Source organism: Oenanthe melanoleuca, chromosome 5 (genome assembly GCF_029582105.1).
Source record: "Oenanthe melanoleuca isolate GR-GAL-2019-014 chromosome 5, OMel1.0, whole genome shotgun sequence".
NCBI lineage: Eukaryota > Metazoa > Chordata > Aves > Passeriformes > Muscicapidae > Oenanthe > Oenanthe melanoleuca.
Genome location: NC_079339.1, coordinates 56092660 through 56163478, shown reverse-complemented (window position 1 = coordinate 56163478; position 70819 = coordinate 56092660). Strand labels below are relative to the sequence as shown.

The window sequence follows — 70819 nt, the reverse complement described above, 5'->3', positions numbered from 1 at the left end:
CATACAAACAGTGCAGTGAGAATAAATATAATATATGGGCTTTGCCAATGCAAATGAAAAGCAATTATCCCAAATCGCAGTCTTAATTTATAAGCAGTCAGTATAATTTGAAAAATTGAAATCTGATGTTGCTAAATCAAATTCCTGTAATTCCACTGGGCATTAAGCACATAATAAGATTACACTGTGCACTGAGCATGTCCTTGTTAAATCTGCTGGCTACTGCATTTTTATTGCTCTCCTGGGGGTTTATTGAGTTTACACTTCCAGTAAAAGGTAATGTTTTCACAGTGTCTTTGGTGTGTTGGCCACACAAGTCTGTCTGCAGCAGGCAGAATTGTTAAGCCATATAATTTGCTCACATCCCTTAGTGGCTCAATTGGAAAAATAAAAAGGCAATTAAAAGACACCATGCAGTTGTATATAACCAAATTAAAAATAATAATAATGAATCTGCTGCACTGCAATGAGTAAGGAAAGGAAGCCAGGCATAATGGTGAAGGTCTAGCCATGAGACAGCTGAATTGATGAGCTCTTCTGCTTAGGCTTGGTTCTGAATGCCTGAACAGTGGTGCTAATTTGATATCTGCAATTCATACACAAAAGTGACCTTGAGACTAGCTGCTCTCCAAACAAGCAGGGAGAATGGGATTTCCTTGCAATGGGCTGTCTGCAGTCTTGGGAAATGGAGGAGAAGGCAGAGGGTAAAGGGAGGACACCAGGTAACTTGGATATTGGCCAGTGAGAGTCCCTGTGAGCAGCATGGTATTTCCTAAGGGAGACACAGAGAGGAAATGTGCCATTTTAGGAGGAGGCAAACAGCTGAGAAGAAGCAAATTCCCTCCCAACAAACCAAAGCAAGACAAAATGAATGCAGCAGAGACACCAAAGAGATTTGCACACCTGAGAACTGTCAGCATGGACATCCTTGCAGGACCATCTCAGTGTCCCCTGCAGGTGTGTTCTGGTGATTGATTCCCTCCTGCTCTCTCACAGGAGTTTTAGGTGTAAAAGTCTTCTTGAACACGCTTATTAATCAGGATAATGCTGGATAAGCTTGATAGACACAGTAATTTACATTTTAAATCTTTGCTGTTGTATCTGGGACAATCCCAGTATGAAACTGTGGGCTCAGATCTCTCCTAAGAAATAACACTGTTTTATTCACTTGGACCTTATAGGGTTGTGTAATCATCCTGTAATATTTAAATTTCAGTGCTTTTGAAGGGTCATCATTTGTTCTCCTGGTTAGCTCAACTTCTAGAAAATTTTACAGTCAAGTTCCAAGAGCACCTTGCTTTTACAGATGAATTTTGTCAGAAAAGAACAGACCAAGTGCACATTCCTCTCTAGGACTAAAGATAATTCTGCTAAGCAGGATGTGTGATGGCAGCATGAGAGCAGTGCACCCTCTGACCACTTATAGAGCCCCAACCTTCTGCTTAGGACCAGGTCTGAATTGGAAGACAGACCTTCATAGAATCACAGAATCATGGAATGGTTTGGATGGAAAGGGATTTTCAGGGTTCTCTTCCCAACCCCCCTACCTGGGGCATGGACACCTTCCACTAGATCAGGTTGCTCCAAGACCCATCCAACCTGGTCTGGAAATTCCATGCCAGATGTTTCCCTGGCATGCTCTTGCAGTTTCCAGCAGCTGACTCTTGGGGAAAAAAAAAAAAAAAAAGAAAAAAAGAAAAAAGAAAAAAGAAAAAAGAAAAAAAAAAAGAAAGAAGAAAAAAAAAAAAAAAAAAAAAAAAAAGAAAAGCTGGTTATTTATATATGATTCCTGATCTGTCATGACTCCTTGTTTTCTGCAGACACAGCCAGCACACAGAGCCAAGCACATGTGAGGTCAGAGCCTCACCTCTGGGGTGTCCTGCAGCTCCCTCCAGCTTGTGTGGAAAAAGTGATGGAGGGTCACTCATCATGCAGTGAGTGCTGCAGCTCCCTGCAGGGACTCATTTTGCTCTGGGTTTAATGATTTGCAAACTGGAGGGGTTTCATGTGTCTAAACCCTCATGTCCTGTAGCCAGTCACCAGCTATTCCTGAAATCTGAATGTCAAGGCCAAAGTTTGTGTCAAACCTGCCTGGGCAATTCTGGAGGTTTCTGTTTGAAATGGTTTCTCAGGGGTAGATACACCAAGACTTTGACTGAATTCTTCCATTATTTGAGATTTATTGCTGGCAGTGGACAAGTTCCTTTGGGAAAGCCTTAACAGGAGATGACAGTAATTCAGCAAAGTTTGGCATGGTTTTACCCCAGGGAACTCTAAACCAGCAAACCTTCCCATGACATAAATATCACAGAGGTCACAGAGCAATTAGGATTAGGGTTACAAATGTGTTTATCAGTGTCAGGACAATTATGTCTTCTAGCTTTGTTAGATGGGCATCTGGAGACACCCACTTTGGAAAACTTACTGGGAAAAGGAAATCTTGAATGATAAACCTCACCAGTGCTGTGTGTGCCAGGCAGGCTGCCCCTTAAATGATGAAAACATACTGGCACTGCCAGGAAGGACTGGAACTGGATTTTCACCCTTTTTTTTCCACCACAAAGACCAGGAGGAAGTCACACAAAAGGAGTGCACCTTCCCTTGTAAGGCCAGTTGTGGGACAACCACAGAGCCTTGATCAGCTGTGGATACAGGTGCCAAAAATTGATGAGGGCTCCAGCAAACACTGAAGATGTTCACACAAGAAAGATGCACAGAGAGCACATTTGTTTTGGGAAACCCTTGTACTAAAAAGGGCTGGAAGCTGGAGAAATATCAGCAGCTGCTTCCCTGGGGTCAGACTTCCACAGCCATCTCCCCTTGAGCTGGGCTGATCTGTGCTCTGATGGCTGTGGCCATGCTGATTTGTTGTGCTACAACCTTCCACATCTGGATTTTGGGAGCATAAAATAACCCTTGTTGTGCCCTCCCTTCCTCTCCTCCCCCACCTTGCTGACCTGATGTGTGGGGTTAGAGCCCAGCAACCCTCTGACCTTGTGCATGGCACATCTCTCATCAGAAAGCAGCAGCAAGGTGTGTGCTCAGAGACCACAGCCAGAAAATGGTCCTAGAGGGAAGGATGTTTTTATTTATGACCTCAGTTCATCACATTAGCAATAACTCACTTTATTCCTGCTCAGGGGTGGTGCTTTTCCTCTGAAAGGATGAGATGTAGCTTTTCATGAGGACCACACTTGTGTCTCTTTCCCAGAGAGGAAAGAAGAGGATTTTGTATGCTTTCCATGCTGTAATCAATTTATTGCTTTATGGGATTCAGAGCTCCCCAGGAAAGTGTCATGGATTGTGTCACTACTTGCATGGAGACCTTTGATTCAGCTGGCAGACATTAAAAGAAGACAAAATAAGTTTAGCCAAAATGCTCAGTAATGACTGCATGTGTGCAGCTGCAAGAAGAGCAGTGGTAATGGAGCCAAGAGTGGGAATTACTGGCAGCAGGGTCTGCATTCGTGTGTGATTTATATTTTTTTCCTGATTTATAATTTCTTTACCAGCTGTGCAAGGTCCTGCTATGTCCCCACCTAACTGCTGTCCACCCTGCAGCCTTCCCAGGGCTGAGCATGACCTGCTCTTGACTTTGGCTTCCACTGCCTGAGAGCCAGGGAGGTGCTCTTGAGCTTCCTCCAGCCATAAACATTTGGGGTGATGTAGTGGAGTAAGAACTTCCCCTGTATACCTTACCCCAGATCTGGAGGAGCTGCAATCACACTGGGAGCTCAGGAACTGGGGCTGAAGCCAGAAAATCCAGAGCCATCAAGGGAAAGCTGTTTCAAGCTTCAGTCCAGCTTGAACAACCCAGCCAGTAAATTCCCAACTCAAGGCTTGACAAAATTGTCCTGACAAGACAGATTTTGTCCTCAATGTGTGTTTTCTTCCTCCTCTCATCATCAGTGGGGCTGAGAGCTTAGTGACAGCTCTAGTGTCCATCACATGCTGGTTTAACTCCTCCTTCAACTTCTCCTGCTGGATGCAGGCTGCAGTTTGTGCTCAGCTGGCATGGAAAATGTTAAAGCTGGTTCTTTGCAGCTTAAGTCATTTTTACAAAACCCTCAAGAGCCAGCTGGTGGGCAGAGGGAGAAGGAAACATTCATATAAATACATCTCTGGGTTAATGGATGCTGCAGCCTCCTCTCCACTTGCTGAGGTAACTTGACATGATTCCAGGAGCAAACTGAGCTGAAGAATCAGATCCTTGAGTATTCCTATTCTTAAAGTGGGTTTTTCCTGTGTTTCTTTAAGCAGCTTATAAACTGAGGTAATGCTCAGCTCCAGCCAAGACTGACAGGCCATGCCTGGTCCCATATTTTGCGTGTCCAGTGGGCAGAACAGTCAGAAATATTGCTGTATATGGATGGAGACTGACCATGAGCCCCAGCAGCACTGATAGCTGCTCCCATGGCTTGCAGAGCCTTCATTTGTAGGGTAAAGGGGAGAAAAAGAAGGATGCTTTCTCTGGCTGATTAAAACACAGGGTTTGCTGGGCAAAGAAGATGTCAGAACTCCTGGCCTTGGAGCAGTGAGGAGGCCAAGAGAGCACAGCAAACTGGAGGTCTGAGACAAAGTACCTGCTTGTAATGAGCTGTTTTTCCAAAGAGTTGTTCTGCAGACTGGCTGGAGTCTGAACACAAGCCTCCCCCCATCCCAGCACAGGCCACAGGTCTCTGCTGGGGCTGCTTCAGCTCAGAGCTCCAAAGTTAAACACAACTATGTCCTTGGAGAGATGCAGTCCTGGTCCTCTTGGCCCTGAAGCCAAAGCTCCTTTTTCACATTTCACATTTCATTGAACTATAGAACCATCGAGGTTGCAAAAAACCTTTAAAATCATGGAGTCCAGAACAGGTCCACCACTAAACCATATCCACAGGTCTTCTGGGGACATCCAGGGATGGGGATTCCACCACTTTCCTGTGATCCAAATTTTTCCCAATATCCAATCTAAACCTCCCCTGACACAGCTTGAAGCTGTTGCCTCTTGTCCTGTCCCTTGTTACTTGGAGAAGAGCCCACCTGGCTGTCACCTGCTTTCAGAGAGCTGTGGAGCTCTGCCCCATCCTCCCAGGGACAGGGACAAGAGATGGTGGCCAGGTTGGTGTGATTTGCTCTGGAAAATGCTGAGGAGGCAGGACTCACACTTCAGATGTGTGGTTTGGGGAACGTGGGCACACCAAGGTCCCAGCCAGGTGCTGCCACTGGGAATGATGGCTTTTCCCTCAAAGGCAGGACCTCAGCAGGGACTGACAGGGCTCTCAGGAAGCCCTGGGGTAATTCCTGAGCTCTGCTGGCCTGGCCTGCTCTGAGTGCAGCTGGACTGGGCTGTGCTTTGCTGGGAGATGGCACAGCAGAAGCCACACTGTGTTTTCAGCATTTCCCACTTCCCTCCCTGCTCCTGCAAACAGCAGAGCTGCCTCTCACACCAAGCTCTGGTGTTCAGGAAGGTGTGATTTCTGTGGAGTTGTGAATTTTGTTGTAAGACTTCCCTTTCTTCTCTCCCTTGTGATGGCAAATGGATTCTTGCAAATACAGCACAAGTTTACTTTAAAGGTTGGAACAGCAAAGTGCAAGAGTGTGTTGTACAAAAAATGAGAAACAGACCCCAACTGTACTATTCATTTGCCTTATAGGACATGAGGCTTTTTACACTATTTTTAAAAATTCTTGTGGGTATGCTTATGCCTTACCAGTCATAAAATCTGGAGCCTGCTGTTGCTAGATGAGGTCTGAGTTAGAGGCAGAGAGGGGATGCTGCTTTTACAGTCATCCCAGGAGTCCTGTGTAGCCCCACCTCAGCACCAGGAGCACATGGGGGTGGAATCCCCCACAGATGGATGTTTTTCTCCTGAAAACCTCATGCATAATACTTTCTGGATCCTTTTCTTGCCCTGTTCAGTGGTGTTGGTTTCTTTTCCTCTCCCTGGGGAAGTTCTACCCCAGCAGGAACACAGCCTGTCAAGCATTGCCTTTAAATCCTGGTGAACGCTTTTCAGGCCAATACATCCTGTTTGAATTTGAGGTTTTGTCCAGATCCTCCTGTGTCCCACTGCCAGTAAGTGTGAGGAGCAGGAGGAGAAGGGCTGGTACCAATTACCAGTGCTCTAAGTACCTGCTAGGGGAGGGATGTGCCTCAGCATCAGGTGTCTGTGGGCTGTGTCTCTTGCTTTGGCCCCAGCTGCATCCCAGTGCTTCTCTTTGGTGATGAGGGAATTTTTTCCCTTTGTTTGCAGAGCTCTTGGATTTGCACAGGACCCCTCCCAGGCCCAACACCTGCAGCTTTGGTTCCTGGCCTGAAGGTAGGGCTTGGCAGAGAATCCTGAAGCTGCCCCACTTCTTTCCAGCCCTGAATCTCAGAGTGACACATGCAAAGATCTCCATACACAGGAGGCAGAGTGCACAGAATCATTAAGATCATTCTAAGATCGACAGTTCAAACAATTAGCACAACACATGTGCAACTTCCTTCAGAGGGAAGAATGCAGTTTAGGAGCCATGAGCTATCTTGACTATTAGTAATCATCTCTGTTGTAGAGGAATTACTTGGATTCAGATACGATATAATTCAATCTCAGGTGTTCTGTTCTTTCCTTTCCCCGTTTTGCCCCTCATTTCTCCATAGCATGTTTTTGTGTGTGGTCCCAGAGAGCTCCCAGTGCCTCTGTGCTGGTGTAATGGCTTGTCGGGAGCAGTGCAGCTGGGATTGGGCACTTCCAGTCACTCACACCCCTCCTCCTTCCACCTCTTTCACTGCTGCCTGCCCAGGTTTGGTGCCCTCCAGTCCGTTTGCACCCCCAAAGAGAGATTTCTGCCAGGGTGAGCTCTCAAGGTGAGAACCTGGCAGCCATCAAAAGTCTCATTATTTCCACGGTGCTCCCAGAGCAGCCCAGGTGCTTAGCAGTTGTCCTAGGTTACACTGTAAAGATGTGCCCAAAAATCTGTATTCTATCACCATCTGCTGAAACCAGGTGTGGCAATGATTCCTATCTCCATGGGAGATATCCTCTGCTAATGGGCCATCTGTTAAAAACCAGGTGGGGCAATGCTCTTTATCTTTCCAATGACCCATACTTCCTCCAGGAAGGATCTCTAGAATCTTCTCCAGGATCTTCTAGAAACCAGTGGGCAAGGGCAGCGTTGGTGTTCCAAATCTCAGTTTTTATCTAGGTAGGAAATGTTTGGCTCCTCCCCCTGGGTGTAGCATCTTCCAGTGGGATGATGTAATTTTATCAGTCATGCACTGGGACTCAATGGCCATTAACAGGAGATATCTCCTGGAGGGAGAATGGGTTGTGGAAAAGATAAAGAACATTGTCCCAGCTGGTTTTAACAGATGGCCCACTAGCAGAGGATATCTCCACAGAGATAAGAATCACTTACACACCTGGTTTCAGCAGATGGTGATAGAATACAGACTTTTGGGCACACCTTTACATTGTAACCTAGGACAACAATCCATCTACAAAACAATCCTGTTTTCTCAGCAGGATAGCCCACTGGCTTCTGGCTGGGATCTAACACCAGAGCTGCTGCTGTGCTGTTCAACCAGCTGCTGTTGATTTTTATATTGATAGAGATGGTGCAGGTGGGAAATTGTGAAAGGAGACAAAAATAATAAACTAAGAAAATCTGTAGCAGTGGGGTGAGCAAAAAGCAGTCTGGCATTTACTGGAAAGCAGAGTTTAGCGGGTAATTTTTCAACACAAAGACAGTTTTGCTACAGAAAATGTTGGGCATGCTTTAGCTGTTAGTTGTGAAAGTGGAATTTGGAATGAGTCCTGGGCCAGTGCAGAGAGTGGGGATAGAGTCAGCCCCACTGCTTTCCTTGTGTCTTTTCCCATGTGGCAGCAAGAGCACGAGTCAGGAATGGTCTGCTGGCCCTGCCAAGAACCTGGGCTGACAGTGGCTCTGCTGATCAATTAGCTACTCCAATTTGGCCAGTAGGGTTTTTAAATCAAGATTTTTCTTTTGGGGAATGAACTAATTGTCTTCCTTGCTCACTGTTCAGGTTGATTTACTGAGTGTGAGATAGTTTGAAAGGAAAGGAGGCCCAAGTGAGGGTTTGCTTAACACAGTATGAGTTTTTAATACAAGGTGAAAGCTTTGCCAGCTGTCCTGGACCAAATGTATAAGCTCCTTCCCTCCTGTTCAGCACCTTTTATTCAGGTGATACTGCACAAAGCTGTGTAAGAATAAAGTAATGAGCCAGAGGATAGGCAGGAAAAAGGGACATGTCATTTCTGAGATGGGTGAATCCAGCTTGTCCCTCTGTGCCTGGTCTGGGTCTGGTTTGTGGTGCTCTGGGACCCACCAGAAGAGTGACAAGCTGTAGGTGAGACCTTTGGTTTCCTCAAGAAGATCCATTTGGGATCAAGAGAGTGCTCACAGCTGCATCACTCTGGGAACAAATAACCCACAATTTCCAGTTATCCACTGATTCGCCCTGGTGAGGAACAGAAAAGGAGGAGGTATGAGCTAAGCAAGCTGTGGAGAGTGAGAAAAGGACCTGAAAACCACTTGGAGAAGAGTGGTAGAAAACCCAGTGTAAACAGGAGGAAAACTAGGACAGGAAAATTCAGATCCTCTCCCTTCTGGTGCCATTGCAGCAGGGTGTTTTAGCCACCAGCTCAGTTTCTCCCAGCTCCCTGTGCACACCCGAGGGTCTCTCTCCACTGGCACAGAGGATGCAGCTCTGGCAGAGGCTGCCCACACTTCTGCCCTCATCAATCTGGCCACAGCATCAGGAATCCCCCTTCCCTCCCAAACTGTTTTTCCAGCAAGGAGCATTTATCAGTCAATTTGCCCGTGGTGCAGGTGTCTGTCTGGAGCTGTAATGACATTTACTAAAGGGGACTAGAAATTATCACTGGGGGACTGCAAATAATGAAGCCAATGCCTTTTATTGACACACGTGGAAGCAGTTTAATTTGGGATGTTGGCTGTCAGAAAATAGAGCTCTTTTGTGGCAGCAAGGCAATATTGTGCTTAATTTCAAGGTTCATGCTTGCACTTAGAAGGGAGCTGTTTTCAGCTTTTAGGTTTGGAGTTTCTTCACAGCAATAACCTGTCAATTCAACACACACCTAAGTGTCTGATCTGAACTTTGATGATTTCTGCCAAGGATTTCTTGCTATGAAAGGACATGAGAATTTTCATTTTTCCCCCTTCCAAATACAGCTGCAAGCCAAGCCCTCAAGCCTGGGCCCTTGGGTGCCTTTCAGCCCTCAGCTTCTGATTTAGACATTCTGCTTCTCACTTATTATAGTAAATTTGGTTTTCTTTGAATTTTTTATGTGTTTGAAAGAGGTAAGCTCTCTGCCACCTTGCAGAGTCAGCCAGGTGGAACAAAACCTCTCAAAGTGGTACCTAAAGCTGAGCATCACAGATTTAAAGACAGGGAAAGCATCTCTTGTTAGGAGAGGATCCAGATGCAGATCTCCTAAATGAATCTGGTTCTGTAGGTCTCACACAAGAGACTGTGGAGTGCCCAGCACCTCAAAACTGGGTGATGAACTTGGATGGTGCAAGAGCAAAGCTTTGCACAGGTCAACTTTGCTCCCACCAGGGCTGAGGTCTTGGTGCCACTTTGCATCCACATCTTCCCATTGGGAACTGTGAAAAAAAAAAGCTATTTTTGCATATGTAATATGGAGGGGAGGGAGGACAGGGGCACACTGATTATTTTGGAAGGAGGATCTTTTTCTGTCTGGGCTGCTCATGGCCAGAGTCACCTCTGGGATTAAACCCCTCACAAGTGGCTCCAATAGGAATCTCCTCTCCCAAAATATGTGTGCATTAGGGCTTATCTCACTGCTTCATTAAGGAATAGGACCAGGGGCAAGCTCAGGGGTCACCAAATCCTGTCTCCTGCCATTGCAGGTAGCCATGCTGTTAATCCCTTTATTATATTTATTATTTATTATTATACATTCATCTCAAACACATCTTCTGGGATGGTGGAGCCCCGGAAGAGGCAGCCTGGCTTGTTCATTTTAAGTGTGCTTAAGATGCTGTAGTTTGCAAAGCTATCATCATGAAAGGGCTCAGCAGCATGTAATCAGTGCTGAGCCTCACAAAGAGACCTCTGTTATGCTCAGGCTTCTCCAAAGGCCAGTTATAATCTACATTATTTATGTGGAAAAGTATTATTAGCCGAGTTTCCTTTATTTTTTTTTTTTTTTTTTTTTTTTTCCCATGGAATGAATTTAAGGGAGTTCTTTGTAAGGAATCCCAGAGGCTCTGGGACTTTCTCTGTTTCCTGGTGGGACTAGATTTTTTTTTTTTTTTTAATTTATTTACCTTTTTTTAAACTGAATATTTTAAATACCAGGAAGGGATATAATGTCAAAGCCAAGCCAGTCAATGTGTAATTGTGGCACCAGTCTAGTCAGTGTGAAAAACTGTATTTTCTGTGTTATTATGAGAGCCTGGGAAGTTTAAGAGCTTACCTTTTAACAGTCTCCCTAAGAACATGGGCACACATTAATGACTGGAATAGGCAACTAAATGCAAAAATGGCTGACACCCTCAGTGGCTCAGGGTGAGGTTTGTAATGAATTAGGGCTAGAAATAGATATTGGCAAAAAGCACCTCCGGAATTATTTTTAAAAAATGAAAAAAAAAAAAAAAAAAAAAAAAAAAAAAAAAAAAAAAAAGGAGCTTGCAGCTGGATCAGGCACTGCAGAAATCTCAGTCACTGTGACAGCTCTGCCTCTGCCCTGGGTTTGTGGAGCAGAGATGCTCCAGTGAGGGTCCCCTGCTCATGCCTCTCTGGTGGCCATTTGTCCTGGCAACTGTTGCAGAAAAAGATGGAAAATGGGCCAAATTGTCAGTTTGGGGGTAATTTGGAAGATATCCAGGGTTGATCTGCCTGGACCCAGCAATCCCTTGAAGCCTGTTCTTGCACTGCCACCAAATTACCTGCAAATGCTGCTTTATGGAAGTGAGAACTCAATGAACCCCAGAAGCTACAAAAAGAAAATAGAAAATACACACTTAGAGTCTGGCCAGTGCTGTACTCAATGCATAAATTAATTTACTCATTACTGCCTTGTTTCATCAGGCATTTGGAATAAATGCTGGTGAAGAACTGGGCACTGGATTTAGCAGGGGTCTAAAGCAGGATGTGGTGATTTGAATCTCAAAGTGCAACCCACCCCCTCCTGAAATGGGCCCTGAACCAGATCCAGGCTGGCTCTGGTCAGGGCTTGGACTGGAATATCCTCGTGGGTCCCTTCCAGTGTGCTGGGTCCCTTCAGGAAATTCCATGATTTTATGAGCAGTGTTATCTCAGGGCCATGCTTTCCCACCCTGGCACACAGTGTTATTTCTTTCTGCTGTGATTTTTATCCTTCATTCCCTGCAAATATTTACAGCACTGATTCCAAATTAACCTTTCTGCCTTTTGTAATGCATAAGATGGAACTGCTCATTGAATATTCAGAATATTAAACCAAAAAGAAAAAAAAAAGAGCCATGTCCAGCATTTGCTGTAAATATGTATAAATGCTTATTGGATCTTACCCAGTAGCACCTGTTTCTTCTGATGAGGCCTGAGATATGGAAGGAAAAATGCAAACAGGAGCCTTCTAAATGAAATGGCAAATTTAGCTGGTGTGATGCAGGGAATACAAATGAGCCCCCACACTCAGGCTCCTCACAGTGACCTTGCTCAGCCAGGGGAGGGACATGGGGACAAATAGATGGCTCTGATTAAACCCCAGCCCCCCTCACCTCCCTGAGGAGCTGCAGGTTAAGGAGCCCCTGAATTCAGCTCCCTTTGCACTGAGCCTCCCCTCCCAGCCCCGCTGTCACTGCTGGAGTGATGCCTGCTATTGATAAAAATTCCAGATTGGCACTCTGCTCCCTGCTGCAGCCTCGAGCTGCTCAGGTATCCTGATTTAATTACCCCCTAAATGTGTTTTTATAGGCGTGGGCTTGGCTTTGGTTATGCCTAATGGAGTGATGGAGTGATGCAGTGATAAATTAACAGTGATAAATTAACTCCTGCTTGAGCTGGGGATGGGGCATGACAAGTGAAGGGAGGTGCAGGTGGGGTTCAGGGAAATTTTGGGCATTGCTGCACTTCTGGGACACAGAATTATTTTTTTTCTTTCCTTTCCCCGTAGAATGTCTTTGTCTCTCCTTTGGTTTTTGCAGCAATTTTGATGTTTTAGCATAAGTTTGTCTTTTATTATGTGACTGAATATGAAAATGCTGAAAGTGTCTTTGTTCAGCAGGTTAATTTTCTCTCTGATGATTAAAAGGAGACAATCATTTAAGACAGCAGAATAAAAAAATCACACTTGGGATTTTCACTAGACCAAGAAATAGAGAGGAGAGGTTTTAATAAGGGGCTGTCTAATTTGGATTTCTTTCTTTCTAACCAGAACATGGAAACTGCTTTCCATTATGTAAATCAATAATACCTTTTTTAAATCCCATTTTCATATTTAATATTTATTATTTAATATTTAATTCTGAGCTTCTGCAGAATGGTCCAGGAGGGGATTCCTGCCCATGTGGCACCAGCAGCTCCCTCTGTGCAGCATCCCCAGCCAGAGTCACCACTGGAGCTGACACAGCCTGAGGCCCCTCCACATTGTTCCTGGTCACTTTTTAATTCTAGCCAATATTTGGGCTAGGAATTTTGGTGCATATATAGAATAACTCCCAAAACCTGATTTGCTGGGGACAAATGGTCAAAAGCTTAGTGTAATATATTACAGGGGTTTTTTTGTTGGTTTTTTTTAAATTTCTGGCCACCTTCTCTACACTCTTGAGTGTAGCTGAATCCTGTTTCTATTGTAGTGAGTTTATGAGTTTGGGCTTTTTTTTCCACTAGAGTGTAGAGGGCCAGAAAGATTTTTACCCAGGAAATAAAAAAAAAAGCTATTCACTCTGCTTTCAGAGGCTGAAACTCCTGCTTATGCTTGTGAATAACTATAAGCGCTGAAATAAAACAGGTATGGAGCATCCTGGATGGTCCTATGAGTCAAACAAAGGAAATTTTGAGGCAGATGCTTCTCTTCTCCAGGAGCATTCACACTTCCACAGTCCCTTCTTGGCCTGGTGGTGTCCTCAGCTACTGGTGACAGCCTGGAGCCCTGCAGCTCCTTCCATGCACAGCTGGAAACCCTCTTAGAAAACTTGTTAAATTAAGTGAAAGCCAAGCTCCCCTGGAGCAAAAAGAGCTCCCTCAGAAACAACATTTGATTTGCAGCCCCTCCCTCCCACGAGTGCTGCTCAAAGCAGCCCTGTGTTATGTAGGTAAGGATGTGGCTGAGCAGCTATTGGAAATATGTAAAGCTGCAGAAAATAAATGGGCTGGACCTGCAATAACTCTGAGAGCTGCCTCTGACCCTGTGAAACAGCCATTCCATCACCACCCACTGCCAGGTCTGCTCTCTTCTGCAGAGTGAGCCTCCTCTGGCACTGATCCCTGGGTTTGAGCTTTTGTATTTTTCAGACTCTCTCCTGCTTGGTGTGTAACTCTGAAACTTCATATGAGGTGTTAGTAAGGTCTCTTCACAGAATAGTGACAAAACAATCCCTTCCCAGCTGGAGGATCAAGGACACCCAGTACCCAAAAACCAGAAACAACAGTGAGGAAAGGGAGCAAGGCAGGGGCTGAGACTTCATAGCCTGGGGCTGTGCTTGGAAAATTGACCCCAATGTGTAAATGAACCAAAACTTATAAAAGTGTAAAACTTGTGACCAGGACCCATTTTGGATTTGATTTATGTGTAGCCCCAGCCACTGCCCAAGGTGAATCCTTTCAATAAATTCCTATTTTATCCCTTTTGCTCTGTCCAGTCTCTGTTCCAGGTCAGCCTTTCCAGGCACCAGCCTGGAGAGAGGCTGGGGTGGAAAAGGAGCCCTGGGCAGGCAGGATGTGAGATGCAGACAGCCTGGGGTGAAAGTCAAGGGTGTGAAATGGGAGGAAAAACTGTTTCTCAAGAAAACCCTCGACTTGTAGGCATGGGCAGGGTGTTCAAACTGGTTATGGTAGCAGGGACAGACTGTCCCATGCCCACTGAGCTCTGTCTCATCCTGTGTAGGGATCCTTTTGGTCCTGGTGACTTGTCTCTACCTGGCTTCACAATATCACCTCCTTACACCTCTTGTTCTCCCCACTAGGAGTTGGGAAGTTCAGGTTTTTCTTTCCAGCTTCCCTCCTCCCCTCCCTCTCACCCTCTGCAGCATTTCCATGTGTTCATCTCCAGGATCTCAGCTCAGCTTGGCCCACAGGCAGAAGAGTTTCCTGCAGATAAATGTGGCTCAAAATTGCTTAAGTAAAGGAAACTTCCAGCCATTGCTGTGCCCCACAGTGGGGAGCACCACATTTAAACCCACAAAGTGTGATGGAGCAACTCTTGAGTTGTTTTTTTTTTTGCCTGTAATTTTTTAAAATTTGTGGCAATTTGTTGCTGCTGTTTTTATGTGACTCTCAAACCATGATGTGTGGAGGAAACAATCCTCCAGCCTCTGTGCTCCCTGCTCAGGGGCTCTGCTGGCCAACTTGCTCTTGACCACGAAAAACAAGGCAAATACCATCACAGATCACAGCTCTGGCTTTGGGAAGGTACCAGTTTGTGCAGAATAATGCTGTCTCCTGCTGGAAAGTGGAAAATAATCTTGTCTGACAGAATGTGTCCCCCAGGTCCACCCCATTGTAGCCCTGGTGGTTTTGTTCCTACCGAGCCAGGGGAATCAGGGCAGGCTGCAGAGCAGAAGAGTCAGTGCCTGGAAAATTGGGAAAGCCCACAGGGCAGGACCTGGGTAGGGAATTGTGGATTAGCCACTTGCCTCCCCCAGACACCCAGCAACGTCCTGAACTCCTTGGGATGTGTAGAGACAGTAATTTGAGAGGGAAGATTGCTGGAAGATTAAAGAGGCCTTGCTGGCTCTGTCTGGCTCAGGACACGAGGTCCAGCTCTGGTAGCACCTCAGTGGCCTTTCCTTGCAGGGGGAACACTCTTACCCAAGGTCACACACAGCTTCATGTGACTTCAGAGGGGTTTCTGGCACCTCCTGAAATGGCAACACCAGTCCCATCAGCTGTCCCTGCTGCTGTGCTCTCATGTACATCACAGTCTCTGCTCTGTCCCTCTGCTCCCAGTGCCACCCCCAGCCTTGTCTGCACAGTTCCAATGCTCACACCGTGCCAGCCATGCCTAAATCCTCAGAGATCTCTCCCTGCCTTTCTCACACATCACAAATGTGCAAGCTGTAAAACCTCCTCCTGTGCTGCTTCCTTGCAGAAAATCCCTGCACAGGGCAAACCTGTGTGGCAAAGCTCTTTCCAGATCAGTGGTGATTTTCTGCAGGACAGGAAAAACTCCATCACCAGCTGAAGAAGTAAAAGTTCTGGATGCAGAAAGGATCTTATCTGGGGGTCAGGTCCCACTTGCAGGTGTAGCAGCTGTTCTGTGCTGGGTGAAAAGCACACTGAGCTGTAAAAATGCACACTTTGATGTACCTTCAACCATAGCCAGCAGCACGTGCCTGGGGAAGAGCAGCAGGACAGAACTTGTAGTGATAATTCTCTGATAGACTCCTGCACTGTGCAGAGTTCACAGGTCAAAGTGGGTATCTTTGAAAAAGACCCAGAGGGGTTTTTTTCCATATAAATGTGGCTCAAAATTGCTTAAGTAAAGGAAACTTGCAGCCATTGAGTGTCCCAGAGTGGGGAGCACCACATTTAAACCCACAAAGAGTGATGGAGCAACTCTTGGGTTTGGTTTTTGTTTTTTTTTTTTTGCCTGTAATTTTTTAAAATTTGTGGCAATTTGTTGCTGCTGTTTTTATCTGCCACTGATAGTTTCCAGGCTGACCACCAGTTTTTGTAATATGTGTGGTATTGAGGGGTACCTCCTCATTCACATCCTTTGGGTCATTTATCATCCTTGGTTTGTCCCTTTTTTCCTTTTCTGGGTGCCTCAATCTCCTGGTGCTGAGCAGCTCTGTACCCCTGGAACTGGGGCACCCTGTGTGCTGTATCTGGTTCATCTTGCTGAGATGTGAAAGGCAAAGTGTAAATGTGGTATCTGCACCTCTTAATTAGTGGCTTGTCTTCATTTTCTTCTGTCTTCACTCAGAACCAGGATTAAAAACACAAAGGAAATGAATTTTCTCTTGTTCAGGCTTGGTTGTTTATTAAATCTTATCTGAAGTTCAGCAACACTTCCAGCCACCAGCTAAAAGTGAGCAAAATGGAGGTGAATCCAGCTAGCTACAAGGTCTTTTAAGCAATCCAGTAGAGAATTAACACCTTTATTATATATACTTTTGACCCAATAACCAAACTCCTGTGACCCTCAGTGCAGCACTGACTGTACAACCAGAAACTACTGCCTGAAACCATGAAGGAAGATGAGCACCAAAAGAGACACCACCTAAAATCCTCCATCTTGTCCCACACCTATTACTATATTATAAAACCCTCAAATTTAAATCCCCTCACCATGTGAAGTCACACACTTCTATTTAACTACACACCTGTGATTTTAACTCCATCACTCAAATTTGGAATCCTTCTCCAAGGCCTCAGGTCAAAAGCAGTGTTCTCCAGGGGGTCAGTGCCAGAAAGCACAGAAAGCTCAAAAAAACCCAAGTTTCTGGGATCCAACAGCAAAGAAAGAAAATATTCAAGGTGGAGGCCAATCATGGATCTGTTCAGCAAGGACTTCTGGTGAATTCTCCATTCCTGATGGAAAATTTCACAGTTCCCCTAGTCAGAGGTTACCAACCTCTATGCTGATGTTTCACAGAACCACAGAACCATAGAAAGGTTTGGAAGGGACCTTCAAACCCATCTCATTCCACCCCCTGCCATGGCAGGGACACCTTCCACAATCCAAGATTGCTCCAAGCCTCATCCAACCTGGCCTGGGACACTTCCAGGGATGGGGCAGCCACAGTTCTCTGGGAAAAGTGTCACTGGGAAGCCCCTTGGTTAACTGCCTGGAAAGTCAACTGAGTGCAGTGTCCAAAGGCTTTGCAGAGAACTGCTTGAAGATGCAGACAAATGGACAATACTATAGCTAATAGGAGGTTGTGTTGGCTCCTGTAGAACTCACTGAAAATGTTGCCAGCTGGATACAAGAAAGGAAAAGTAATACTGAATAATTTATTTTTAAGTAAAACACACATATGTTGCGAAGTGACTGGATTAAAGCTTCTGGGACCTGGGGAGTTTTGTGGAATGCGTGTGAAATTCAAAATGTGTACTGTGCTGAGTTGAAGATTAGGCTGTTTCCAACTTTGATATTTCCTAGCTTTCCCTCACCTGCCTTCCAATGGCCCTGGGCAGTTTGAGCAGTGTTATCAGATGTGTGCTGGACATGCCTGATGAATGCCAAGATCTCACAGTGTGAGCAGACAGTACTGCTCTGATCTGAACTGCTGCAGACTTTGAACAGGCTGTGTTTAAGCTGAAGGTGGGTGGTCTGAGTTGTCTGCAGACAGTCTAACTTGAGAGGGATCTTATTCCTGGAGCATATCAAACGCCATATATCAAAAGTTACTTTGATTCTTATCAATATTCTGGAGGCAAAACTTCAAAATATGCCATTAAAACAAAGAGGCATGACTGATCTCTTTAAGAACTCTTGTGAATTTATTGTTCTCCTAAAGTCAAATAACCTGGGAACAGAAAATATATTTTCTGAGTAGATATATAGGTTAAAGCAACTTCCTCTGTTAAAAAAAAAAAAAAAAAGCAAAAAAACAACTTTGGAAAACTATTTTTTCAGACCTTCCTGACATTGCTGTGGTTGCACTAAAGAGTCTCCTTAAAGCTGTTATAGCACAGCTGAAAATGACCTCCAGCAAGAGACAATTTCTTCAGCAAACAGCCAGCAAATACCCTATTAAAGAAAGTATCCTCATTCCTCCCATGACACACAACCTAAATAATGGGCTTGTGCTGTCCCTGTGCCTGGATGATGTACATTCTGAGCCCTAGGGGATTTTCCAGAAGAGAGGAGGGCATGGATGGTCAGAGGGCAGATATGCACTTTGTAAACACACCAAGACTGCTGCTATTTTATTTTATGTTCATTTCTCTTTTGTACTAATTTATATTAGCTGAAGATACTATAACTTCCTGCCCCACCCACATCAGAGATACAGGCTGTGTTTGTACTGCTCTGTCACTTTAAAACTTTCTGATTAAGAGTAGTTTTATTATACAAGAAAGGGCAAATAAAGGGAAAATTATGCTGGGAGTTCTGCACTCTCCTTAACTTTTACTTCTTTTCCTTGGGTCAAATAAATATATTATTTAAACTTTGGAAATGTCTTGATGAAAATTCAAGACTATTAGGTTAAAGACACCATTATCTAAACTTTTTGTTTGTTTGATCTTTTTTTAGAAGGAGCAGTATAACTGGTGATGGTAGAGACAATCCCTACAACTTTTTCCAGAACTCTCCAGGGCACAGACCAGACATCCACATTCCCTTTCTGAATCTTAAAATATCGGTGGGCCAAAGTCTCTTCAAGTGCTTTGGAAAGTAACCAACAGCTTCCTGGTTTCAGCTGTATCATTGGGTATTTCCATGTGCATGGCAGAGGGCAAAATGTGATTTAATTCATATTTCAACCCTGTCTATGCTTGTGTAAGACACAATGCTTAAATGATTTTAAGCAGTCTGTGTTGGAGACAGGCTTCTTATAAAAAAAACCAAACAACTTCTCATTGTGTAATTACTCATAACAAAGCATAATGTAATTTTGCAAACAGCAAGAGCTTTGTTTTTTTCCAATTTCACATTAATTTTATTGGCCCCAAATCCAGGCTGTGTTTTTGTGTTTGGGCTTTAACCAGGAGTGGAGAATTTCCTGTAAAAGTGCTGTTAACTCACTGCACTGTGTTTCCTCCTCCAACCTGGAGGAGCTGGTAGATTTACACAGGCTGAACACACTTTCCTAGTGACACTTTTTTCTTTTCTGGTGCTCATGTTTCCTAGAGGGTGCAGGCTTGTCTCTTTGGTTTACACTGCTTTCTGCCAGTGGGGAAAGCACATACATCTGTGTCAGTCAACTTATACAAAGAACAGCTGGTTTAGCCCCTGTAGAGACATTTTCCCCTTAAGAGGATTGTTTGGTCTTGTCTTTACTGCTAAATTTTTTAATCTTTTTTTCCCCCCATCCCCAGGGGAACAAGTGCTTGTCCAATATCCTGAGGTAAAAACACAAACAAGGCAGTAAAACTGAAGCACCCTGTGAGATAAATTTGCAGAGGTCAACTTCAAGTGAGAGCAGAGCATTGACCTTGGTGAGTTTACCCACAGCAAAACCCAAGTGCTCTGTCTTGGCTGTGCTGTTTACCTGGAGAGAGCTGCTGGCCATTCGTTACCTTCCAGTGAAAAAAACTGTTTTTCACTACTGAAGACAAGTCTTTTGAGAGCTGACAAAAAGTTTGGTTGTATTGTCAGAATTTAAAACAAAGTGGAGATCCTGTTGCCTTTCACTCCTGAGAGCAGCTCCAGCAGGAAGGCACTTGAGACAGTCTGTGCTGGCTGAGCAAGCCCTCCCTGGCCAAATTTGCTGTTTCCCTGCTCACCTTCACCACACTGCCTCAGGCAGATTCTCAGGTGGACCTGGATCATCACAGAACATCCTGAGCTGGAAGGGATCCAAAAAAGATCCAGCTCCTGGATCTGCACCAAGAATCTCACCATGTGCCTGAGAATGTTTTCCAAATTCTTCTTGAACTGAGGCAGGCTGGAGGCTGTGACCACTAAAGCTTGAGGTCTTTAAGTCCACTGACCCACTTTTGAATATTCCTGCATCCAGAAGCATATATCTGATAATCAGAGCATCACAGAATGGTTGAGGTTGAAGGTACCTTAAATCCCATCCAGTTCCAATCCCCAGGGAAGGTGTCCCAATGAGCAGGGACATCTTCCACCAGACCAGCTTTCCACCCAGCCTGGCCTGGGACACTTCCAGGGATAATCCTACCAGAATGACTCAGTCTGGGGGGCGCTGTCTTGGCAGCAGGGTGAAGGTTATAGAGGAGCTGGAATATGACATTTGGAGACCCAAAGGTCCTTTGGCTTTGGAAAAGAGCTGCAAGGCTTGGACTGACCTGTCTCAGAGTTAGCCTCCTCCACAAACAAAGTGGAGAACAGACACATCCATTCTTTTTCCTGGCCTTGGAGCTGGTAAAGGTGGCACTGCCAATGGTTTGCACTGTTCTGAGTGGTGTCATTTTAAATCTGTGCATGGCATTCCACTGCAGTGCCTTGGGTCCAGTGGGGGGAGAAGGGAGGGGATGGGCTGGGAACCATCCCTGAGATGCTGAGTGGGCTGGATGGGGTGCTTGGAGAGAGGATGGAAAGCAGGTGCTAAAGGACAGCACTTTAAACTAAAAAGCAGAGCTGAGCCAGGCCAGAAACCACACTGCAAAGGTCCTTAGAGACTGCTAATATTTCCTCCCACTGGCCAAAGAAGCTTCCTGCTGGTCTGTGCAGAGCCCCCCTGCATTAATGGGGTCCTCAGGCATCTGGGGACAGGGGGTCCAGAAAGGACCTGTCCTCTGCAAATGGGGTTAAACAAGCCCCAGCTGCATTTTCACACATCCTCAGTGGGGATGCAGCTCTCAGCACCACACCCAGGAACTGGAAACTGGGCTGAACCCCAAGATATGTCTCTGACAAAAGGAAGACAAGCTCTTAGCCACAGAAGAGCTCTCTTCTTCCTGGCTCATCACCCTGCCAGTACAAAAATCAAGAAGTGCTTAGCTCTTGTGGTTTGTAAGGGTAATATTTCAAGCCTGAGGAAATGCTTGTTTCTGAAAAAAAAAACCCCAAAAAAAAATCAAAAATTAACTTTTGAAATAATGAGCTTTTTCAAATTATATAATTTGCTTCCTATAAGCCTGGCTTGGAAAGATTAAGTGTTCCCTGAGGGAGTAGAGTATTTGAGATGGTCCTGACCTCTCTCCATGTGTAATGTGTGTTGTCAGAAGGGCTTTCACCAGGTGTTGTTTGTTTAAACAGAGTTCTGGTGATGGCATGGCTACATATGACCTTTAGGGACTGGGTTGATAAGGAAGGAATAATTAAAACAAACTCCTGAAAGCAGATATAGAGACCCATCAGGAAGCCAGGGATGCAGATGAAAGTGCCCTGGCCCCACAGCTCTGGAAAAAAAAAACAACAGGGAAGAGTCCTGTGGGTTTTGAGATGGCTGGAAGAGGATAATATTTCTGGGCAAAGAGATTTTGAGTCAGCCTTGGGGTTAGAGCAGCATGTTTTCAATAAAAGTACAACTGTATCAATGCACCTTCCTGCACTTACAGTATTGTTATCTAACAGGAACAATCCCAAGGACCTCAAATATGAGATCAGAAAGGGCTGTAGTGATTTGCTGATCATTTTGAGGTGGGAAATTGGCAGAGAGCAGGCAATGTGCACAAGGCCATTTGGGAAATCTGTGTCAGAGAGCTGCTCTTGGATGTCTTCAAGTGAACATCCTAATTGCCAGAACATCCTTTTGCTCTGCAAGAGGTCCCAAGTCCCTGTTCCTTCTGCACTAGGGCTGCTGCGGGAGCCAAACAGTTCAGCTTCATCTGTTCCTTATCCCATTTTATTTATTTGTTTCACATGGTTTGCTGTTTCAGTAGGGAGTGAATCATCCTAGAGGTCTCTCTAAGTGCTTGATTCAGAGCTTTCCCCTCCCAGGCACCATTCCTCACCTAGTCACAAGCTTGGGGTACTAACCCCCCCTGCCTTACCCCTGCTGTGAATTTAGTATGTTTTGAGCCTGTTAAAAGTTTTTGCATTAAAGCCTAGGGCATCAACTGATGAAAAATGACTCACAAACCACTTTAGGTCATAATTCTTTTCCCCTCTGTGTCCTGGCTGGGTGGGAGATTAGGGCAGGTGATCTGCCAGCCATCCAGGTGCTAATGGGAACAGACATTCCTCCTCTTTCAGGGGTGCTTGGTTGGGTTTCCCTTTTTGTGCAGGTGATGAGTTTCTCTTTGTGTGTTAACTGAGAAACAAATCAGTGGGAGCCTTATCTGGGAGGCATCTACCCCACTTTCCAATGTGGTTAAAATTGGCAAGCTGGTTCAAAAGTTTGAGGGTGGAGAGGAACCAACAGGCTGTATCCTCACATAAACCTTGTTTCCTGAGGTAAAAATGGCTCCTACCCCTTCTGCACAAGCTCCACCTTCTCTTGCTGTGTACCAGGCTAATTGCTTGCAGTAAATAACGAGCTCATCTGTTCTCAGCTTGCCCTGTAAGTCAAAGGGAATTCTCCTTCACTCCCCAACTCCTTCTGCCACCACCCACCACCCAAACCTGCTCTGCCTTCCAGGCTCCTGGAGGTTTGAGATCTGCTTTGATCCCGAGCTCAGCTCTGTGAAGAGCAGCTCTCTCCACCTGGGATGTGCCCAGCCATTGTAACCTGCCTTTGAAGCTGCCTATCTGCAGTGCACTTCCCTGCTGTTTTTCCTTCTCCAAGTCCTTTCAGCAGCCCCTTCACAGCTGCCTTGCCTCCACTCCCAAGCACTTGGCAGTGCAGGATCAAGCAGGGAAGTGGAATCACCCGTGCTGTTAATTAAATGTTCCCCTCCACGCCGTGGGCTGCAGATTCACTGGCTGTGATGAGGAATCCTTTCCTTTGCCCGGAGTCCCACTGGCTCTTTCCCACCAGGAGAACTGCAGGATTCTGCCACGTCTCCAGGGCTGAGAGCAGCACAGAGGGACAAAACCAGCTCAGCCATCGAGCTGGTTGGAATCGAGCCCAGGGGGAAAATCCCTGCTTCAAACAGCTCTGAGCTTTGGAAGGAGGTTTTAGCCCAGGACCAAGAAATGATTAGTGAGTGGGGTTTTTTTCCTGAATGCATTTATCCTCTGCTCACTGCCAGGATCCCCGGGCCTCTGGCAGTGGTAAAACAAGCCAGATGTTGAGATATTCAAAAGCTAATCAGGATCCCATCCTGATCAGCTTTTGCTCCATCCAGCCTGCCCTTGAACCCTCCAGGGATGGGGCATTCACAGCTTCTCTGGACAACCTGTGCCAGTGCCTTGCTATCCTCACAGTCAAGAATTTCTTCCCAATATTGAATCTAAATCGACTTTTTCAATAGAGGAACAATCATTGTAGAGGATTACAGTGCATTTTGAGAGTTAGGTGAAATCTCAAAGTGCATGCTGGTTAACTGGGAATAAGTAAATGAATTTTTCATTCCATTTGGCCTTTGCTCAGGACAAGTGGCTGAGTCTCCTCTCCCTGATCTCAGTTATCTTTGAAGCTGTGGAGAGTTCATTAGAGCTGTCTGTCTCAGAGCAGCTAAAGATTAAGGTGTGCATACATTAGCCCAAGGAAAACACATCAGGCCAAGGAGACAAAACAACCCAGGCTCAGCACTACAGCTGAGTACAGTTGTGTGCTGCTACACACCACTGCATATGGCCCTGGATCTCTCCAGTCTGATTCTGCACAGGAATAATTTGGGAATGAATATGGGATCTATTTGTGGGTCAGCCTGTCAAACTCTGACTCCCTCTGAGGTTACTTGGAACGGAGCCCACTGAGTCCCACTGAGATTCCCACTGAGATACATACAGACCATTGTGAATTGCACATTAATGCAGGGTAATTATGTCGTGCTGGAAACCTTTCAAGTCAGCATTCATCATTCAGAAATCGTCTTAAACCAGTTTGTGCTGCTCTTGTGCTTGAAAGTGAATTGTGTGGAGCTGGCAGCCAAAACCACCACTGCAGCAGGGTGTATAAAAGCCCTTTCATTGTGGGGCTGGTGGTTTTACTGTAGCTTCCCTGTCTCATCAAGGAGCACCATAATTCACTGCAAAGATCTGTAACTCCTGCAGCATCCAGAGCCTCTGGCTTGCTGAGCAGGAGTGACTCCAGCCTGAGCTGTGGTGGGATCTTTGCTCCACGTCCCCAAATGTGCCATCAGGAGAGAGACTGAGTGGAAACTCACCTATAAGTTGGTCCAGATTGCCCTTCCCAGGTGGTAGGGCTGTGCTGGCTGGATGGGAGTAGGGCAGGAGGAGGAGCATCATCCTCAGCAGCCGTTCTCAAGTTGAGCTAATAGAGAGGCAAGCAGGCATTTGCAAATATCACGCTGGGCAAATTCTCCAGGGCCTCTGTCGCAGCTGCAACATGAAAGAGATGATAATGAATTTCTCCTCTGTTCCCTGGCCTTTCAGGCTCTTCCTGAGTCTGCAGCAGGAGTGTGGTATGCAAAGAGCAAGCCTCCAGCCTAGTGCACCAAATTAGGTGGTAAAAATAATTGTGAAGCAATTTGCGGCTCGGTTTCATTATGTTGTTTTTTCCTTTCCTTCAGGAGCTGCAGACACATAGGAATAGCCTCAAGACTCCTTTGGTGAAGATCTTCCAGCTCAATTATGTTTTCTGCATCATTTCAATGTCCAGCATGTAAATGGGGAACGATCCATCCAGGCTGCTGGTGGTGGGAAGGAGTGAAACTGAGTTAAAAACACCTTTGAAGAATACATACAAAACATTGCTCCCACTAAAGTCAATGCTAAAACTTCCATGGATCTCATTACAGACAGATTTTTGCCAGGCTCCAATTTAAGTGGAGCTGCTCACATCCTTACAACAAGAATCTTAATCAGCTTTTGCAAACTTGAAGCCTTAACTCATGGTCCCAGCTGCTGGATGTGGGAAAGATATATTAGTCCCGCTTTTTGCCATGTGGAAGACTGCTCTCTACACGACATTAATTGCTCTCTGCCTCACTTAATAAGAGTCTGCTTTCAGCAGCCCAATATAACCATGTAATCAGAAGAATTTCTGTTTATTGTTAAAATGTTTTCATGCCTAGAAAATGAAGACTTCTGGAATGTGTCTGATGGCAGCACGACGCGGGCGTCGGGAGCGAGCGCGAACATCTGGAGCTTTGCTCCTCAGCCTCCCCAAGCCCTGCTCAGCCACCAGCCACAGCCCAGCCAGAATTTAATTTCAGATTAAGGAGCCTAAGGCAGAAAGGGCATTCATGAGGAGAGAGGGAATGGTGTGCCAGTTTGTGCTGCCCGTGGGCTTTGGGCGTGTGACACGCCGGCGTCACAAGCGATCCACCGCAACCCAAAAGGATGAGCAGCTGGAACATGTCCTGAGCACATGCACCATTGCTGGGGTGAGGCTGAGCTGTGACAGCTTTGCCACAGCAGGGATGGCCTGGAGACATCACTGGTAATGCCCTTCTTCCCAGGATAATCCCGTGCCAGCTGTCCACACCACAGATACAGCCACAGGATGCCGTGCACGGAAAGGACACTCTGTCCTTTGGGGTGCCACCTGCACCTCAGGATGCTGCCACCCTAGCCATGTCCCTGGCAGCCAGCATCCCCTCCATCCCAGGAGGCTGTTCCATGTTTTCAGTGGAAGGAGAGAGCTCCAGGGTAGGTGGATGTGGTTCTAGAGAGGGATTTTCTCCAGCAAACTTTTCCCAGTGCTTTGATTTCTTGCAGGAGCTGTGCTGGAGAAAAATCTGGGTCAGCAAAAGACATGCTCCCTCCAAAACAAAATCTCACACTAGTGCTCATGATTTTTAATTGGGCAGCACCCTCTCAGCTAAATTAACTGGTGCTCATCTGGTTCCTCCTGCTGCACACTCCCCCACCCAAATCCCAGACTAGCATCCACCTGGATCTAATTAGAGCTGGAAGAAAATGAAGATTTTGAGAAGCTGTGTCTGGAGCAGGCATTTTTCAGAGGTTCTTTTGCCTGTGGGTGTACATTGAAGGGAGCCCCTATGCAGGAGGAGCAGGCTGTGTGTCAGGGATCAGATCCCCAGCGTGTCTCCTCCCTAAGCATCACAGAGAGGGTTCCTACAGTGCTCAGCTGCTGTGGCAGCAGGGATGCACATTCCCCAGGCAATCCCTGCCCTGGCTGGCCTTGGCTTTACCTATTTAATTCTTAGTAAGTGCATCTGAGCCAGGAAAATTACTGTTCTGGCTGCTTCTCCCTTCACTCCTGAGTGATTTTTTCATCTCCAGGCAGCCACCTGTGTGCTGGGCACAAGGGACTCAGTAAGGACTGAAAAGCACAGATTTTTTTTTTTTCTTCCATTGCATCCTGCACGTTTCCAAGGGGAGCCCTTTCCCCTCTGCCAAGATTCAATGCAGCTCTTATGCACTGGATCCACACACACACACAAAAAAAAAAAAAAAAAAAAAAAAAAAAAAGAAAAAAGAAGCAGTAAATACAGCACAGAAGCATGCTTTGTGTGCTCTCCTGCCCAAGAAAAGTGGTGCAGAGCAACTAGGGTTTCAAAGCTTCCTTCGATAGGATGTTGCATTCCCTGTGGGATTTTGGGCACCATGAAGCCGAGCTAACTCAGCAAATGTGTTTACTTTTGTGAGCTGGAGAGCCACAAGGCAGGAATTCACAGCAACCCCAACTTCTTAGCACAGAACCAATAACATTATGAACACCTCAGGGCAGCTGTGAACAAGGGCTTCTTTTATAGGCAGGGAAGTGTAATACAAAGTGATTCTCGGCCACAGGAAGAGGGAAAATCGCCCAGGTAAACGTGCAGTGGGAGCTGCAAACTGGATTCTTTCTGAAAAGTTTAATAATTCTGTGTTATTCCATGAAAGCTTTCCGGTATTATGAGCAATAACCTCCTCCTCCATCCCTACATGTTAAAGTAATTAGATTGCAAAACACAATGGCTACATAATGTATCTATGGCTTTTTTTATTTAGCAGGGATTTTTTGGTTTGTTTCTCTATCCCCATGATGAGTTTAATTAAAGTCCAAAAGAAATCAGAGGGTAAAATAAATGGTGACAGGCTAGGTGCTCCCTCTGGGTCTGCAGCCTCACTGACACACACATTACTTCAAAAATTTCTAGGAAATGTAAAGCCAAATTAGAAAAGTCTCAATAAGCCAAGATGCTGCAAAAGAGGTTTGGCTGCTCCTCAAGAACTGGTTCTCTGGATCAGTTCTTTAAGTGTAGGATTTTCCTGTCCAGGCAGCCTAGCACACTGGTGTGGCTAAATGAAATTACACACAGATCATCAGGGCAAGGAAAAGAAAAATAAAATGTGCCATGCCTCAAATAAAGGGCTGCAGTGTCTCACCTTGTCAGGCTGGAAGGAAACTCCAGCTTATGAGGGAAATAGCAGTGTTGGCTTTTTTCTGAAGATTAAGGAGCACTAGTGCTGCCTGGAATTTAATTAAAGATAGATGTATTTTCTTTATATTCCTGCCTGCTGCTTGACCAGAGAGGAGTCTGGATGTAAAGTCAGGGGATTCCTAGAGAGCTGAGGGACACCAGGAGAAGTCCTGGCTCTGCTTCCACCCCTCAGGGAGGGTAAAAGCAGAGGTCACATCACGGTGCTGGTGTGTCAGGAGAGGGAGCTCTGACCACACCACCCAGCTGGGAGCTCTCTGCTTGCTCCCAAATTTCTGCCCTCATCTTCAGCTCCCTCTGCATCAGCACCCAGCCTCACCTTCCCTGCTCTAAAATAAACTCAACTAAATAAATGAAATCCGGTTATTTAAATTTATGCAAAAAGACTGCCATAAATGGAAGGGTATTTTTTTAAATAGAAAGTGCAGATACTGAGGACTGGTTATCAGCTGCTGGGATCCAGCTGATCAATATGTATCAATCCAGAGGGCAGCAGAAAATGATGAATTGGGATTTCCACCATCATATTACTTCCTGTAGTACTTGATGGCTTCCCAGTCCTCTAATTAATTTAGCCTCGTGACCTCTGGAGGTTTAGGGTGCTCTGAAGGGGAAAAAGTGCACAGACCAAGACACAGATTCAGTTCTAGACCTCAGCTCTTGGCTTGGATCATGGAATCACAGAATGGTTTGGGCTGGAAGTGTGGGAGCCAAGAGATGGATCCAGCCTGTCCCAGTCCATCCCAGCCCCACTGGGGACCACCACACCCAGCTGTCCCTCATTTCTTCTGCAAGCTGAGATGAGATGGATTCATCTCATAAAACCCCTTTGCAGTGATTCCCATCAGGTTATTTGGTGAGCCAACAGAGGTGGTTGTGAAAAGGCACAAAAATGTGTTGCCTGTCCCTGCTCTAAAATTCCCTTTCAGCTGCAAAGTGTTCAGTTTCCTTGATCCCCTTCTAGACCACAACCTGGCTAGTGTTTCCCTGTGCTGGGATTTACCTTTCCAAGTGATTTGCTCATTGTTTCCACTCCAGAAACTTCTCAGATGGGGAGAGCTTTCTCTTTGTGAAGCATTTTTGCTCTCTGTGGGTAAAGTGCAGCTTCAGCCCCTTGTGAATCAGAGCTCTCACCTTGAACACCCAGCAGCCCTAACCATGATTTAATACAAACCAAAGAAGGATTCAGTGGGAGCCAAAGCAGCTGGGACCAGGAGGGTTCCTTGCATCTCCCAACGTTGTCCTAATGCTGAGGAGTGTTGCAAAAGACAAATATTATTTTCTGGAAATCCACCCTAGCATTTCTCTGCTTCTGGCTGCTGCCAAGAACGTCCCTCTCAGCACAGGATGGGGCTGGTCCCAGCCCTTTTTGCTGCTGGAAGTGCTGGGTTTGGTGTAACAGCCTGTGATCAGTGCTGGGGCTTACCTGGCCATCACAGGGCTGCAACTTCTCCCTGGAAGATTTAAAAAATCCAGTGTAAAACATCATGAGAATACAAAGAGGCCTGTTTGGCCCATAGCATTGATTTCTGTCCCCACAGCTGGCTTCATGTGATAGTCTGAAATATTACTTGTAATATTATGAGAACCAGAGTGATCTTCAAATTGATGATGTCCCTTTAAAATGACTTTCAAAAAATCCTTTGAAAGTAGATGACAGATTTTTAATACCACCCGCAGAGTTGAGCATGTATCAGTGTCACTGTTCTTGTGCAGCTGTAGCAAACCCTCTCCATCTGGACTTTCAAAGATTTGACTTTAAAAAAGGAAAAACAGCAACCCCCCGATCATTAACCAGCCCCCATTTGCCAGAGATCGATGCAATTAAAGAGTGCTCATGTTAAATTACTTCCATCCAGCATGTATGACACGTTGAATTTGTTACACTGGGGAAATCATGATATTCCTTCTGCTATTACGAGGCAGAAATACAAAAACTCCTAATAAAAGAACACAAACACTCACACATGAAAAATCAGCTTCCTATGGCATTTCTCTTTGAAGCTGCTGTGGCCCAGTGCCAGTGAGAAGTCACAGGCTCATCTGCAGCTGCCTTGCTGGACCCTTTGTGCTCACAGAGACACTGGACTTGCTGCCAAAATTTGAATCAGTGCCCTCCTTTCTCTCAGGCTACTATGACCAGCATGCTGTTTTACAGGCCCAAAAGGGATCCCCTTTTATTTTTTTTTTTAAATTCTGTTGCTGTTTTAAGTGCAGCAGGTGAGTGCATGGAGAGATCTGCACTTGAGCACCAAGGGACATTGCCAGCCAGGGGAAGTCACCTTCAGGCATCTTCCACAGCAGCATCTTACCCTCAGAGTCTGCCCTCCTTAGCTGGTGGTTTGTCCTGGTTCTGATGGCCATCTGTCTCTTATCTTGGGCAGGTTATCCAAGGATACAGAGCTGCAGGACTCATCCAAAGTGCTGGTGCCACCCAGGGTGCGTGGGTTACCCGAGGGTGAGCTGTGAGCATCAGAAATGAACCATTTCAATCTGACATGCACACTGCTGACAAACAGGACAAGCCCCTGTGAAGCCTTGCCTCCTCCTCATCCTCCCACAGCCCAGCACGGGCAGGTCCTGCTTCCCCTGGGAAATGTGCACATAGCCAGGGATCCAGCTGGTGTGAGGGAGGGGAGAGGGTGAGGCTGCCAGAACACGGAGAAGAAAATGAGGAGGAGGACGAGGAGGAGTTGATTTTTCTTGTCAACTTCCACAGGTTGACCTTTGTCTTCTATGGAGAGATGATCTTCCTTATCAGCTCCTTGCAAATTCCTTGTGGGATGCTCACAAAGAGGGTGCCCAAGACCCTGAAGGACATGGATGGATGTAAGGGCAGAAGCAGAACACAACTTCTCTTCTGCTTCTCCACTTTTCCTACACAAATATGCCTGCCCCATCACTTATCACTTCCTTCAATCCTGACAACTGATGAGAAAGTGTTTAGGACTCAAGGTCTTTATTTAGTTTTCTAATCAAATAATTTAAATGTATGATTTGACACAATAGGCAAAGAGCCATAAGTCCCACTGCTTGCAATTGTGTGTGATTCTTCTTTGAGCAAATATATAATCACAGCCCTAAGTTATAATAATTATGTAATATTTCTTGATAGAAGCAATTGGAATCCATTGTGTAGGGAAGTAATTACAGCCTGCTTTGGTTCCTTTGTTTCTGAGTGGGTGGCATTTATGGGCAAAAAAATTATGCATGCTCAAAAATCCTTATAAAATGTTGGGTTCTCAGAAAATCTTGGATGTCCTCAGATGTACAGGGTTTTTTAAGGGATAATAAAATCTTTTTATTTTCTGCAGAGCAAAAATGTGTATTAAGTCAACCAAGAGACATTTAGTTCTAAGGATGACAGAACATCAAGGTAAATGTTTTCCTTACAAAAAAAAAAAAAAAAAAAAAAAAGGAGAGTTTATAAATTTACACGTTCAAATAAGCTTGATGGGTGTATGCACCTTTCCTCACACACACACACAGAAGGTATGAGCTGCTTTTAAGATGACACCTTAAATATGGATTTTTATCCTGTAGCAGTTTCATGTTGGAGAGTTCTTATTTGTAATTAAATTTCTGAGAAAATCTTCACAGTAGTGACAGAGCAAAAATTGGCTTAAAGGAATAAATTAACAGTAATAGCACAAAAGAAGAAATGTCAGGCAGACTGCTACAACACCATCTAATTTGCTTTTCTGATCACATCAGTGAAGGTCTGTAAATAACCAGATGCATTAACATTTATCTAGGAATGATAAAAGTTGCCATCCTGCCAGATATTCAGTTGGTTTATTAATTACCAGCAGAAACCTGAGATGAGATGTGTGTTGGTTCAACTTTGTAACTGCTGGCTGGAGAATGTTTTTAAAGGGATTTCCTGCAGAGAAATAAGAGATCTTCGGGAAATATTTTTGAAGCCTGAAAACAAAAATGTTAAGTTTCAGTTCCTGCCATGATCTTGGTAAGTCTTTCATCAAGTGTATGGGGAGCTGGTAAAGGATGCAGGAAGTGGGCTGAGGAGGAGAAAAGATCATAGGAAGACAAATATTTATCCTGGAGGTATGGAGTGGCCTTTTCTACATAGCAAGTGAAGGGGCTCTTCTAAAAACATGGTGTTCTCAATCACTCCTGCCCCCATTGCTGCCATGCTGGGTGCCAAAATTGGTGTTGAAGAGCTGAAACTGGTGTTTTGCATGTCAGACTTGAGTCCTCTTCAGTCCTGCCAGTGTCTTTTCTCACTAAAACTCATTGCTGATGATGGAAATGAGACAAGACATCTCCCAGTCAGGGGCATGTCTGTGCACTAAGCTTTTCTTCACTTGGATCTGCCCATTTCATCTGCCTGCTTTCCATGGAAAGCTTTGCCAGTGGCTTCCTAAGATGAAAAGAAAATGTGTTATTTTCTTTGCACTGCACCTAAGCCCAGATAGTTTTGTTCCTTTTGACTGCTTCCTGATCAATAGGCCAATTTTAGCTAGTGACCCTTTTCAGAATGTTCTCCTGGCCTCTAGAGATTCCCTAATTTACTCCAAAATTGTCCTGGTGAGAGCAGAAATAGGCAGCATGGCCCCAGCCCTGAGCAGTGCATATGCATGGCTATACATATATATATAAAATTCCCTGCTTTTTCTGGGTACAGACCTACATGCAGGCCCCCACTGGAAGCCTTTTCTCTGTGGCTGAGTAGCACTTAGGATGATTTTTTTATGTGTATTTTTAAGATACACTTTTTCATATGTCAGTTTTATTCTGGATGCCTGCTGCCTAAAAAAGTGATGGCACAATAGCAAAGCCCACCCTCTCCCACATATTTTGACTATTTGCCTCAAAACATCATGTGTTAGATTCAGGCTGGGTTCTACACCATATCACCACCATTTTTTCATACTTTTTTTTTTTTTCCCCACTGGCTTTCTGAAGCAAGGCTGCCCAAATCCTCAGAGATAAATTAGAGGTCAGAGTTGGCTGCTCCTGAGTGGAGTGGGTGAGGAGAAAGCCACAGCTGTTCTTCCTGTGCAGCTGTGAAAAACTTCATTTGCCAGGAGGATAAAGGAGCTTCATACAGAATTTGGTGGGAAATGTAACTGAGTGGTTTGGACAGGGTTTGAGGAGGTGGATGGCTGTGGGTTCTTCCTGGCTGTGGAGCCTGGTTTTGCTCCAGACCTGAGTCTCACCTGAAGAGAGACTTTCAGGAACTTCAGGGATGTGCCAACTGCATAGCTGCTGCTCACCTTATTGATGCTTGGTATTGAGATTCAAATTCCTTCCTGAAAGATTGCAATTTGCACATCAGTGTTATTGTAGCAGCAGAGATTCCTTAATGACTTCCTGTCAAGTGCAAAATGCAAGCTAATTTCTGATCCTAAAGAAGTGCTGTGACAAAGACATTTTAATGGCAATGTCTGGCACAACCCAGCCACTCTGCTTCTCCAGGTCAGCAGTGCAGCTCATCCTGCCCTGACTCCTGCCCTGATGTCCTTCACCCCCTAAAGTAGCACAGCTGGATGGGAAAAGTCAAGCCAAATTTTAAAAATTATTTGTTTTCACATGAATCTTAGAGTGATTAACTTATCCTATTTGTTTCAGAACATGAAAATGTGATCTCACCCCAGGTAAAAGCTTTTTGGAATATGCCAAATATAACTCCATAGTATGACTTCCTTCAGCACCCAGTATTATTAAATAGCACCTCTTATTAATAAAATATTACAAGATAAAAAGTTGTCCCAGATGCCAAACATCTCTTACAATTCATGAAAGAGTTAACAGGCAATCCTTCTCCTCACAGGGAGACCTTTGCTACACATTTTTAATGGCCTGGGCTCTTGGTAGGTGAAAGGAAAGTTCCAAGCAATAATTCAGGTTTAAAATACTGTCTCAGTGCCAAGTAATCAAACTAGTTTTAAGAGAAGCAATTAGCAAGCATTAGAAAGGCAGCTATTTCCTGCTTGAAGGTGGTAAACTCTGTGTCTCTTATTAGGATTTCTCTGGGGATGTGAGTAATGGGCTACAGAGCTTTTTTGGGGGGGGTAGTGGGGTTTTTTTTTGCATATGTGGAAATACTGGCAATGTGCTAAATCCTTGCCAATTCACTAGATATGAATGATGATGAGGGTGGAACAAAGTCCTTACTCTTTTCTGGTGGTTTGAGCAACATGTGTGCCAAAATCAGTAAGGTGGTTTTCTCATTAGTTCCTCAAAAACAGGTTTTTCCTTCCCAGTTCTGCCTCACCAGGTCCCCATTTCTGGGACCAGGCTGGTGCTGGAATGAGCAGATGAGGCAAAAACTGGTCATTCTGCTGCTTTTGCTAGGTTTTGTTGGGGGGGGTTGATGAAACACAGGTGGGGACCACATCTCCCTGAAGGAGAGTTTTCCCCTTGAAACCACTTGGTTTTTTGCCAAGGGGGGCTCTCAGAGCTGCATTTCCAAGGTGAGGTGGCTCCTGATGGGTGCAGCTGCATCAACACTCTGTTTTAACCCAAATCAGTGCTTTTGGAGCCAATCTGTCACTTGTCCTAATTTCCTACACTTTACTTTGTGAGCACAGTTTGCCTAAATTTAACCCTGAAGCACCAGAGCAGATCCCTCCCCCAGTGCCTCTCCCCTCCACCACAGCTTTATAAACTGGCATCCACACCTAAAGCTCCTTGGATTAGTGAGAAATCCCCCTGCTGATGCTTCTGGGCTTTGAAAAAGGCTGTAGGGGCTCCAATTGAATGGGCATGCAGCCAAATCAAGGTGAGAAGCCAGGCTGACACCCTGCCAAAATCCAGGACATGTCCCTGAAGTCTCAGCATCACACAGAGCAAACCCCTGTCCTAAAGGGGAACCTCTACATAAAGTCCAGAAACAGAATTTTCATGAGTTTTCCATTGCAATTTACTCTTTATTTTGAACACTGGGGGAAAAACCCCACCATTTTATAAATGAAAAGGGTGAATTTTAGGGAATATCAAAAGCAATTTGCTTTCTATTGTTTTTATTCCTTCCTCAGCAAATTCAGAAATAGGTTGGAAAGCATGAAAACCAAATTCTTCAGCAACATTTCAGATTTTGGCCAGCACATGCTCTAATCTAGTGCTGAGCCTGATGAAACTAATTTTACTTTAACAAACCTGGATCAAAAACGTGATCAGGTGGAATTTTCTGTAAGCACCAGCTGAAACCTGTGCTGGTACAGTTATTGCTGTGCATAAGCAAAAAAGGAAAGCACAGAAAAAAGCCATGGAATCTTAGCTCAGGTTAAAGAAACAATGGGAAGTTTGGCAGAAAATAGGGAATTATATACTTTTATTAGAAGACTTGAATTTGTGTAACCACAGGAAGCAGAGGGAGAAGGTTCCACTCCCAATCCCTTGGATTTTCAATCTGTTTGTTCTTAACTTTTTCTCTGAACATGTAGGACAACTTTTTTCTGACAGGGTGTCTAGATGTATGAGATAACCACTTAAACGATCAGATTTTATGGCTGTGCTGGGAAAAAGAGCAGAGAAGAGGAAGAAGCAGCATCCCCAATATGATGGACCTCAACACAGATAGGTATTGGCAAAAGCACCTCCTGTTTTGGAAAAAAAAGGAATTCCTGTTTTCCTGCTGACAACTCAGCTGATGAGCTCATTGAAAAGCCTCTTGCCTGCTCTTTATTTCTTATTATTGTGGCATCTGTGCAAAATTTGGTGGTTTTCACAGCTCTGATTTTCACACCCAGGTTTTTCCAGTGGAGGCATGAATAGTTTACAGCAATCTAAGCACCTTCCTGGTAGGCTTGAATTCCCAGAGAAACAAGCCACAAGTTGGAAACTGTTCAGCCACAGCTGAGAGATGTGATATTTTCCATCAGAAGATGCAGTGTTTGTTTTTTAAGAGCTTTGCCAGCCCAGCCTGCTTCAAGATGGGGATTTTGCAGTGTGTGTCTGATCAGAGAGATCAGAGCCCTCAGAAGTGGCACTAATTGCATGCTGCTGGTGGCTTTGGTCCCCAGCTTGTGACCCCCTTCTGCCAGACACCAGGGTGAAGATTCACAATTGCAGATTCAGCCAAAGGCCACCTGTACTCTGACCAGCTAAAGTGCTGTGGAAAAAAGCACTCTGAAAAATCCAGCCTTGTGCTGTCCCAAATTAGCAGATGCTTTTAATGCTGTTGACCTTCCCATCTCTGCAACTCCTCTCCTCCTCTCCAAAACTGGGGATAATGGAATTGTTCTGTGGCACAGGGCTCTGCTGAAGGTACAGCCATTAGTGCTGCTGAGGTTTTCAGTCTCAAAGAGAGGGCACTTCATGGGGATGCTGAGCCCAGGGTTAGGAAGGTGCAAAGGGAAGGGGGATGAGAGGCTGAGTGATGAACAGGGAGAGAAATACCCAGCAACCTCCCTGTGTGAGGATCTGGGGCATTATGGATGGAGCAAAGCAGGGTCTGATGGAGAGCACACAAACAGCTCTGTGGTCACATCTTTCAAGGCTGTGTTATATTCAGAGGGGACTAAACCAAAGTGGATGGCACTGTGTGTGTGTGTGCATATATAGGCACAGGATCTAATTTTAAATTAACAGCTAGGGTGAAGCAGTCATTTTGAATGGTGAGATTCACAGGCATGAGTGTGTGAAGTTAGGGTGGCTGTGAAATGCATATTAATCAAAATAAAATAAAACAAAATAAAAAATGAAATGAAATGAAGTAAAATATAAAATGCAATGCAATGCAATGCAATGCAATGCAATGCAATGCAATGCAATAAAATAAAATAAAATAAAATAAAACAAAACTAGAGACATTTCCAATCCTGCTATGCAAAGATTCTCTGCTGACACCAAAATCAACAGAACAGTAAAAAAAATGACTTGTGGTGGCAAAGAAATCTCATTTTGGCATGGGGCAGACTTCCAGGAATTTCAGGATGACAATAACCAGGGTGACCTCAAAGGCTCAGGACCTCACCAGAAACCAGGATCCTTCAGGGTGTCCCCCCAGCTGTCTGGGCCAGGGGACCCTCCTGCACTGGGGTCTCCACTGCTCCTCCTCACCTGCCCCTGACCCCTCTCCTCCTGGCTGCCTTTAGCTCAGTGTCAAGGGGATATTTGTTGTTCCTGCAGCCCCATTTCTGGAGGGCTGGCACTGGAAAGGCAGAGAAATGGCTGCACATCTGCTGGGCTGGGAGCTCTGGCCAGCTGGGGCTGCCTGAGGTGACAAACCCTGACCCAGGGGGAGGGTGCCTGCAGGAGCTGGGATGTGTAACCTGAAATATCTAATTGCTTCTGCATCAGCATTTGGAAGCAGAACAGCAAGATTTGCATCTTACAGCTTACACTTGCTAGCAGCATTCTCCAAACTCTCCTCACTCACCTCTCCCCCACCCCAAATGCAAATGTCTTTTTTTAAATGTATTTTATTTCCAATCTGAGTGTCTAAACTTCTTTTACTGAGCTGATAAAGTCTGAAGATTGAATCCTCTCTATCCTCTATTCACTCCATTTTATTTCAGGCAGGCCTGATCACTACTTGAAATATTCCCATTCCACCCAGATGATGGAGATTTTTCACAGTGGAGCACAGTGTCTCCACCTGAGCACAGTAGTGCTGCATTATTAGCTTGGGAAGCTATGACCTTGAAGGCTTTATATTTAATTTATTTCAGCATTCCAGCCATAGAGATGTTTGCTCTGATTAGACCCAGTAAATTACCCTCCACAGATGAATTGTCAGGGGATTTTCTTCTATTTTTTTTCCTGCCCATTCTCAAACAACTCAGAATGAGCCTGGATACTTTGGTCTGTGTGGCTGGAAATCTTAAATGACTTCTTTTCCACAGCACAGGTCTCCAAGCAGTTTACAGTGAGTTTTCTCTGCAAATCATGTATGTGCCATTTATGCTGTCACCCACTGATTATCTGATTATCAAAACTTTTCAACAATTAACTAAATCTCAAATGATCTGCAGTTCTGACCAGTGACTAGCAAATAGGCAGGGGATCCATGGGGATATCCATATCTGCAGCCCCAGTAAGGATTCATCCCTGGGAGTGCTCAAAACCTTGGATGGGGCTCTAATCAACCTGAATTAGTGGAAGGTGTCCCTGCCCATGGCAGGGGGTTGGAATGAGAAGATCTTTAAGATCCCTTCAAACCCAAACCATTAAATAATTCTGTGATTCCATGATAAGTCATTCTCTTGATATTCTGGGAAGGAGGTGATATTTCTCAGCAGTTTAGGATAGGAGAAAGAAATAATGAAAAAATCACCCAGAAAGTCTTAATGAAAGTCAACAAATTGTCATTTTCTAAGTTAAGTACCTTGATTCATATAATCTGCCATGGCTGTGATCATGCCTTCTCTGGATGAATAACATTGCTTGCAGAAATATTTGTTATCCTGGTAATAGAAAAGTGGGAATTTCTTCTTGGTGTGGGAACTTCAGACACACTGAACAGAGAGGAGGAGAGCTGAACCAAATCTTTAACATTTTCTGGGTCCATATGAGGAAGAGGTGTGCTTTTTCTGCAACATTTTTTTCCACCAGAAATATAGCAAGTACTTGCAAGCAGTAGAGTAATAGGAGCTTAATTCTTTATCACTTTTGCCCCAGCAAGAAGCCTCTGTGTGACTCTGAGCCAAATGCAAATGTAAAGCAAAGCACATTAGCTCCAGTCACCCTGCAGGGACATTTTGTTTTGCATTTGCAGGAGCTCTAAAATCTGCACATGGGTAGTCTCTCACTTTTTAAGGAACTTTTTCTGAGCTTCCCTAACTCAGTCACCTGCAGCTACATGAATATTTCCCTAGGGAAAGAGAGGGTTATGTCAGCATTTTGAAAAGGGCTTTTCCCAGAATGACTCAAGGTGTGAAAATAAGGGCAGATGCACATTTCTGGATGTGTTTTTCTCCTTGGGGAGCATCTTTTCCCTGAGCAGGAGCTGTGGAGGCCAGGTTTAAGCAGTGTGCTCGTGGTTCCCAGCAGAGCACTCAAGAACCTGTCAGGACAAGAGTTCACCCTGCAAGACCCAGGGCTGTGCTGCTCCCCTCTCACCTGCTGAGCTTCCTGCAGGCTCCTCAGCTCCTCCTGACTGGGGGAGCAGAGATGAATTTGCCTGTTCTCCAGCACCTCTGTCCTGGCATGCTCCCAGCCCTGGGCTTGGGGACTCCAGTAGGAATTCATTGCATTTGCAGAACAAGCTATCATTCCAAAAAGCATTATGTGCTAATACCTCTGCAGCTCCATGAGAAAGTTTTCCCCCACAAACTCGTTTTCTAGCTTAGATGAGGATGGGAATGATGGAAGGTGGTGGCTCCAGGTACCCTGACACTAGCAGTGATTTGGATAATACTTCCCAACTCTGGCATGAAGGAAGGATGGATTTTTTGTTTGTTTGTTTTTTCCTTATACCAAAGGCTGGAAATTGTGATTTAATGCTTGAACAATGTAAATTAAATCCTAAATGCAGAATGACTGGAAAAGGCACAGGGGTTACTTCAGCCAGCAAATAACCCCATCAAATTTTTTTGGATCAAAACTGCTCAAAGTGTATTTTGGAATTTTTCATACCCAAAGAAGAATGTTGAAATAAATGAGTGATTTGAGGTCTAGCATAAAACACTGAAATAAAATTCTCTTGCACATTAGCTCTGTTTCTTTGGGGTCTGCACAGCTACAGGCAAGCCAGAGCTTTGGCAGGTCAGGGAACACGTTTGAGCCTGGGCTCCAGTGACCTCACTAACCAAACAGATGAAGCTAAAAATAAATGCAAGATGTTGTAGACATACAGGAGCCCCTGTTCCCTGAACTGTTTGCAAAAGGAAGAGACTGATTCTCCTGCTTTCAGTTTGTTGTTGGAGATAAGAGCTCACATCAGACAGTTTGGGTGGGGGGTCCTTTGGTCTCATTTTCCCAGACAGCAAATACTGCATAGAGATCCTCCAGAAATCCCTCCTGCTCTCTGCATTCCTATTCCCTAAATACTTCAGGCCCTTACATTTTTATGGCTAGATAATGAGGCCAGACCAAATCTGTCATCTGATCTCTCTGCTAATGTAGCAGACACAGCTTTCCAATCCCAGCTTAAGCCGATTTTACTTAACTGTGACCTCTGTAGCTGATGGGAGCTGAAACTAAACTCCTTCAGTTCAGGTCCTGGGGTTTGGACAATGTTTGATTAAAGCTTTCTACAAGTCCATTTGGAAATCCATAAAACTACCTAGTCAACATGCTGAGTTCAGAGTAACTGTAAATTATCTTAAGCAAATAATTTGCCTTGATCACAGAAGTGGAGTTTCATATTCACAAACAATTTGAGAATCAAAGGGGACTGGCACAGAAAGGTTACAATAGACAGCAGACCATTCTCAGTTTTCTCATATAACATGGACTCAAAATGATTTCAGCAAAGCTTGGATGTGCTGGGCTATGGGACATGACAATGGACCTCCATGGGTCTTGAGGAATCTGATTTTTCAGAGGCTACAAAAGCAGAATTGAGTGATGGTAGGTGGTCAAGAAGGTGAGAAACTTTTGTGTTGACATGGCTCTGATTGCCAGAGTAGACTCCACGTGTCTTCACCCCAGGATGAGACTGGAAAGCACATTTCTGTAGGTTGGAAAGCACATTTCTGTAGGCTAGAGCAGCACTGGGAGACTTTACACTGATTGGGGCAGGCAGACCCAGGCCAGTGACAGCACAGGGGTGTCACTGGGACAACCAAACAGATGGAACTACCCTAAAAAAGTCTCACATCAAACAGCCACACCGTGGCAGCTGATGCTGGCAGGGTCTCCACAGATGTGGCAATCACCTTGCCCTGTGAAAGGAATAGGATGTTCCCATTGTTCCTTCCCCTCCTAATTAGCCATGGTCTTTTCAGAACAAAGCAGTCAGGTGCAAAGGGACGGGGCTCCCATGGGCTGGACAGGGAGATTTGCCATCCCCACCACAGCACTGCAGCCCACATTGAGGTGATTTCCTCCCTTTTGTATTTGGAAGGGAGTACAGGGGAACAGGGCTCTTTAGGGGATATTTTAAAATATTTTTCCTGCTGGCAGAAGGAGAAAAGGCTTCCAGAAGGAGACCTGACCTTTTGTGTGCTGCAGCGCTGATTCCCAGAGAGGCCCATTGAATTCCTCCCTAATGAGAAAGGACTTTGTTTCTGAGCTCACTCAGAATAGCCCCATTTTCCTGATACCAGATGGAAAACTTCCTCTCTTGGGGCTGGGCTGGTGGCTCATCCTGTCCCCCTCTGCATGGGGAGGTCACCCCATGCCCCCAGTGGAACCTTCTGCCCAGGAGCAGTGTGGTCTTCAGCACTTCTGCCTCAAGGTGCTCCAGAGATGATCCTCAGTTTGGGGAGGTCCAGGAGATCTGACTAAACCCCAAAGGGTTTGATCTGCTTCTGTCTTAGAAGAGCCCCACAGTGCCTGCTAGTCCCAATGGAGAGAGAATTTGGGATGTGCAGGCAGGTCCTTTCCTCCAGGAAAGTCAGAGATGTCCCCTCCAATGCTTGTTTCTGCCCTGTGCCCCAGTCTCTCCTTCATGCAGTCAATTCCCTTTGCTCTCCACTGTAACAAACCTCATCCTCCATCCCTCCTTCCTCTCCCTGGAGCATGCTGCAGTGGAGGGGATAAACACAGTTTCCCTTCCTTGCTCCAGGCTGTAATGCAACTTTCCCTATTTTCCCTGTCTGGTCTCCTAGGATCATCTCTAACAGACTTTGCAGGTTAACCCCAGAGTCAGCTCAGCTCTGTGCAGATTTGTAATGCAGGTATGTAAAGTAAACCCCAGAACATGTCCTTTTATTTTTTGGGGGGGGGTGGGGGGTGAGAATAAAGAAGGAATGTGTTAGGAATGTGTCAGCTGTAACAGCTGCAGCATGGAAAGGGAGAGCAGTTGGACCTGGGGTGAGAGTTGAGTTTCCACCAGGGGTACCCTTGGGATGCAGGAGGGGAAAAGGGAGAGAAAAGGACTGAAAATGCTTGACAAATGGGAGCTGAAAGAGGGCTTCAGTCTTCCATTCCTCCCTGCTGGTGGGGCTCAAGGACCTGCTTGTTTGAGTTTCACACTTTGCTTCCTTGGCCTCGAGTCCCATTTCTGCTTGTCCCAAATCACTGCTCCTGGCTGCATCTCATCTGCAAGGTATTCTCTGTGCAGGTTATTCCCAAACTGCTGCACTCAGATCCCTGAAGGGCTTGAGCAGAACAGCACCAGTGACTTAGATCCACCACACACCCTTTTCCTTGTGAATAACAAGGGCTGGAGCGTGTTTGCTGTGTCACAGCCCCTCTGAAGGGGCTGACACGTTTCACCAAGCAGGTACAAATAATTGCTTTACACTGCACAAAGGCAGTCGAGGGCCAGGGACTGGCTGTTAAAATGTTAGCAGTGACACTATGCCAGGCTCTGTGACAGCAATTCACCTTCATGTAATTAATTCTGAAGCTCTGTCACTGAATCTAGTTCTCCTCAGGTAAAGCCAGTGTTAAATAGGCTCAAAAACTTGCCGTGTCAGTCCACTTTGTACTTGAGAGGAGACATGTCCCTCGGGGTAGGGGGAAGGGAGGGGAGGCAAATATGCTGATGACTGAGAGACACTGAGATATGCTGGTAATGGGGCCAGCCAAGAGGCAGAGGGAGAATAAATAAACATAATTTGGAAGTGACAGTCTGTCTGGCATTGTACTGCTGTCTGCTAAGATTTCTGTTTTTAAAGGATGCAGTAATTTAGTGAAAGCAATATGGTGAAAGGGCTCTGGTATTATCGATTAGCTTTGATCCATAAATTTCTGCTGAGCTCCTTGAAAATGCATGAGATAAGGATGCAAGATAGATGGAGGCTGGATCCACACTGGTGTGCAGGTCTTGATGCAACACAATGTGACCTTCAGGACAACTAAAATGGGAATGAAGGGGCTTTTACTAGTCTGTGGCAGGTCTTGACTGGGTGTAAAACTAGTGAAATCATAGTAATCATAGAAAGCACTGAATAGTTTGGGTTGGAAGAGACCTTACAGGTCACCCAGCTCCATCCCCTGCCAGTTCCATGGGCAGGGACACCTTCCACGACATCAGGATGCTCCAAGCCCCATCCAGCTCTTCCAGGGATGGGGCACCACAGCTTTTCCTGGGCAACCAGTGGAACAGTTCTTACCCAAGCCCTTCAGGTCCTCCTGTACTTTGGGGAGACTGTGCTGGGCTGCAGTGGCAGGGAAGCCTGTTTGAAGGTGTCTCAGGATATGTGTGGATCCCTGTTGCTGAGCTGGCAGATGGAGGGGAAGCAGAAAAACCCAGTGGCTGGCAGAGCTGACAGGTCACCCATGAACCACCATGGATGCTGAGCTATTCCAGTACCCCAGAGCATCCTTTCTGTCACACATTTGCTCTTGGGTTTTGGTGAGAAGGTTGCAATCCCTTGGGGCATGGGAATTTTGTGAGACAAACCCTTATTCCTTGTGATGCTCTCTCTACCTGAGGTTTCTTTGCAAGCTTAAGTTGGGTGGTGTTATCAGAAATTCTTGTTCCCACTGGCAAATTCAAGCATCTGAGCCCTGTTTGGAGGAAATCTGAAATGTCAGGTTTCCACAGAGCCTGGAACTGGCAAACATTGCAAGATGCCAGCAAGTCTTTGCTGATTTTTCTTGGTGACCCTCCAGACAAGCACATTCTCAGATTCTGGTGATTCAACATTTTATTGCACTAGGGACCAGCTGTGGTCAGATTTGGCAAAGCCAATGGCATCTTGCCAGCTGTCAGGGCTGTGCTCAAGGCTGGAGTTTCTCCAGAGAAGCTGTGTGAGGAACAGACTATCCCCTTCTCATGGTTCAGAGGTAGAAGGGAAGCAGCTTATTTCAAGTGCCTGGTCTTGCAATGATCTCCAGAGTGCTCCAAGGACAACCAGGGAAATTGTGGGCTTTTCCTTGGACCATCACTGATTCCTCATGGTTTTTACACTTGCTAAGCTCTGTCCCACAGCATCAGGTCCTTTTGCAGATGATGCCAGAGCTCTCTCCACTCATCCTCCCACGGAAATCTGCACCCACCTGGCTCCAACTCAGTGACATATTTCCCATCCAAACATTGACTGTTTTTTAGGGATTAGGCCCTGCATGCTGGTCTTCAGTGGCTTGGATCCAAACCCTGGAAATGTCCATGAAGAAATTCCTGTTTGTTTCAGCTTTGGACCTGGTGCCAAGTTCTCAGCACTGAGCTGAGCACAAGCCAGGATCCTGCTGAAGGCAATATCTGATGCAGTACTATGTCACCCCTTTGGATTCCCTGTCTTCAGCTTTTAAACCCCAGAAAACGTGTTTTACTCAGCTCCCTAATGGTTATTCAAGAACACAAGATTGGAAGATGATTCCTTGAATCATCAAGGCTAATCCCCCATTCCCTCTGGCAACCATGCCACTCAAATCTTTGCAAAAATCTCAGTTTTAACCGTAATTAATCTGTTTGACCCTTTAAACCATGTCTAGCCTCTCATGCATGCTGCATCCTTTTTCTGCCCAACATGCAAGTGTGTTGTAGAGTCTTTTCTAGCAGAACTTGGCTGCTGTCATTATCAGCTAACACCTTCTACTCCCACCCCATCTGTGCCTGGCACTACTTTCATGCATAATACATCGATCATCTGCAGCCTGGTAGGGGGGGAAATCATCACTTCAAGTCACTTGTCTGAATTCAAGCTGCATCTGAGCCGTATCCTTTGCTGAATTCCATATCCATGGCTTGATAAAAGGGAGGGAAACCAGCGAGAAGACTTCAGGCTCCTCCTGTCTGCAAGAATTCCAAATCAATTATTGTGTTTATAAGCTTTGAGGGTCTTACAGGCCACAGTCAAAGCTGGTGGAAATCCATGCAAGTCTGAGGCACTCTTGCAGCAATGCCAGCTGATACCATGCAAAGGATAAGGGCTCTGTTGTGTTTGCTTATCTTGGTTTTCTGTAGTGCAAAACCTCTCCTCTTTTGCAGGTTGGATGAGCCCTTGGGAATATTTGACTGATTTTCAACTGCTCTGCTCTTCACTTACACCAGCATGGCTGGGAAGAGCACTGGTGTTTCATTCTGGAAGACAGATCTTCAAAGAGCAACATACACGTAACAAACTTGATTTTGAAGTCTCTCAGGAAGGCTTTGAAAACAAAGGCTCAAATTCCAGAGTAAGTAGAAAGACCTTGGTTCCTAGTGGTGAAAGCTTCCTACCAGAATTATTCCCAGAGGCAGTACAGACTTTGCATTTTGCCTCATCTAAATGCATTAGGAGGAGTATTAAATTTCACATGTGCTGCATATTGATGTAATTCTCCTGACATGTCTGTTTGCACCATTATGAAATAAGGGATTTCCTTTCCCTTTCTTTCCACATTTGCCTTGCTCCCTGGGGATCTCGAGGATATGATCCATTGGCATACAAGGATTATGCCTTTTACACAGAGGACTTAAAAAAAGCTTTGTCATTGTGCTAACAGAGGTCTTGGGACAGCATCCTGCATTAGCAGTGCTTGACTGAACTGACAACCTATGGCTGGGACAGATCCATGCATCTTCTGTGGCACCATCCCTCCAGCCCTGCTCAAACTTTGTGAGGATGAACACTCATCCTCAGGAGAACCCTGAGGGTCTTTTCATGTAAAAACAGCACCTCTGTACCCTACAACCTGGTATTTCCTTTGGTAATTTTTTTTTTATTTTGTTTTGGGATTTTTTGGGTTTTTTGTTTGCCTTTGTTTTGTTCTGGTTTTGGGTTTTTTTTGGTTTTTTTTTTTTTTTTTTGTGTTTTTGTGTTTTTTTGTTTTGTTTTTTTTTTTTTGTTTTTTTTTTTTTTTTTGTGGTGTTCAGGAGGAAGGGAGTGTTTAAACAAACAGCTCCCAAATATCCCCCCAGTTATCTGCAGGCACAAGATTAGTTTGGTGGATGCTCTGCCACCCTGCAAGCCCTGGAAGGGTGACCAGCAGTGGCCCTTGGGTCCCACACCTCTGCTGCCTCAATGCTTGTGACTCTCCTGCATCCCAGCTCCAGGCTGTGACAGGGATGATGTAAATTCCTGCTTTCAGCAGAGCTGAGGGCCTTTTCCTTCCCCAGAAATGCTGAATGCACTCAGTCTTGTGGGCAGTAAGGAGAGGGCAGAGTTCAAGGGAAGAAGAGGCAGAGTTGGGATTTTTTAAGCCTTTTTTTTTTTTCTTAACAGGCAAATTTAGATTGCTGAAAGAGAGCCATAAAATGAACTTAACAAGAAAAGGGAAATAGAGGAGACAACCTCAATTCTTTGAAAAGTCAGCACTGACCTGACTACACAGACTTGAGGGCATGCTGTCTTCCTTCTCTGGGAACACCTGTGCCTGTGCTCTCAGATCCTTTCTACAGGGCTGATTGCTCCATTTCTCAGCTCATCAGCTGGATGGGACACAGGAATGTGTACTGGAAGAGATGAATATGTATATGGTTAGAAAAGGCACTGGAGAACACACCTTGCTTTTACCTTCAGGTAAAGTTGTTGGCAAAGAACTTGTGATTCTTCAGAGCAAAAGTTATGAAGTTATATACATAACTTGAAATCTAAATACACATAGGTGATTATATATATATATTTATGTAAAAGTAGTGAGCACCTACACACAGGGAAGCACCCATGTAGTCTGCAGCAGCATTAATGACCATACAAAATGCTTGCATGCACAGCTGTAAACCACATTGGTTGATTTTGTCTGTGATTTGAGAACTTTGTCCAGGTGTGCTGGGAACCCTCCTGTCTGTCTGTCCCAGGCAGGGGAGCAGGGATTGAAGGAGTCTGTGGTGGGTTTTTCTGCATGGTTTGTGCTGTGCCTCTTTCTTGCTTGGGTTGATGGTGACACCTGCAGGCTCTGTCGTGTGTGTGCACAGCGACTTCACAGAATCCAAAAACACGGAATGGTTTGCATTGGAAAGAACAGAAAAGACCATCCCGTTCCCACTAGACCAGGCTGCTCCAAGCTCCAGCTTGGCCTGGAAAAGGGCTGGGATGGGGCACTCACAGCTCCTCAGGGCAACTGTGCCAGGACCTCAACACCCTATCAAGAAAAAATTTCTTTCTAATATCTAACCTAACCCTGCCTTCTGTCAGTTTGAAGCCCATTTCCCCTTCTCCTGTCCCTCCATGTCCTTTTAAAAGCCCCTCTACAGCCACAATGCACTTTTTGTCTCAGCTGATGGACACCTGTGCATAAAGGGGGTTTGCCTATCATGTAGGCTGATCCCAAAAAATCCCCACTCTCCATAATCCCACAGGGGAGAGTGCTCTGTCTGTCCTTCTTTATGCCACCTCTCCTCACCCTGCTGTCACCACACATACAAATGGCCTGGGTGGGGGAGTGGCAGCATTTCTCATTTCTGTAACTCACAGTTCTGCTTTTTGGCCTGTGTGAAGTAAATGTGGGCTTTGGGGGTTTTAGCATGAGTTTGAATTATCTGGTTTTGTCCTTGAACCATATCCACTGAGAACACCATGTGCCAAAGCAGGGGTCTGTATGGGAATTCCTGTCATGTTTTAACTTCCCAGAGAGCAGCTGGAAGGCACCTGGCTGCCACACCAAAGCCCTTCCCACTCCTGTGGCTGAGCACTGCCCACACTTCCAGTGCCAGATTGCACATTTCATGCACCAAAGTCCTGCTTCTCCCTTGACATCCCTAGAGGGTGTTTTCCCCCTTCACTGGTTTGGTTTGCCAAGGGCAGGCTGAGCCCCTGCAGAGACCTGTGAGATGAAGACTGGGAAGTGTTGTTACCAAACCCCAGCCCTAAAAATGACCCAAGTTTGAGCAAAAAGCGTGGGCAGCTTCTGTTGAGGCTTTTGCTCAGAGACCTGCTGCAGGCAAGGAATGGACTTTTACAACCACTACTGGAAATTCCTCCTTTTTGCTTCCCCCTGGTGATTTTTGGCTATTTGGCATCACCCAATTGTGCTACCACTGTTGTTATCACACTCAGCCTTTAAGCACTTTGGCCTTTTTGCTGGGCCATGTTCTCCAGGAGCTGCCCATGCATTTCTGGGACTCTGCTGCATCCATTCTTCATCCCATCACCAGCTTGAAGGCTGTAAGGAAGAAAAAAAATCAGGAACAAAAGGAATAAAGGGAAAAATACATTAAAAAAATTTATGTGTTGGACTTTTATACTGCCAGTTGGGAAAGTGGCTGAAATTCTGCAGAGATTGGCATTGATCTCTGATTTATATCCACTTTGGGGCAATATACAGGTCACAAGCCCAGCACTGATTTGCAACAGACTTGCACAACAGAGATGCTGAATAGCTCCTGCATGCTTTGTGAAGAGGCAGACTGCTTGGATAGGGAGAATTGGTGTCCAGCAACTGGAAGGTTCCCATACTGGGCTTCTTGTATCTTTCTAATTCTCAGGCAGTGCATATTTTATTTTGAGATTAATGCCTGGACTTCTGAAGTTGAGAATAGACAAATGAAACCTGCTTAGGTTTCATCCTTGGTTTCCAGTAAATCTCCAAAGCCATTTTAAATTTAAGACCTTAACCTTGCTTTTAAAGCATTCAATGAGTCATTTAAATGAAGGGAATGGTGATTTCTGGGGGACTTTCAGCACAAATTCTGACTTCTGGTCTTGATGCATGATTTTCTCCATGCCAAAAGATGAACAGTCATCTTTTACTTTGAGAAGCTGGATTCACCTCAAACCACATTTGTTCTTTGAGAACATCAGCATCTTTCTGGCTACTCCTTCTCAAGGAAGCCATCAGCTTAAACTGTAAATTGTACCTCCCTTCATTTTTCAATGACTCATGCTTGTTGTTATTGTTCTGCTTATCAGGGTATCTCTCTTTCTGGGGATGTATTATTTCATGCTTCAGCATCTCACCACTAAATACATATGTAATTTCCAACCACAAATATAGAGTAATTGAATGAGAAATTTGGATAGTGTTTATTCAGGAGGCATGTCTCCTAAATCATGTCAAACTGGTAATCAAATGGATTCAAAAATTGCCCTAATTTTATCCCAGCATAATGAGCCTTTCCAAACCCATGGTGGAGAATTACCCTAATTGAGTCCAGAACCACTTGTGATAGTAAATGGTGAGTTTTCTAAGCAGATTTGAGTTCCTGTTCTGGGTTGGAGGTGAGATTGGCTGCAGGGATGCAAGAGCATGGACAAGGCTCTTTTCTTAGGCAGCATTTTTGCTTCCCCCCATCTTTTTAGCCCCAGAACAGCTAAATATTGGCTTTACTTGTGATGTAGCAAAGTCAGTGCTGCCCCAGGCTGGTGCTCAGACATCCATGAGAGGATCCCAAAGGATCCCCTTTCCTCTCAGTGTGATACCTGGTGTGCAATCTGTGTTCAACACCACTTGGAATCCTGCTGGAATGGTACCAGGCACTTGGCTGGCACCAGAACCCAGGGGTTTTGTTTCTTTGGGTGTGATCATGAGGGATGGATTACAAGCAAGCCTTTGTAGAGTGATTAGTTGTGTTTGTTAAACCAGTTCTGAGCTGGATCCAGCCTTTTGGTCACGAGTCAGGCGAGAAAGAACAAGTCCAAGTGTGACAGAGTGGAAAACAGCATGTGGGTGGCCCATGCTTAGCAATTGCTGTAAAAAAATACATCCCACTGGCTGTGTGATGTTACATTAGCCAAGGTGTTCTGCTGCTTTGAGCAGAGGAGTGCCTCTGCTTCCAGAAGAAAAAATAATCTCTCCAAATGAACTGGATATTAATTGAGGGAGACCTCAAACGATCCCTAACAGCTCATATACTAATTAAAGACAGATCAAAGTGTAGTTTCTCCTGTTCTCTCTGGAGGCAATTGAATTTCTGAGGGGAAAAATAATTCCTTGTGGCTTTTCCTTGGTTTCAAGTGCAGAAGTGCACACTGTTTCCTAGCTGGCAGCAAAGATGTGGGTGATGCATGAGGAGCAGCAGAGACTGAATGCAGGAACATGCTGCTGCCATTTAATCCCAGATAATATATTTCACAATCCTACTCCTGGAGTTTTTCAGCAACTGGTTTAATGTATTGGAAAGTATTTGGCTTGCCTTGGAAATGTTTCCCGTTTGAAAACAAGCTGCAGTGGGAGAGCTGGCAGCTGCACAGGAGGCTGCTCTGTGAAAATTGGATTTCCCTGTGTGGCACAGTGGGAATGGGTCACAGGGAGGGCTTTGAGCAGCTCCCAGAAAAGGCTGCAGGCTGTGCAGATCTGCCAGTGGAGAACCCTTCTGCTTGGTCTCCAGAGGATTTCTGTCACTCTGTCACTTGGCACAACAGGGATTTTGGAACGGATTTACTCCTGGTGTCTGTCCCTTGGGCAAGGAGAACGTGCAGAAGAACAGCAAAGCTTGGCTTATACTCATGAATTAAAAATCTTGGGATTATTTTAAATCTCCAGATGTGGAGTAGAATCTCTGCTCTAATTCTGCTCTCAGTTCAAGTCTATTTTTTTTAACCTCAACAACAGAGCCACTGTCTGTGTCTAGTTTATCAGTGAGCAACACCAGGACACCTGGTCCTGGCTGAGAGAGCCAGAGGTCTGATGCATGAGTTTGGGATACACTGAATTTTCTCTGGGGCCCTGTTAGCTGCACAGGAATCAACAGTTCCCCCTTCCAGGGGTGATGTGGGGACAATTTCTGCTGCTTCTGTGCAATGCTCTGAGGATGATAATGCTGGAAAATGCTTGCTCCAGCCCAACAGGAGAGATTTGTTACCGTGCCTAAGCCCTTCTGGAGACAGATTTATCGTTCAGCTTAAGAACGAGGAACAATATCACATCCAAAAAAATTCTTCTCCCACCCTGGCTTGCAGCTTTCCCAGGCTTTCCCCTTGCCTTTCCCAGCAGAGAGGACCACACACCCTTTGGTGCTGGTTCTTCCTTCCCCATATCTGCAGCTCCTATCTCCACCCCTGCTGCTGCATGAGGCACTGCCTGCCCTCCAGGCCCCAGATCCTGCACACAAACTTGCCTTTTTGAACATTTTTTCTTCAGACCAATCCCTTTCCCTGTGGGACAGGGGGTGGGAATGCGTGCCTTGACCCTGAAACAGAATTTGTGCATGGGAAGTTTCTGTGTGCTCCCCACCGTGTGTGCTGCCAGTGAGGATCCTTCTCGTGATGGTTTGGTGACAAAAAGCCACCACATCCTCATCTGGCCTGCACAGAGCTGTCTCAGCGTGGGCACAAGGCAGGGACCTCAGCTGGACCATCTGAGGTGCTCATCCCCATCTCTTGCTGGAGAATGAGGCATTTTTCAGCCGTGTGAACTGGATAGAAATGCAGGGTGGTGTCCTCTGGCTCCCACCACCAAGAGGGAGCTGCACAGTGGGAGGTGGAGAAAAAGCTGCCCAAAGCTGGCAGGGATGTGAAGGGAAAGGGTCTGCAGCACACAGCCACTGGAGGGCACAAGGAGCAAAGCTAAGACCCTCTGCAGGAGGGAGGATTTTTGAATGAGCAGCCTTCTTTCTCACAGCAGCTGAGTTTCTCCTGAGAGGTTTTTTTTTGTTTTGTTTTTTTGTTTTTTTTTGTTGTTTTTTTTTTTTATTTTTTTTTTAATCCTTGCAAATATGTTTTCTGTGTTCCCAGGCTGGCATTTACAGTTGAAGGGACACCTCAATTCTTGATGCCTGAGGATGGACAGTGTTGGAACCCTGAAGCCTGGGAGTTTTGAGCTTTCTGTGCTTTCTGGCACTGACCCCCTGGAGAACACTGCTTTTGAGCTGAGGCCTTGGAGAAGCTTCCAAATTTGAGTGATGGAGTTAAAGTCAATGGTGTGTAGTTAAAATTGAAGTGTGTAATTTCACATGGTGGAAGGTTTTAAATTTAAGGGTTTTAGAATACAGTAATAGGTATGGGACAAGATAGAGGTTTTTTGGGTATTGTCTCTTTCTTTCTTCCTTTTTCTTCATGTTTTTGGGTTTTTAGTTAAATAATTAGTGCTACCCTATGGACCACAAGAGGTTGGTTATTAAGTCAAAAGTATAAATAATATAGGTCTTAGTTCTTTATGAAACTGTTTAGCTTTAAAAGACCTTGTAACCAACTAAATTCACCTCCATTTTGCTTGCTTTTAGCTGGTAACTAAAACTGTTGCAAAGCTCTCTATACTTTAAATAAGATTTACTAAACAGCCAAGTCCCAGCACAAGAAAATTCATCTCCTTCATGTTTTTAATCCTGACTCTGAGTGAAACAGAAAAAAAAATAAAAACAAGCCACTAATTAAGTGGTGCAGTTACAGGACCCACAATGGTGATTCCTGGCTAATGTTTCCTGATCCTCTTGCCTTGGGTGGCTTTTTCAGTCCCTCTGTGCCACCCTGGAGCATGAAGGAAGAATGAGATAAAATGCCTGCACCCCATGGCAGTAACTACACAGGACAGAGGGAATCCTGGAAGTGGGAATGCTTGGGTTTCAAGGTCACTGTTAAACACCCACCAGAGAAAGGAATGAGAGTTTGTCCTGTTTTGTTCCAAGAGCCACTGCCTGGCTCTGTGCTTGCTGTTTACAGTCAGAGTCCATGGGATGTCTCTCTTGCCCTTCCTGAAATGTCTGAAAAAAGGCATCTTTGGTTACTCTGTGTTACAACAGGACACCAGCAGCTTGTTCCAGGGATGAGTTGTGTTATTTGTCACAACAGGGAGTAGTGGGAAGAAGTTGAAGAAACCCTCTGCTAGGTCTGGGTGTTGTCAGACACCAGGAATTGGCATGGAAGGAATTATGAGAGACTGTGCAAATTGCACCCCAAGGCAGGACTATCTTACTCCCTAAACCAGCCCTGAGAGTCCCTACATGAGACGAGGAGTGGGGTTTATGATCCTTCTAGGAAGGGCCGGGGAAAAAAAAAAAAATGATGCTTAGAAAATAATGATGTTAATGCTCAGTGAGAGGGGAAACCAGAAAGGTGAAGAGATCCCTGCCTGGGAACATCCAGCTGCTTTCTCTGCCTGGCTCTGGTGTTGTCCAGTGGCAGCAATAGGATTCTGGCTTGTACAAGGATCTCTGTGTCCTATGATACCCCTGCTACCTTCCTTGATTTCAGTCAGATCCTGTTCCTGCTGCCCCAGAAACACTTACTGACAGTGAGACGTATGAGGTGAGAAGTCAGCTGTGAGAGTAATACTGGAAAATAATTTGTGGAGGGAAAGAAAGTACATATTTAGCCAGGTCTACATGCCAGGTCTTGAAACAGCAGAATTGCTTTGGCAAGAAGCATAGTTCTGTTTGACTGAAAAAGTTATGAATCCAGCTTCAAGGCTGACTGCATCTTTATGACCTGAAATTGCTTTATAGCTGTAATTTATTCTCCCTTTCATACAGGAATAACTCTGGCATGGGCTGGTCATGCTGTAAATAACACCCAGAGAAAAGAATTATTATTCATTCTGACAAAACAGGAGCTTGAGGGGTTCACAATGATCTCTCAGGTGACAGGTCAGCACTGTCACAGTGAGGGACCTGGTGTTCTAAAGCTGCCTTGGGGGTCCTGTGGGTGCTGATGTGAGCTCAGCATTTGGGCAAATCCGTGGATTTTGATGTACAGAGACCCCACCTCCTGCATGGGCAGCTTGTGCCACCAGCTGCTGGCAGAGGGGCTGGTCCCCAGAGCTGCCTGACCCTTGCACTGCTGGGGGATACATCAGGCATGGTCAGAGCTGGTGCTGGGCTGCTCTGACTTTGGTGTGACCATAAACACACATGGGATGTTTCACCTCTATGACTGTGTCTGCCCCAGCTGCTTTGCCAGCTCCTCAGGGTTGGCTTTTCATGCATTTTTTGGCACACAGAAAGCCTGTGGCACATAGATCCACCCTTGGAAGGCCACAGTCTTCACCCAGAAGTGGCCTGCAGGCCAAACAGCACATCTGAAAAACAATGCCCAGATCTGACATCTTTTTTTTCACCTGGTTGAAAGTTTAAACACTAATCACCCTTGGAAAGCAACAGCACCATAGGGTCATTGCTAAATGTCTTCATAGTTCCTATGGAATCAAAATATAGCAGCAAGGACTCCTCCCTTCAGACTGGTCTCCATTCTTATTAAAAACTTACAGAATAAAAAGATTATAAAAATTGAATTAAAGACATGGGTTTATGTGTTCTTTATAAACACCATCAGAAAGGTTTTTCAGAGCCACAGGGATAAAAGCTGAAATTGCCTTTATTCATCTTAGTATAAAACAGGAAGAGGTAGAATCAATCATTTCTAACATGCTAACCTTTTCATAACCCTGTCCATTAGATGCCTCTAGTGTCTCTGAACTGAGCCCAGGTCTTGTCATTTAAACATGTCTTTCAGGCCATAACACCTTATCTAATATGATGGCTCAAGTCAGGCATCTATTCAGTTATATATCCTTATTTCTTCTTCCAAAAGTGCTGTGCAATGCCCCAGAAAAGCTTGTGCATGTCAGTTCCTGGAAGAGACATGATTTCTTGCAAGCTGCAAAATCCAAACAGAGCCCAGCAAGCTCTTCCATGCTCCTCCTCTGCATTTTTGTGAAAGCACCTTAAAAACACCTTACAAAGCAAGTGCACTTCTCAGGCTGTCAGCACAACCTAGCTGCAAACTGAGGAGCAAATTTCTTACCATTAATATTCAGGCTTTGTGTAACTGTGAGTCTTGAGTTCTAAAAGGTCATATCTCAGCAAAAGGTAGGAGAAATTTTATTTCTATGGGAAATAAAATTATTTCTTTAGAATAATTAACTAGCAATTCTCCAATGAAGAATTCAATTCTCACATGTTATAGCATTAGTTTTGCTATTAGAAAACACTTTTTTTTCATTTTTTGTGTGTTCAGAATCTGCTGTTAATGACTCCATTTTATGTGCATCCCCTCCAGCACGTGGTGGTAGCAGTTCTTCTTCTGGAATAAATTGAACAGGCCAGTATCTTCTTTGCTGGCTTTCTACTTTGTCCTTACTCACCTTTCCAATTTGCTGGAGATCCTTGACAATTATTTTTTCAGTATCTTCTAGTACTGTTGTCAATAAATTAAACAGCAGAGCAATCCAGGCAAGGCCAAAAAGAATCCAAATGGCCACAAGCACTCGATAGTAGGAAAAGTATTTCCTGTCAGACTGTTTGCCTGAAGATAAGGGGGGAGAAAGAAGGAGAAAATTAACAAGTTAAAATTGCTTTTGCCAGTGTAAAATGGAACAGCCTAATGAATTCATCAATATGTTTTATATTGAGTACTTTAAGGTGACTTTTTTGCTGTAGTTGAGATTCTCAGCTCCATAGCATTAGTTTAAGGCTGGGTAATTCTCTTATTGCTGCAATAAATTTATATATGCAATAAACATGATACAAATATCCTGGCCAGTCAAATGACACACTGGAATTGAAGTGAATCATTCTGTGATTCTGTGATTGAGGTGAATTACCATCAGAACAGGTTATTTTTTCCCCCTTACTGCATATCAATCCCAGTTCAACTGCTGCACGTACAGGTAAATGAAATAATGTGGGAAGTAATGTTAAATTGTATTATCTAGGAATTATACCCAAACTCCCAAAGCACAAAAAGCAGAGCACAGTGGGCCCTTATATCCACACAACTATTATTATCTGGGTAATTGTAATTCCCTGTATTTCTACAGAGTGTGATTATAACCTAATAAATATTTCCTTTCAATTACAGATACCTGCCATCACACAAAGAGAATAGCTGCAATCCCTACCTCACTCTTGAATGGCTTCAGGAGCTTCCTCCACTTAAAAAACACATGGCTGATGAGAATTCACTGACACATGCCAAGAACAGAAGTTTCTATGCTGGAAACCAGTGGACCAAAGCTTGTTTCATGCAGTCTGATCCTCTTAGCATCAGCCAGTCCCTCACACCCACTGTTCTGTGTGGGTCATTTTGTTTGATCCTTCAGATGTCAGCAACCCACCCCCAACCTATAGACAGCATTTGCTTGGTCCCACACAGTATTATCATCATGACACAGGTGTACCACATCACCTGTATCTGCAGGAACTGTGGATATTGGTGGTGCTGCTCATGGAGTGCTTCAAGTCACTGCCAAAAGTGACTTCACATAGTTGATAACCCCACAATGTGCATGGACAGGGAGATCACCACAAACCTCATGGTGAACCTGCCCAGGAGGAGCCCAGGTGCTGGCAACTCTTTTCAAGTCCTGCAGTACCCTGCACTGCATAGATTAATGTGCAAGATTTGTGTTCTTTGTTATCCAAGAGCTCTGGAAATGGGGCAGCAGTGGGCAGGTTTGTCCTCATGGATAGATATCCAACAGCTGCTTCTTTTTCTGCTGCTGGCATTGAGCTGGCAAAGTTGTACCCTTGGTACAAAGCATCTCCTTGTGCTCTTATCTGGGGTTAGCAAAGCCACAAGTAATATCTTTGTAATGTTAACCCAAAATTTGACTTGACTTGAGCAGGGAATATTCAGTTAACAACCCACAGGGAGTTCTACCCTAGAGGTATCACCTGGAGGTACATGTATCCCCAACAGCCAAACCCAAGCTGAGCCATCTTCCAGCATCTCTACCTTCCCCAAACAGGCTCAGCTACAAACCAGATTTGAATTACTGAAATGCAAATCAATTCAAACCTGTTCTGTTCCACTTGGCCAGCACAAAACCATTTGTCATCTGTAAGCAATTCTCAGTGCATAATTCTCAGAGCAGTCACTGATTCTGCTTGCTTCATTGTGAGGATGTGAAGCAGTAAACTTATCAACATCTTACTACTGTTATTAAGGCAAATTAAGATAAATACTGGCAACAAAAAAATATTTCAGCTCCAGTAAGTCATCCTAATGAAGATGAAATCATAGAGCCACGAAGCCTCTCTAATTGTTAATTTGTAAATAACAATTAGAAAGTTAAAATACAATTAGTTATATTTGTAAAGTAATATGGCTGCAGAGGAGGAAAGTGCTATGGGAGTCATGGTTTTCAGGCTGTGACTCACTGTCATTATTATAAAATCCCTGTGATTTGGACAAGGAAAGACACATTTTGACATTCAGTTTTTGTCCTGCTTGGCACCAGCCCCTCCCCTCCATTGTACAGCAGACTGTTTCAAGGAACAGATTTAGAGAAATTACGGTCAGCAGTGACACATCAGTGCCTGGAAAAGTCTGTGGGCTCCCTGTGCCAAAGTCATCAGCCTTATGTAAGAAATTCTTCCAACCAGGGAGGCTCCAAGGCCTGTCTGCACTTCTGCAAGGCTGGAGAGCTTGGGGTTTGTTGAGTGGTGATGTCTGTCCATCAGAAAGTGTGTGAGGCTTCCAGATCCTCTGTGGGGACAGCACTGGTGCAAGTACCAGCTACAGATTTCTTTGCAAATCCCCACTGGGGAGAAGTTCAGGCTGGCAAGATGGTGGCAGGACAGGCTGTTGTAGAGAAATCTTGGATTCTCCATGGAGTTCAGTTGTTTTCCTGCTTCTTCTGTGATTTGGCTCCTGGTAATTATTTTGCAGGTCCTTTAGAAACTTATTCCATGGAGAGTGTATATGGTCCAGCAGATCCAAGGAAATGTTTGGAGAAGCGTTCCAGAATGCTTGAGTGCAGCTTAAACAATGTTTCTTCAGGGGAAATCCTAAACTATGGCTTGTGAGGATAGAAAACCTCCAGAGATACCCAGGAGACTAAAGAAGGCCACTTTTGCATGATGTATATATTTAAGCCCCACTTCTAATACTGGGAATAGGTTTGCCCAATTTCCCATGACTGGGATTTCCACCTCGTAGTCTGCTGTGTGAAGTCATACATTCTAAAACATGATCATTTATTTCTTCACTCTACACTGTGAAAAATAAGTCTGAGATAGCTAAAGCAGTGATACAAACCTTGTTGTGTACAACTGTCATAAACTGTTCCCTCTTGGTAATAAAAATTCCACTTTCCCTTCCCTCACCCTTCCCTCATCAAAATACTTGTCTTCTTTGCACCTCAAAGCACCTAATTTCCTTATATTTTGATGACTTTGTGCTTTTGTCAGCATATGCAATCCCAGGGGACTGAGTATTGCCCCCCAGAACGGTACATGGCAAGGACTAAGGCAAAGACTATTGACAGATATTTCTCTACAGCACATCCAGTCAACCCATGGGAATTACAGTCATTATCCTGATGTTTGGACATGTTTCCTCTCTGGAATCCACCTTACCTACTACATAATCTCCAAAGCCAATGGTGCTGAGGGTGATGAATGCAAAGTAAATTCCTTCACTGTAGGACCAGCCCTCTGTTATCTGGAAGAAGACTGATGGCAAGCACAGAAAAACCAGGATCCCCGTGGCCAGGAAGAACAAAAGGGTCAGAAATTTGATCTTCTTCTGAAAAATAAACCAGTCCAATTATAATCATGATTTGAAACACAAGTAAGCTATATGTAGTGGTGGCTATTCAAAGTGGGTGGCTATCTGGGATCACAAGGACTAAAGGATTTCCTCTGAATGCTTTTCCTCTGGAAATATCTTAGTCTTGGTTAGCAGCAGGGGAAGGCAGGTGTTATGGGTGCTGCATGTCCACAGAGGCTCTGGAAGATGCAGTCTTTCACCTGATTGTATCAATGACTGTGACTATTGGAGGAATTCCTATCTAATGACATTTACCAGAGTCAAACCATTTCCACTTATCACCATACAACTTCGTTTTTTATTTTTTAGGTATTTAGGGTTGGCACCTAAATTCAAATTTGCCTGGGAAAAGAGTCTTTTAAAATAAAAAATAATTGCACCATTACTGACAGTACTATCTTCAAAGTCTTGATTATTGACTTTATTTCTCATTGCATCAATGTCACAATTTGGCTCCTACCCAGTGGATATCTTACTACAAAAAAAATTTTAACTAATGAGCTCTTGATAAAGAAGAGTCTGGACAGTGACTTTTGAACCATTCTGCTTCCCAGCAGTCATGAAGGAGCTTTAACTAGAGAACAAGACTTGATTTATGTAGGGATGTATCAGCCAGACACACATAGTTTCTATGTATAGAATTTTCCAAATCCAGACTGCCTGGAAATAAATGGCAACTGCTGGATAACTTTTCATGCATTCATGTATTGTGTAGATGCTTGAGTCTGTATCTGATTGAGCCTTATCTTCTATTTAGGTTTCCCAGATATGACAAGAAATTCAGCAACCTGAACAGGGTTATCTGTAGCAATCATACCTTGTCCTGAAAGAGAATTACAGTAGGAGACACAGAAAAGCTATTCTCACTTCCTCAGCAGTGCTGAGAGAAGGGGAGGAGGTGCAAATAAATTGGGGCATAAACCAGACAAAAGACCTCCTGTCTGTAGCTTGTTACAGGTGCCTCCTCATCTTTCAGCAACTGGGCTCAAATGGACAACTTCAGCCTGATCTTCCTTTCTGTCAAAGTGAAGGATGGAGAGGGACTAAAGGACTGGGTAATCACTGAGGAGGGGTAACACACTATGCATTCAGTCAAAATCCACTGAAACATCTACACCTCACCTAATTTTTACAGCTTTGCACAGCTCACTTGCTTTTTGCTGCCTCAAGATGAGATATTAATCACCCTTACTGGTTTTAAAGGGATGCATGCACTCCCCTAAGGTGCTGGCTCCTGAGATAAGTGTCTCAAGAAGTGGGGTGGGATGCCCACTCTCTCCACTGATTGCTGAAGGGGGCTGGATTTCTGCCATCTAGATGGGAAGATAAAATGCATCCCTGTGTCTGAATATCTCCTCTATGGCTGACATGTCTGCTTAGCTCTGCAAGTGAAGATTGTCTCTTTTCCTGCCCTAGAATAAAACCTAACCCAGCACAAGAGCAAATGTAATTGAGGATAAGGCAGCATAAAACTTGAGAAAAACACTAGAAATGAACACATAACTGTGCTTGGATAAATAAAACCAATTACCTTTCTCATTCCTTTCTCATACAGGAATTTCCCCAGCTTTTTACAGAGCAGTGAGAGCATCTTACCAACACGGTGCAGAAAAACAATGTTCAGAGGGATTCCAAAAAGGGCAAAAAACACACAAAAGATCTGTCCCCCAGCAGTTTTAGGATGTAATGTGCCATAGCCTACAAAAAAAAAAAGGGTCAGAGGAGATATTTCAAAGAACTGGAGAATTCATAGTCACATTCACCCCTACTCCAATCCAGCCCGTTTTGACCCTAAAAGATGTGGCTAATGCTTTTTAGCTTTTTTTCCTCTGAAAAAGGCAGTAAGCAGATGAAGTTGTTCACCCTGCATGTCTGGGGGAATGCAGAGAGCACTGTGTGTTCCCAGCACAGCCTTAGTGGGAACAAGAACACAATCAAGGAGTAATTATGGGAAACATGCTCTGTCCTGTGACAAATACATGGAAAGGCAAAAAATAGAAACCTGAGGATCTGGAAGACATCAGGGCTGGAGTTCCAGGATGTTAGAATCACATGCAGCCGTCTCCAGCTTCTTATTGCTCTGCCTGTGTGCTGGTGACCTCCCTGGCTACATCCCAGTAAGTTGCTGTGTCCAGATACTGACTCCAGTCCCAAGGCAGTGCAGGGTGCATTAGAATAGATGGTGCTAATTAGCCCAGACCTTGCTGGTGGGTGATTTATTCAGGCCAGAGGGACATTTGTCTTTAAGTCCTACTAGGAGAGGATTTATCTAATGGAACAACCCCAGATATGCCCTTTAGTCTTAAGACTCTTGGACCCCATGAGGTAGTCCAAGTGCATGAGTACTGAACTTTGTGTATGTCCTTATGCTGTCACTGACCCTGGGAAAATGCATTTTCAAGCACAGTTCAACTCAAAGCACCCATTACTTTGAAAATGCTACATTTTCTTTGGGGGAAAAGACAAAACAACTGAGTGATTTTTGGACTACTAGATTCCCAAATGCACAAACTGTCTTGTGCTCCCTGGTGCAGGAATATTCCAATTTTAATGATGGGTCAGAACCTTCCCTTTTAAGCAGATCTCCCTGTGGGCTCAGGCAGCACCTACACAGCTCCAATGATACTGGGACACTACTGGGACCCTTGGGACATGTCAAATTCACAAAGCAGTGAGGCAGATGTGCTTAGGGGCTGGTGGGAGTGAGGCCTCAGCACCACTCTGTAAAAACACAGATCTGACTTCCACTGCATGACTGTGAAGCAGGTGCCAACAGTATGCCAATAGTATTCTCAGCATTTGCCTTTACCCTTTCCCATTTTTTTCCTCCTGCCATGTTGCTAATTGAATATGTGAATTAACAACTCAAAACAGGTTATGGAGACAGTGCTCAGGCCCCAGCAGGATTCACTCCTTTCCTTACATTTTTTTATGCTTTACAACACTCTTAGATTTAAAGCCTGGAATAACACCAGGAAAGTGAAGTTTATCTCCCACCCACAAATATCAGCAGAGTGAACATTATAACAGATGACTTGAAAAGAAGAAGCAAGTGGGAAATAATAGGAAAGGCCACTGATACTTGACAAGCCAAAATAAAGCATGAAGAGCTGTGCAGTGGGAAGGGTTTAGGACCAAGTCCATATTTACTTGCCATCCATGACAACAAATGGCTGGAGATTTTATCCTGGAAAGTGTTATCTATTCATGTCCTACTAACCAGACATACTAAGCATCATCACACACAAGCACACATAAATGGAAAGCATTAGACCTACCTATTGTGGAGACAACTGTGCCTGCAAAGAAGAAGGAGTTGCTGAAATCCCAGTTGCTCTCTTCAAACTGTGACTCATTTCCAACAGGGTATACTCCATTCTGAATGGCTTCAATCAGGTTCTGGGAGGGAAAGCAAAGTTTGGTATCATCATGACTGCTTTTCTCAACTGCTTGATGCAAAAATAATACAGTTTTAGCCAACTACTGCTCCATTCCTGCAAGTACCACTCACCTCACTTCAGAGCCTGCCTGACACTATTCACACCTTCACCTCCAAGGCTGGGATGACATTATCCAGTGGTTTGGAGTAACCAACTTCTGCCCTGTTTGTGCTGACTGCTCTAGTGGGTGTTTGGAGAGAAATTGTTTCTTTTAGTGTGACCAAGGCCCTTGTTTCTTTCAGGCCAAGTAGTTTGGAAAATCATGACCCTGTGGGTGACTGCGATGTGGCAGAGCACTTGTTTAAGAGATGGGGGTGGCTGGTTGTTGGATTTGGACTTGAGATGGCAGTGGTGGATCCAAGGTCTGATCAGTCATCTGTATGATCAGTGGCTCTGATCCCTGCCAGGGGTGTATCAGTGAGATGTGGCAGAGTACACATGAGAAACACTGAGAATTTAATTTCAAGTCTGTGTTTTGATTAGTGCCACAGAATTAAATTCAGAGAAAGTCCATTGATTTGCAAAGCCTGACATACACACTCTTCTCCAAACTGTATGCATGAATACACATAGATAAATTTACACATTTACACACACATTTGCAAGTTTGCCTAAAGGCTTGACTAAATATTTCTTCTACACCTCTCCAGTGCTATCATTTATCACTTTATGCATTTTCAGATTCTTCCTTGGTTTTAATTCTAAGTGCTGTTATTTTTATAATCTCTTTTTTCTTTTAAGTTAATAGGAAATTTAAAAAGCAAACTGTATCCAGTTGTTCCTGTCTTTAGCAAACAGAGAACATTGGACTGGATATCTGGAAGGCAGGCTGGTTTGTACAGAAACAGCTGAGATAAAATGCAGGACAGAGCCCTCCCAGAAACAGGACAGTGCTGGAATAAATTGCACCAGTAAAATCTTCCTCTCTGCTTCTTCCCTCACTATGTTTTTTGCTGATGTCTCAGAAAATCGAGGCTAACAAAAATAATTTCCATAGCCCTTGCACAAAGACTTCTTTGTCTTAAAAGCTCATCTTTTAAAATTTTTTTTCCTTCTTGAAAAGCTTATATTTTTATTTTTTTTAAAACCTTCTCCTCTACCCATAAAAAACAAGATGAAGAGGATGCATGCATAGGTGAAACAGGGGCTGAATTGCTGGTTGTGCTTTTATGAACACCAGTTCTTCCCCACATTTCTTTATTGTATGAACTGGCCCATTAAGAGCTCTGCTAGTTTTCCATGTGGAAATGCTTCCAGCAAGACTTTAACTCCTCATTTTTTCCTGCATTATAGCAGACAGAGCTATGAAATAGCAAGTTTAAGAGATAGCCTCATTCATCTTCATCTTCCTGTGCCATGACCAGAAATATTTTCCCCTGGCCAGGCTACCTATTTCACTTCTGCAGCATCCTCCAAAACTACACTTTGATCATGCCACCCTCCTTGTAGTTATTTGGAGGTTTTTCAGTTGTTTTTTGTTTTTTTTTCCCATACAGACCTTTCCTTATTGTTCCTTTGCTCTGTGACGCTGTTTGGCAGCCACACCTCTCCATTTCAGACAGCCTCATTTTTCTTGCCATGCCACCCATTGTGTATGAGCACAGCCCCACTAAAAGCAGTACCAAGGAGGCAAGACCCCAAAAAAGCAGGATATTTTGTGATGGGGATTTTTAGCAGCTAACACACAAGGTTTTGTCCAGCTACACAAGCTGTACTTGCCATCAGAGTGAGCTGCCTGCTCACACTAGAGAGGGGTTTGCTGGAAGCATCCAAGTGACCACAACCAGAAGGAAAGCAGTGAGAGTTACCTGTGTGGCAAGGATGAGCAGGAAACAACTCTGATGGAGAAACAGGAGGGAGAGAGGACTTCAGCAGGGCTCCACTCACCTTCATGAACTGCTCCATCTCCGGCACCGTGAGCTGTGTGAAGTTCTGCAGAAAAGCCTCCTTCATTTGGGCAGCTGCCATTTTCTCCTGCTTCTCAGCAGTCCTCTCCAGAGCCTGGAACACAGCAGCACCCACCAGCAGGTAGACAAAGTAGCCAGCCACCAGCAAAGCTGTCTGCAGCTTGTCACTGCACATGGCCTTCAGTGTGACACTGCAGGGGACAGAGAGGTGGCGATTGTAAATCCCTCACACTCCTGGGAAGCCTCCCCCGGGCAGGAAGAGCCCTCCCAGCTCTGGTTTCCGCTGGGATCCTGCACTGGCAGGGACAGAGAGCTGCCAGATGCATTCATTGGGAAGCTGGAGGGGGAAGAAACCACAAAGAACCCAACCCCCCCAAGAAAAAACTTTCCATTCTCTGGGCTGCATGCTGTTTAGGGATTTCCTCTTGTCTGTGAAACTCTCCCTTGCTGAGTTCTCAGGAAAAGTGTGTCAGGATTTGAGGAGCTGGCAGGTGGCCATCTCCTGCTCAGAAGGCTCTGGGGACAGGTGAGGACAGTCTGTAAGGAGTCCACAGGAGAGTTTGCTTGGAAAACCATTGTTTGCCCACCTGTGTCTCTTGCTGAGTCCAAGAACTGGATTCCAGGGAAAGCCTCTGATTCCAGGAGCTCCTTCTTGCCCTTAGTCAGGAGCAGCCTCAGGGAAATGCAGCTGGACTGTCCTTTTGGGCTTCCCTTGTCTGCCTGCAGCCCTGCAGAGCCTCAGCAGCTCAGAGCAAAACCTTGGACACATGGACAAATGGCTGTGGGTTGAGTGTGTGCCAAACCTGAACAGGTTCTTCTGCCAACAATCCCTCTGCAGTGCATCCAAGGGAATACACTACACTCTACTGGGTGCACAGTTAGATGGATAAACAAGGGGCTTTGCCATCAGATCCGTGGAGTCACAGAATCATAGATTTGTTTAGGCCCTTCAGATCGAGTCCAGCCATTAACCCAGCAGTGCCAAGCCCATCACTAACCTGTGTCCCTCATGTCTGATGATCTTAGCAGTGGCTTTGATTCTCTGTTACCTACAGCAGTGTAGCCTCTGCTGGTTTCAGAAGGATGGTTCTCATGCAGTGAGAAGTCACTTATATAGGGATCAGAGCTTGTTCCCATCAGCTCCAGGAAGAATTTGGGTGCCACTGAGAAGAATTTGTAGGGTGAGAGGGAAGTCCTTGAATGAAGATGATGATTTTGGAAGAGATAGCAGACAAGTCTGAGCTTGGCTGCACCATGGACATTGTTAACACTCATTACTTTTCTTGACTTTGTATTTCCCAGCATTTTCATTTGCTTTGTGCACAATTTCTTTTTTATTTCTGCAGATACCCTACTTTAATAATGAGAACACACTGAAGCAAATCACCCTTTTAAAAAGCATTTAAAATGTACCACCTATTCTGCTCTTCAGTCTTTGTGTTTTTCTGGAGTTTGAAAATACCAAGAAAAGGCAGAGACTCTGGGATTAGCTTTGCAGAACTGGTGCAAACAAGAAGTGGCACGTGGCTTCACTCTGTCAACTGCAGGTTGTCCTTTCACATATAAATCTGTTTGACCTTAGAGGAAAACAGGAAGACTATGAATGAAGGTAAGCAGCTTCCAAAACCCTTACATGTTTGAAGATTTTCCTTAGGGTTACTGGAAAAGGGTTTGTAGAAACAGGATGTGTCGTGTTTCCTTTAACTTCTTTTGAAGCTACACGTCAAAGGTGTGCTTCTTCCTCAGATTTAAATTATTGCTCTAAAATAAGGACAGCCATGGCTCCATCCTTTTGTGTCTCCCAGCCCATGAGATAAGATAAAGCCCTTTACATGTACAAATGCAGCATGTCTTCATCATTCTCAACAGACATGAAGATCATACAAGTGGATTATTTCCTCAGTTCATCTGAGAGGAAAATGGATGGAAAAAAAATGAAACTCATGGAAGATCATGAGAATTTTCATATTGATGGTTTGATTGGGTGGGTAAGATGCCAAGAAACCTCATCTATCTTATGCTGTCTCTTCCAGTCTGTATATATATATACTAAGTTTGGTTTCTCTCTAAGCCCGTCTCCAGGGGCTATTTGTGTCTGCATCTCCAGAAACTTTTAATTACAAGGAAGTTTGGTGACCTTGTTTTTTCTCTAGCTATGGAACAGGGAACACACATCAGTTTTTCTCAGTCTGTCTCTTCATACAAAGAACCTGCCTGTGTATCTTTAATGACCACTACAGATTGTCTGGATGTGAGAGGAGTGTCCCATCACACAGCATCTTGTTCATACTTGGGTTGACACTTCCACAGGGAATAAGGGAGGGAAAGCATTGTTCAGTGCTGGGATGTTTGCAGATAAGTTGTTTTGAGGAAGAAAGGAAGGGGGAATCACTCAGTGGAATGCTTTACTTGATGCCATTCCTCTTAAAGGTAAGAGTATTTTCCATTAGTGGTTCTTCTCTCCTTGTTTTGCCTAGATTAAAAATTGCAAAACTGCTCTTGGTGGAGGCTGCTAGAGCTGTACTGCCTGTTATAGCTACTGAGTGTCAGGGGCTTGAGACAAAGCACCATTATTGACTAAGTTTCCCCACAGGGGTCTGGGCACTGGGTTAGCTTGACACCATTCACCCCAGCTATGAAAACTGAGCACTTCCCAAGTGCTGGGAGCTGCTGTAGGAACAACACTCTCATCCAAAGGCTGATGCTGGCATCTCACACCTGCTTCATAACCACACTGATAACCCATCTAGATAGCTGGGAAGGTAAATGGGGACACTGCACCTGGTGAACCAGCCCCCATTACCTTTGTACATTGGGAGATCATGAATACATCCCACCTAGGTGCAAGTAACTTAGAAATCAAAGAAGTCATAGAATGGTTTGGGTTGGAAAAGACCTTAAAAATCATCTCCTTCCAACCCACCTGCTGTGGGCAAGGAAGCCACCCACTACATCAGGAAGGGCCATGCTCAGGGCATCATCCAACCTGGCCTTGAACACTGCCAGGCAAGTTAATAGAACCTTTCTTATTAATAAAACAAATTACTGCTGGCAGGATCTCTTCTCTCGTGTTCCCCAACACCTTGGTGTGACAGACTATTCAATGGCATTTATTTCTCAAGAAGGAGATGAAGAAATGGAAGTGAGGCCTCATCACTCTAGCTTTAAGTTGTGGGAAACCAATAGATCCAGCTATCAAGAACTTCTCCACAACCCATAAATTGACTTCTGCTGGTCCAATTCCCTCAGGAGTGCCCCACTGCCACCCAACCCATGGCTTGTGGTTAAAGCAACAAGATCCACTGGGCTGCCCGAGGCTGTGGTGGGTTGGGATGTAGTTTCCTGGCAAGGGGTGGTGGCAGAAGGTGGCTACCATGGCACTGCAAACCTCGTGCCCAGTGAGGGCTGGCAGCTCCCTCAGGGCCCAGGAGCTGGAGCTGAGTGTGCTAACACTGGTCTGTCTGTCCCACATCCCCAGAGCAGGGCAGACCTGGAGATTCTCAGCAGGTTCAGCCAGCCCTGCTGAGTGTTCACAGAGCATTTTCATGATGATGAGACAGGATGGGTTCAAGTCAGGAAGTCATCCTGCAGCTCAGCCAGGCAGGGTCTCCTGGTGGGCTTGGCTTTTTGGGACCCATGGCTGGGCTGGGCAAGCTGGAATGGGCAACCTGCAGTGCCACTGGAACAAGGACTGACAGCCCTGGTTTGGGCTGGAGGTGGATCCTGGGCCAGGGAGGATAGAAGGGAAGCTCAGGTGGGCTGGTCATAGCATTGGCAGACGTGGAGGCAGAGTGTCTGCTAAGGCAGTTAACTAAAACTCTTTGTTCCTGAGCCAGGAGAGATCCATGACGCAGTTAAGGGAGCAGGGAAGGAGGAGCCATGCTGACTTTTTTCCACCTGCATTATTTACCCAGTCCATTGCAGGGAAATGCAGGCAGTGAGATCCAGTGGCAATACAGGGCAGAGAGCATTTCCTGCCTGTAACATCATGTGCTGGGACAGGGTTTTCTTACCCTGAGTCCTGCTTTTCCTTCTCCACACTCATCATACCCACAGTTTCTTTTTCTGCATATGGCATCTTGCTGCAGCACTAAGCATTCTGTGTCCTTAAGCAGATTATAGCCTAAAATAAATTCAGCTTAATGGAAAACATTATCAGTTTCCATGGGAATTACATTGTGATTGTTGTTGTACTTCCTGTTGTGCTTAGGTCTAAAACTATTAAATGATCTGTATTTTTTACATTTTCTTACAGTTCTCCTGTAAATATCTATTCATCATAACTGGTCAGAACATTCAGTCTTCAAACATGGGTCATTTTGGTTTTTATGCCGTGATCTTACACCAGATTATTAAACACTTAGGCTAAAGCTGGATTCAACAGAGATTCTCACACTTCCTAGTTTGTTATTTCAGGTCTGCAAAGCCAAATTCCTGTGGTTAGCTATCAGGTGTCAAGGAAATGGGCTGATATTCATGGGGGAAGAAAATCCTGAAGCTGGTCACTTGCCTTTGGTAGCTGGCAAAGACCTCTGGTGTTCTGCAGGTAAGGGCTGCTGTGTCAGGCAACGCAGCATGGAGAATTACCCAAGTGCTGTGTGAGTCCTGGCCCACAGTATCAGCAATGGTGATCACTTGAGCACAGGAAGAAGGGAGAGGTGCGGTAAAGATATTTTAAGGTTTGGTTTTATATTTCATCATCCCATATGATTTAATTGGTAGCAAATTAAATACGTTTCCCCCAGATGAGCCTGAGCAATCTCTCTGTTCTTGTCTCAACCCACAAGTTCTGGTCCTTATTTTCTCTCTCTGTCAACCAAGGTCAACCAGCCAGTGAGGACTGGTGCCTGCATTCCCCGCCAAAGTGAGGCACAGACACTCAACAGAGGAAGCATTTGCTCAAGATGCTGTTTATTGGCATCTTGTCACAGAGTGAAAATTCCAGAGGGGTTGGACTCTCTCAGAAAGGGGGGTATTCAGTGTCCATGTGGTAAGAGGAGTCTCCAGTTCCAGGCTCCTTGCCAAGGCCTCTTCATCTTTGGTTCTGACTCCCAGAGTGAGCTTTTGCTGTCAGAGAAAGGTGCAGCAACAATTTCCAGCGCTGACAAAACAGGGTCTTCTCCCTGTCCTGTGTGCCCAGGAAAGTGGCACCTGTTCCCCAGGGAATCAAGGATGGGTGGATACTCCTCCTAAACAACAGTGAAGGCACAGAGGCCCTTTGGTGGTACCACACACATGGACCCACCACAGTCAGGCCTTCCACTCCACTGTGAATTGTGTGGGCACAAGACATGCTCAAGCTGCAGCCATAACCCTCAAAGAAGATTCTCACAGAAGTCACACCTGTAGTCCTTCCACTACTTAACCTGCAGTTCGGTGTGCACTTTGTGTGTATCCAGCCTTTCATAACTTCAGGCTACACTGGGGTCTGAGTGGGGGTGGGGATGAAGGGCAGGGCTGGCATGGCTGGGTTGTGATGTGCTGTGACACCTGTGACATCACAGGGGACGTGTCACAATGGGGGCAGCTATAAAAGGCCCCAGCAGGTAACGCTGGCTCAGTGTTGCTTGGGCAAGCGGTGAGTGCACACGTGGTGGGGAGGCTGGGCTGGGGACAAGGGCTGGGGCAGAAACGCTGCACTTGGGGCTGGGTTGTCCCCCTGCATGCAGGGACAGCCCTGATGGGAGAGCCCTGGGCAGGGCACCCTGCTGTTGCTGCTGCTGGGGCAGTGGGACAGGTCTTGGTGCCTGCCAGCTGTCTGGGGCCCTGAGGATTCCCGTCCCTGCTGCCCCCACTGCCGGCTGCCTCCCTCACAGCCCCACTCAAGGCCTTCTCTCCATCCTCCTGCAGACCATGAAAGCCGCAGTATTGCTTTTTGTGCTTTTGAAGAGCCTCATCCACTACCCACAGCTCGTGGGTGATGCTCAGGATGAGGAAACACGTCATCACATGGAAGTGCGTGCAAAGCAGCTGGAATGGGAGAGGATTCGGATGGAGCAGGAGGTGGAACAGCTCTCCCTGAAGCAGAGTGGCAGGGCCTGGGGAGATCTGCTCTGCTTTTCTATACATCCCTGGCAAGCCTGGGCTGTTGCTGGGCTCCTTGTCCTTCTCTTGAGACTGTATTTTTATTGGAAGAAAAGGAGCCATGAGGCAGAGGACAGTGGCGAGGAAGATGGAGAAGATCCTGTTCTTGACAATGATCTGAGATGGCTTATACAAGAGCACATACAGTGGCCTGTACTTGACCTACAGAAAGGCTGTGAGAGGACAACTGACCTGATGGACAATTATACAGTTTATTTTGGACATGTTTTGGCAAACAGCTTCTACCCAGGCCTGAAACGAGCCATCGGGGTGGGCAGCGCCTTCGAAGGCTGGAGTCCCCGAGAGCAGGATGTTGTGTACCAGGTGCTCATACCCATGACTCCTCCCCGAGGCCACAGCTTCCACCTGGAGCTGGACTCTGCAGAGCAGAGGCAGGGGAGGAACTTCCGTGTCCGCGTGCAGCTGGAGTGCACCTGCAGCAAGGAGCAGCAGGCTGAGAACATGCTGTGCTTCCTGCACCACCCCGAGGAGGAGCTGAGGAGCAATCAGGATCCCAGCCTCCTGGACACCCTGTGCACCAACTCCTACCTGGATGTGCAGAAAACTGCCCGCTGGTTCTACCAGCTGGTGAGAGCCATCTGGCCAGCTTTGCCGCAGTCACACAACTGGCATTTAAAGCTGCTGCCCTCCAGACGCTCCTGCCAATTCCAGGTGACCAATGGCAGAAAAACCTTCAGGATTGAGATACTGTTTGGGGTGCGGAGAGGTGACTCCCACATCTTTGTGAGCAGCCAACCTGGATGTGCTGGAACCCCAAGCACTCTGTGGCCTGAGAGCTATGCTGTGGCAGAGGTGAAGTTCTTCCAGCACATCGCCAGGCGGGCCCCCCCTGACAGCTTGCACCTGAGATGCCTGCAGCTCTTCACCCGTCTTCAGCTGGGCATAGGCTTTTCCACCTACACCATGAAAACCATTGTCATGCACCTCCTGAACACTGTTCCCGTGTCACAATGGCGCAGGAGAGATTTTTTGCGGCGTCTGGGGGATATCAATGTGAACCTGCGCTGCTGCCTGGAGAAGAAGCACCTTAGCCACTTTGTCATAGGCAACAAGAGATTTCCTCGGCAGATCAGGCTGCCCCTGGACATTACATCAGCTGAGCCACCCAATCTCTTCCACCACCTGGCACGGCATCCATCTGTCCACTCACAGGCTATGAGTGAGTACCAGGATCTTCAGTATCGGCTGGCAAGTGTGCTGCTCAATGGCCACTGAAAGAGGTGCTCATGCATACAGCTGTGCTTGTGGGCTCGCAGCCAATGGCAGAAAACCACCTCATAGTGCCGGGAAAGAGAGAGGAGAGTGTGGCACGCAGAGAGAGAGAAGGTAAAACGCTGTGCAGCAGCACTCTGCCAGCAGCAGCTGCAGCAGCGTCATCTCGACAGTCTCCCCAGCACAGCATCCAGTGATGACTACGGTGTGGAGGCACAGGGAAATGACTTCCACTGCAGGGTGGATTGTGGTGATGCACTCACCCTGCCCCTGGCTGTGATCTGAGAAATGCTCGTTAGGCCTTGGTCTTCTCAAACTCCACTTATTCTAAGCCCCATTTGAATGTATCAGAAACATTATTTGTCCCCAGGAACTGGCAGGTGTCTAGCTAACACCATTTTTTCAAGGAATAGCCTTGAAAACTTTATTTTCTTTCTGACTAAGAATCCAAGTGGGATAATATTTTTGTTGACAAACCTTCAAATAAAGTTACAGAAAAAAGACCTGAATGATGGAAAATTACTATGACTAAAGCCCACTCTTGTTGTGCCTATAATGAGCATTCCAAAGTGAGACCTTTTGTGCTCTTGATTCCCAGAATATAAGGGACCAAGTGTGTGTCTCTAACACTGATAATTGGATGGCAGTGGAGCCAACCAAGGGCTGTTGGTAATAACCAAGAAC

The 70819-nt window shown here is 45.3% G+C and overlaps 2 protein-coding genes across 6 annotated transcripts; one reads left to right on the top strand and one right to left on the bottom strand.

The window, feature by feature from the left end:
* Positions 1 to 42836: 42836 nt before the first annotated feature.
* LOC130254121 (potassium channel subfamily K member 16-like) lies at positions 42837 to 63119 on the bottom strand. 5 transcript variants are annotated; one of them, XR_008840643.1, is made up of 7 exons: positions 62799 to 63119; positions 60750 to 60870; positions 59003 to 59169; positions 57279 to 57447; positions 54062 to 54222; positions 45428 to 45560; positions 42837 to 43280 (listed from the first exon to the last, which is right to left on the bottom strand). XR_008840643.1 is itself a non-coding variant. In XM_056493362.1 (6 exons), exons 1-6 carry the CDS (start codon positions 62991 to 62993, stop codon positions 45525 to 45527), a joined length of 849 nt encoding a protein of 282 aa, XP_056349337.1. In that variant the 5' UTR covers positions 62994 to 63119; the 3' UTR covers positions 44951 to 45524. The 5 variants fall into 5 exon arrangements, 4 of the variants coding, with proteins under 4 accessions (XP_056349337.1, XP_056349338.1, XP_056349335.1 ...); XM_056493362.1 differs by lacking the exon at positions 42837 to 43280 and having other exon boundaries at positions 44951 to 45560; XM_056493363.1 differs by lacking the exons at positions 42837 to 43280; positions 45428 to 45560 and adding an exon at positions 46104 to 47209 and having other exon boundaries at positions 62799 to 63118.
* Positions 63120 to 68383: 5264 nt separating this feature from the next.
* Positions 68384 to 70628, top strand: LOC130254281 (inositol 1,4,5-trisphosphate receptor-interacting protein-like 1). The gene is made up of 2 exons (XM_056493656.1): positions 68384 to 68396; positions 68669 to 70628. Exon 2 carries the CDS (start codon positions 68672 to 68674, stop codon positions 70136 to 70138), a length of 1467 nt encoding a protein of 488 aa, XP_056349631.1. The 5' UTR covers positions 68384 to 68396; positions 68669 to 68671; the 3' UTR covers positions 70139 to 70628.
* The last annotated feature ends 191 nt before the right edge of the window (positions 70629 to 70819 follow it).

Excerpts from the sequence above, each read along its gene's own strand:
- LOC130254121 (XM_056493359.1), bottom strand. The coding sequence starts at position 62,993 with ATGTGCAGTGACAAGCTGCAGACAGCTTTGCTGGTGGCTGGCTACTTT. Across the intron at positions 59,170-60,749 it reads CACAGTTGTCTCCACAATAG|GCTATGGCACATTACATCCT; the intron begins GTAGGTCTAATG and ends TTTTTTTTGTAG. Across the intron at positions 54,223-57,278 it reads CTTTGGAGATTATGTAGTAG|GCAAACAGTCTGACAGGAAA; the intron begins GTAAGGTGGATT and ends CCTTATCTTCAG.
- LOC130254281 (XM_056493656.1), top strand. The coding sequence starts at position 68,672 with ATGAAAGCCGCAGTATTGCTTTTTGTGCTTTTGAAGAGCCTCATCCAC.